General features: G+C 45.4%; 1 protein-coding gene across 2 annotated transcripts; it reads right to left on the reverse strand.

Moving 5' to 3' along the window:
- Nucleotides 1-20,414: 20,414 nt before the first annotated feature.
- LOC123180948 (silicon efflux transporter LSI2) lies at nt 20,415-26,834 on the reverse strand. 2 transcript variants are annotated; one of them, XM_044593146.1, is made up of 4 exons: nt 26,476-26,834; nt 21,547-22,900; nt 21,269-21,458; nt 20,415-21,103 (listed from the first exon to the last, which is right to left on the reverse strand). In XM_044593146.1, exons 2-4 carry the CDS (start codon nt 22,744-22,746, stop codon nt 20,835-20,837), a joined length of 1,659 nt encoding a protein of 552 aa, XP_044449081.1. In that variant the 5' UTR covers nt 22,747-22,900; nt 26,476-26,834; the 3' UTR covers nt 20,415-20,834. The 2 variants fall into 2 exon arrangements, with proteins under 2 accessions (XP_044449081.1, XP_044449080.1); XM_044593145.1 differs by lacking the exon at nt 26,476-26,834 and adding an exon at nt 23,338-23,560.
- Nucleotides 26,835-72,089: the final 45,255 nt, after the last annotated feature.

Raw genomic sequence — 72,089 nt, forward strand, 5'->3', positions numbered from 1 at the left:
ATGGATCTTTAAGAAGAAGACGGACGCGGATGGTAATGTGACCATCTACAAAGCTCGACTTGTCGCTAAGGGTTATCGACAAGTTCAAGGGGTTGACTACGATGAGACTTTCTCACCCGTAGCGAAGCTGAAGTCCGTCCGAATCATGTTAGCAATTGCCGCATACTATGATTATGAGATATGGCAGATGGACGTCAAAACGGCATTCCTTAACGGCCTCCTTAAGGAAGAGTTGTATATGATGCAGCCGGAAGGTTTTGTCGATCCTAAGAATGCTAACAAAGTATGCAAGCTCCAGCGCTCAATCTATGGGCTGGTGCAAGCATCTCGGAGTTGGAACATTCGCTTTGATGAGATGATCAAAGCGGTTGGGTTTACACAGACTTATGGAGAAGCCTGTGTTTACAAGAAAGTGAGTGGGAGCTCTGTAGCATTTCTCATTTTATATGTGGATGACATACTATTGATGGGAAATGATATAGAATTCTTGGAAAGTATAAAGGCCTATTTGAATAAGTGTTTTTCAATGAAGGACCTTGGAGAAGCTGCTTATATATTAGGCATCAAGATCTATAGAGATAGATCGAGACGCCTCATTGGTCTTTCACAGAGTACATACCTTGACAAGATATTGAAGAAGTTCAATATGGATCAGTCCAAGAAGGGGTTCTTGCCTGTATTGCAAGGTGTGCAATTGAGCACGGCTCAATGCCCGACCACGGCAGAAGATAGATAAAAGATGAGTGTCATCCCCTATGCCTCGGCCATAGGGTCTATTATGTATGCCATGCTGTGTACCAGACCTGATGTAAACCTTGCCGTAAGTTTGGTAGGAAGGTACCAAAGTAATCCCGGCAGGGAACACTGGACAGCGGTCAAGAATATCCTGAAGTACCTGAAGAGGACCAAGGATATGTTTCTCGTTTATGGAGGTGACGAAGAGCTCGTCGTAAAGGGTTACGTCGACGCTAGCTTCGACACAGATCTGGATGACTCGAAGTCACAAACCGGATACGTGTATATTTTGAATGGAGGAGCAGTAAGCTGGTGCAGTTGCAAGCAAAGCGTCGTGGCGGGATCTACATGTGAAGCGAAGTACATGGCAGCCTCGGAGGCAGCACAGGAAGCAGTCTGGATGAAGGAGTTCATTACCAACCTAGGGGTGATTCCCAATGCGTCGGGCCCGATGTCTCTCTTCTGTGACAACACTGGAGCTATTGCCCTTGCGAAGGAGCCCAGGTTTCACAGGAAGACCAGGCATATCAAGCGTCGCTTCAACTCCATTCGTGAAAGTGTTCAAAATGGAGACATAGATATTTGTAAAGTACATACGGACCTGAATGTAGCAGATCCGTTGACTAAACCTCTCCCTCGAGCAAAACATGATCAACACCAGGACGCAATGGGTGTTCGATTCATCACAATGTAACTAGATTATTGACTCTAGTGCAAGTGGGAGACTGTTGGAAATATGCCCTAGAGGCAATAATAAATGGTTATTATTATATTTCTTTGTTCATGGTAATTGTCTATTATTCATGCTATAATTGTATTATCCGGAAATCGTGATACATGTGTGAATACATAGACCACAACGTGTCCCTAGTAAGCCTCTAGTTGACTAGCTCGTTGATCAACAGATAGTCATGGTTTCCTGACTATGGACATTGGATGCCATTGATAACGGGATCACATCATTAGGAGAATGATGTGATGGACAAGACCCAATCCTAAGCATAGCATAAAAGATCGTGTAGTTTCGTTTGCTAGAGCTTTTCCAATGTCAAGTATCTTTTCCTTAGACCATGAGATCGTGCAACTCCCGGATACCGTAGGAGTGCTTTGGGTGTGCCAAACGTCACAACGTAACTGGGTGACTATAAAGGTGCACTACGGGTATCTCCGAAAGTGTCTGTTGGGTTGGCACGGATCGAGACTGGGATTTGTCACTCCGTGTGACGGAGAGGTATCTCTGGGCCCACTCGGTAATGCATCATCATAATGAGCTCTATGTGACTAAGGCGTTAGTCACAGGATCATGCATTGCGGAACGAATAAAGAGACTTGCCGGTAACGAGATTGAACAAGGTATTGAGATACCGACGATCGAATCTCGGGCAAGTAACATACCGATTAACAAAGGGAATTGTATACGGGATTGATTGAATCCTCGACATCGTGGTTCATCCGATGAGATCATCGTGGAACATGTGGGAGCCAACATGGGTATCCAGATCCCGCTGTTGGTTATTGACCGGAGAGGCGTCTCGGTCATGTCTACATGTCTCCCGAACCCGTAGGGTCTGCACACTTAAGGTTCGGTGACGCTAGGGTTGTAGAGATATGTGTATGCGGAAACCCGAAAGTTGTTCGGAGTCCCGGATGAGATCCTGGACGTCACGAGAGGTTCCGGAATGGTCCGGAGGTGAAGAATTATATATAGGAAGTCAAGTTTCGGCCACCGGGAAAGTTTCGGGGGTTACCGGTATTGTACCGGGACCACCGGAAGGGTCCCGGGGGTCCACCGGGTGGGGCCACCTATCCCGGAGGGCCCCATGGGCTGAAGTGGGAAGGGAACCAGACCCTAGTGGGCTGGGCGCCCCCCATGGGGCTCCCCCCATGCGCCTAGGGTTGCAAACCCTAGGGTGGGGGGCCTTCCCACTTGCCTTGGGGGGCAAGGCACCCCCTTGGCCGCCGCCCCCCCACCCTAGATGGGTTTTGGCCGGCTCCCCCCTCCCAGGGGGCCTATATAAAGGGGGGAGGGAGGGTAGGATGATCTCAGCCTTGGGCGCCTCCCTCCTCCCCTGTTACACCTCTCTCTCTCGTAGAAGCTCGGCGAAGCCCTACCGGCATCCCGCTACATCCACCACCACGCCGTCGTGCTGCTGGATCTCCATCAACCTCTCCTTCCCCCTTGCTGGATCAAGAAGGAGGAGACGTTGTTGCACCGTATGTGTGTTGAACGCGGAGGTGCCGTCCGTTCGGCACTCGGTCATCGGTGATTTGGATCACGACGAGTACGACTCCGTCATCCACATTCATTGGAACGCTTCCGCTCGCGATCTACAAGGGTATGTATATGCACTCCTTTCCCCTCGTTGCTAGTATACTCCATAGATGCATCTTGGTGAGCGTAGGAAAATTTTAAAATTATGCTACGATTCCCAACAGGACGGCCCAAAGAATGTCATGCAGTTGCGTCTCCGGCCCGCCCAGGACGAAAAGGCCATTTTCTGTCATGATTTTTTGTCATAGAAGTAGGAGCCCACCACATCTATGATGATACCGGGTTTTGTCACAATTATCATCATAGAAGTGTCATAAGTATGATAGAAAAGATTTTTGTTCGGCCCAAAATGTCACGGATGTGTCTCTTTTTGTAGTGCGATACAGACAACAACCATGAAGGCAAGGTAGTTAAGGACGAGATACGCAGGGTACGATGTAGGTCGAACCCAGCAATCCGAGAATGTGGGAGGGAATCCTAACAACGCATGAGCTCGAGCTTTGGTTGAGTGACATGTGACGGTGACCAACCCTAACACGAACTAGGAGGAATCCATTCATGGCCAACACACACCCCTCGTTGTCAAAGGGATGATATATATACACTCGGGGAGCCCACAGATATGCGTGTCATCACAAAAAACTGCACAAGGGAGATGTGGTCGATCAGAAGACCCCGTATACACTGCATGCGGCCCGAAAATATATATGGGTATGGTGGTGTGTGATGTGTTTAAATCCCGAATGCACAACTTCGATGGGCCACCAACTACATTACAAACCGAACACCGTACCCAACTCCAAGCCTGGTTCAATACGTACGATGTCAGTTTCCCAACTTTGAGACGGCGGGCGGGGGGGGGTCGTCCCACGCATGTGCTGAAACTTTATTTGGTATAGCATATAGCATGGCACACATCTATACCCCTATATAGTGTGCGAATAACTTTGAAAGTTGTCGTTGGATGAAGCCAATCCGACGGTACAGAGATGGCAAATCCGAGCACTGCTGGCTGTTGGATATCATCTACATTCCACCAGATTCTGCCACATGTACAATCTAGAAGACTCCATGGTTGAACTTAAGCATAATGCACAAACCTCAAAACAAAAGCACTTCTCCTTTGTTCTAGAATCTTCCATATCTTAATTGCCCAATTTTTTTTTCTAAATGAATTGTCACTATTTGTTTTTACTTTATGCTTTACAATGGACAATTCCATGAATCTTAAAATAGATTTTTTTTATAAAACTAATTGATTTTGAATGAGATGAACTATAAGAATTAAACGAACATCTACATCATGCATATATGACTCAAAGCTTACATGCTATAGTGTGGTATTTATTCATAATTTGGTTACCAAATCTCATGCGTGCAATGCACGTGTACCTTACTAGTATCAATAGGAAACCATCATGGTCAAACCCTTCATGTTGTTGGGTCAAAGGGATAGATTGTGTGGGCCCCTCTCGTTGTCGGTAAAGGATAATATATATACCTCGGGGAGCCCACAGATATGTGCAGCGTCTATAAGCCGCACAAGGGAGACATGCTTGATAAGAACACCCTGCCCCCTATACCCTGCATGCGACCTGAAAAAGGTTTATATAATCGCCATGACACGTCAAGTCAATCATTCTTCAATTTTTTAGAGCAAAAAATAACCAATAAAAACATAGTCTACAAATTAGCAAAACAAGGATCCCAAGGTTTATATAATTGCCATGATAGGTCACTATAGAGATATTTATCTCTATAATGACCGTGTCATGGCATTTAAATGAAGCTTGAGATATGCAACTTCCCACCGGGTCACCCATCCTTGGACTACTCCAGCCCGAGCATGCTTAACTTCTGCGTTCTATTCGAGCCGTCCGCCTCGGGCCGCCCCGGTTGAGCCGTCGTGCCCGTTTCTGTTGGACCCCGTTGAGCCGCCGCGACCGCGCCCGTGCCAAGACCGCCGCTTCGCCTTCTGCTGTGAGTCGCACTCTGCCGTGCCAGGCCGGTTTCTGCCGCGGGTGAGCCGCCCCTACGCAACTCCGTCCCCGAGTCGCTGGCCTTGGTGTTGAGCCGCTGTCACCCCGGACTCACTCCAAGTCGCTTCGGCCGCCTCAAGTCGTTGTTGCACGTCCAAGCCGCCGCTGCGTTTTTTGTCGTCGCTGTGGCCATGGCCTACGACCCTGCCTCCACAAGCCGCTGCGGTCCCTGCCAAGCCGCTAGTTCTCGCCATCAGGGACGCGCTGCTCCCCTCGCCGTGCCTGAGGCGCCGGCGCCCCTTCGTCGCCTACACTGCCGCGATATGACCTCAAACCGCGCCTCCAACTTGCATGTTGGCAACCCGCAGCCGCAAGACCGTCATGTGTCCTTTCGCCCCGTCCGCTGTATCGGTCAAGGTTTCAGACTTTGGGTTGGTAAAGCTTGCTAATGACACAGACAAATCGATGATGACAAGGGTGACAGGGACACTTGGATACCTTGCACCTGAAGGGCATGGCCAATGCTCCACTGTGGACGGATGCCCCAGCCATATACGTCACTTGCAATTGTCCGGCTCAGCTCAACCTGTAGCCTGCAGACTAAAACGGGATCCTGCAGAGGAAGTAGGCTCTTGGCTGACAAAAGTAAGAGAAAGTGGGTAAAGGTGAGGGAGATGAGGCGAGCCAGCCATCCACGTTCACCTGAAGTACAGGGAAAAGAGGATGTATATGTCATACATTGGCCTGATGGGGCAGCTCCATGCGTTGGGTGTTTGACAAACTAAATAGTGCCCCATCCATCTTTACTTATGTGGAAGAGATGAAGCACTAGGAAGGTGATGCTTCCACTGTACATGCCCGAATACGCTACTACAGGGAAAGTAACTACAAAAGGTGACATTTATGCATATGGCATCATGTACTAATGCAGATGATTACTGGAAGGGAAGTACTTGGTGACTCATTACCTGATGACAAAACACATTTTGTAACAATCTTCAGAAGAAAAATTCTTGACAAAAGAAAGTTTAGAAAGTCTGTGGATTCTGCACTAGAACTCGGTGCTGAGGTTTGGAAGAGCCTGCTGGAGGTAACTGTGTGAATTGAGTTTCCAATCTGCTCGATGAGTGGAAGATTACAGAAGTTGATGATGATAACGAGTGCGAGACAAGTGAGATGCATCTCAACCAGCAACTTGAGAAATGCTTGACTACACCAATCAATTAAGAAATGGCATCTTGGAGGATAACTCTGGACAAAGAGGCTAAACTGCCGTTGAACTTACTGGAGAATATCCATAGACATTATATACAGATCATCTATCGTCCAGACGAACCAGGTGAAATTCATCCGGTCAATTTTTATTGATACATTTTTTACTCTCTAAAAGAACAAGTACTCTAGCTTGTGATATTTTTTGGATGCAGGATAATTATTCACTGCAAGAGCGATGGTTGTGTCATGGATATATAGCTCGCGCCACCATTATCATGCGCTAGCATCTGGCTGTGCCATGATGCTCAACGAATATATGTGCAAGCTGCCGCCTCTGCGGCTCAGTTTACATCAACACAATGCGGCTAACTCGCCCGTCCGCATGGCTTATCGTGCCTGCGATTGAATCGCCCGTCCGCACCGGCGGCCGACTCATCTGTTTGCTCCCACGGCCAACTCGCCCGTGATTAACTTCAGCTTCACCATAGACAAATTGTCTACTACAAAGGTGGTCGTCATGTCACGGAGTTATTTGAATGACTCATACTGGGAGTATACAACAAGTATTGCGAGGATCATCAACTCGCTTTCAAGCTTCTGGTTTACATAAATTCCAGCGTTCTGCTGTTCAACTATATGCCGGTTTATATCACGGTCAAGTATGGGGAATCTCAAGCCAATTCCTCGAGTCGTCTTGAGACTCGGGGCCTACATGGACATGACTCAGTAAATATTGCCAGTTTAAGCAGATTCTAGAACTCCGGGTCATTGGAGGAAAGATAACCCGGTCCCAGAGGCTACTGCTATGTTGATGAAAATTTAAAGGCCGTCAGAAAATTTGTGGCTTAAAATGAAGAATTTCGGTTTAAAATCCGGCTCAAGAAATCTGTCTCTCACAAAGCTTTGAAGCTCTCAATATCTGGTTCAAAATTCCGGTTCAGAATGAATCCATCTCTCGCAAGTTTGAGTTCTCAGGAAAAGTTAAAAGGTTACCAAAGAGAACTTGTTACAATGTGCAGTTCAAACTTAGGTAACCTGCCTTGATGACTTATTATAGTTTACTTGGGGGCTTCTTGTTCAATGAACATAGCTATATTTACCCCTTTTGATCGGTTTGGATACCAGGTGTATTCACCAAAAATCCGGGTTATCCTGCCTTGTATGTCTGCCACTCCGCCCAGGTAATCCTGGAATGACCCACCGTACTCTTGACAGCTAATATTATAAAGACCCTGAACTTGTCAAAGTTAAAACGACGATTGGTCATGTGAGGCCCGGCTTACAGGTTTGAGTAAAGGATTAACTCAGCGGCTGTGCGGCCCATGAATAGCAGTTGATATTGAGGTTTGGCGACCTATGAAAGCCTTGCTTTGTCTGATTTGTTATTTTTCCTAAACATTGTTTGGGTTCATATCTTTGTACCATATTGACATATGGTTTAAAATAATTCGGGCCATGTAGCCTTAATCCTTATGGCTCATATTTGAGTATATCTAAGGTTTTGATAACCCAGTCTGGCTTTGGACGACAAGTCGCCAGTATATTTTGATTGTGCACATTGGAGTTATGCGCTCTATGTTTTTGGGATGTTACCCTCACTGCATTTGGTGTTGTAAGCCGACAGTATGAACAGATTTCACAGGCCACGTAGCCTTGATTATATGACTCATCATTGGGCATCTTTGGGTGTGATAACCCGCCCTGATAGCGGATGTTAAGTCGCCAGTATATCTTTTGCCTTAAGCAATCAAAATCATGATATTGCATGCCTACGGGTCAATACCCGCGACGAATTATAATTATGGAGGTATCACCATGATGTCAATCTCCAGGTATGTTCTTCAATAATGGTATGAATATTTGGGGTTTGATAACCCGCCCTGGCTTTGGACGTTAAGTCGCCAGTATATTTTGGACTGCGCCATTGGAAACATGCGCTTATAAATCATTGGATTGTTACCCTCATTGGATATGGCGATGTAAGACGGCAGTATCCGCCAAATCTACAGGTATGTTTTCCTGGTTATATAAATATGCGAGGTTTGATAACCCGCCCTGGCTTTTGACTTTAAGTCGCCAGTATGTTTAGGCTTGAATGACCTTGCTTAGTTTTTTCAGTAATTACATAAGACTATATTATGTTCGGGTTGTTACCCGCCCTGGCTTTTGACGTTAAGTCGTCAGGGCATATGTTGTTTAAACTTTGTGCAGAACATGCAGAGATATGGTTTACATAAATGATTAAGTTCAAGCCCATCATGAAAGATTAAAATTGGTGTTTCAAAAGGGTTATCAGTTCTTGATTTTTATAAAGGCTATAAGCCGCCGGATTACAAAAATCCTGGATTACAATGAATGCGCATTGAGTCGCCATCGGCCAAGAGCCACTGAGTATTTAACTCTGGATTTACTTGTCAACATACAAGATCTTATGATTGAGGTTTTTTCACTCTGGATTATATTATTCATATCTTTAATAGCCAACATGGCTGGATTTTTATTATGGTTATGAATAACCAGTATTATGATTGAGGTTTTCAAAGCCACTTCAGAGCAATGGTTATTATTTCTTTATCTAAGAATACCGGCTCACAGCAGAGAGCATGGTTCAATATTGATATACAAGGCTTTCAACAACATCATCCGGACAATGGATATGGTTTTATTGAGTCCTGAGTTGCTGCAGGCATACGACCCAGTACTTGGGGGCTACATTATTCAAATCAAGATTACATTGAGTATGCAAGTCCCATGTCACTGCGAGCATGCACCATGGCACTTGGGGGCTAATGCAAAGTCATTTTAAATAGCCTCATTGAAGACCTGACCCATCACATAATGATGAGCCAGCCCTTGGGGGCTACTAATTGCTCATGTCAAAGGTAACCCAAAACTTGGGAGCTACATCATATGGTGTTATTTTTTGAAATACAAGTAAAGTCCCAGCTCAATATTATCTTACTGAGCCGGCCCTTGGGGGCTACACTGATTGAAGTTTTTATGAGCATAAGGCAATTACAAGTCCCAGGTTGATGCAAGCAAGACAACCCGGTACTTGGGGGCTACATGTGTGGAATCTTCAGTTTATGACTAGTGACTGAGATGAACAGCCCAGATTTCTTCAAGGTTGTGATATTTATGTTGAAGCAAGTCTTAAAGCTATCACTACGTTTCCCTCTTAAGACTTGGGGGCTACAGGAAATTATAAACCGGCAAGTTCTACATATTCAAGCCGGCCGAAAATCAGATGAGTATTTCAAGAACAATATTTTTGTTAAGCAATGGGAGCTGAATCAAAATAAATTATTCTTCACAATATTTTTCTGTGAGAAACCATGTTAGCAAATTGATTATGAAGCTGGTCTATTGACCCGGACTTTCCAGAAGAAGGAAATGGCAAGGACTTAAGGATGATCAGGTGCCAGTTCAGAAAAAACTTTTAACCCGGAGCACAACCTGTCAAATATGTTCTTGTGTTTATTTTGCAGGATGAGTTTAACATGGATAAATCCAAATTAAACTGGGGGCTAATGTCGTGGATATACCCCGCGGTATGACCTAGCCAGAAGTATGAACCGGCCGGAAGTATGACCCGGCCGGACTTGGCCACTCACTAGTGACCCGCCCGAAGACTGGCGACTCACTAAGTGACCCTCCTGGATCTCTCCACTCACTGATGACCCGGCCGGGCCTGGTGACTCATTGGTGGCCTGGCAGGCGGGTTAGAGGAATAACAAGGCCCAAGGCCTAGAAAGCGGCTTATGAGAAGACCGGCTCAAGGTGCGTGTCCGGTGGGCCGACTTAAGAGGAAAGCATAAGGAATATTCCCTTACAAAGGAAGCAAGACTAGGACTCCACTTGTAATAGAGTAATCCTAATCCTACTAGGACTAGTCATGTAACCCACCCCTTCAACTTATATAAGGAGGGGCAGGGCACCCCAAGAGGGACAAGTTTTACAAGTCTAGACAGACAAATCAATAGCTCTCGAGATAGAGGTAGCGAAACCTCGCCCTTGTAACCGTGAGCATCATCATGATCAATATCAATGAAGCAGGATGTAGGCTTTTACCTCCAACGTGAGGGGCCGAACCTGGGTAAAACCTCGCGTCTCTCGTCCCACTCAACCCCTCTCAAGCTACCAAATAGATGTGCTGGCCTCACGACTAAGTCCTCACACTAAGGACATCTGTCGTGACAAATCCACAACAGGTGCGGATCGGCTCTTCTAGCGATGCCTTTCTGCTTCTGTCCACTCGGGTGGCATTCTTATTGGTACTAGATTGGACGTTTTTGACTTTGGGGCTTTTGATCATTGTATTTTTTGGGCTAGTATGGTGGTGTTCCACAAGAGTCTTAATGTGCTTTGGGAGATCATGGATGTTTATGGCCCGGCTGATCATTCATTGTCCTCGCTCTTCCTGGATAAATTAGTTGCCAGGATCGATTCTTGCGGTATTCCCTTGGTTATCGGTGGTGATTTTAATCTTCTGCGTTCTCATGTTGAGAAAAATAACTCTAATTTCTCGTGGCCGCTTGCGGACGCTTTTAATGATTTCATTGCGGAGTGCGCGCTGCATGAACTTCCTAGGACAGGTTCATGCTTCACCTGGTCTAATCACCAGGCGAACCCGACTCACTCGGTGCTGGACCGTGTTTGTATCATTTACCTACTCGAGGACGAGTAGGAATTAAGCTTGGGGATGCTTGATACGTCTCCAACATATCTATAATTTTTTATTGTTCCATGCTATTATATTATCTGTTTTGGATGTTTATATGCATTATTATGCTATTTTATATTATTATTGGGACTAACTTATTAACCTAGAGCCCAGTGCCAGTTTCTGTTTTTTCCTTGTTTTTGAGTTCTACAGAAAAGGAATATCAAACGGAGTCCAAACGGAATAAAACTTTACGATGATTTTTCTTGGACCAGAAGACACACGTAGGACTTGGAGAGGAAGACAGAAGAGCCCCGAGGGCTCCACAAGCCCTCAGAGCGCGCCCTAGGGGGGTGCCCCTGGCTTGTGGGCCCCTCAGCACTGTTCCAACCCTAATCTTTGGCCTATAAATTTCCAAATATTCCCAAACCAACAAAAGCATCCACCCAAATACTTTATCGCTGCCGCAAGCCTCTGTTTCTGCGAGATCCCATCTTGGGGCCTTTTCCGGCATCCTGCCGGAGGGGGATTCGATCACGGAGGGCTTCCACATCAACTTTATTGCCCTTCCGATGAAGCGTGTGTAGTTTACCACAGACCTACGGTTCCATAGCTTGTAGCTAGATGGCTTCTTCTCTCTCTTTGATCCTCAATACCATGTTCTCCTCAATGTTCTTGGAGATCTATCCGATGTAATCTTCTTTTGCGGTGTGTTTGTCGAGATTCGATGAATTGTGGATTTATGATCAGATTATCTATGGATATTATTTGAATATTCTCTGAATTCTTATATGCATGATTTGATATCTTTTTATTTCTCTTCGAAGTGTTGGTTTGGTTTGGCCAACTAGATTGGTTTTTCTTGCAATGGGAGAGGTGCTTAGTTTTGGGTTCAATCTTGCGGTGTCCTCACCCAGTGACAAAGTAGGGGTAGCGAGGCACGTATTTGTATTGTTGCCATCAAGGGTAAAAAGATGGGGTTTTCATCATATTGCTTGATTTTATCCCTCTACATCATGTCATCTTGCTTAAGGCGTTACTCTGTTCTTTTGAACTTAATACTCTAGATGCATGCTGGATAGCGGTCGATGTGTGGAGTAATAGTAGTAGATGCAGGCAGGAGTTGGTCTATTTGACACGGACGTGATGCCTATATTCATAATCATTGCCTTGGATATCGTCATAACTTTGCGCTTTTCTATCAATTGCTCGACAGTAATTTGTTCACCCACCGTATTATTTTCCTTCACGAGAGAAGCCTCTAATGAAACCTATGGTCCCGGGTCTATTTTCCATCATATATTTTCACATCTATAAACCAAAAATACCTTGCTGCAATTTATTTACTTTTATTTTGTTTTACATTTTAGTAATCTTTTATATCTATCTCTCTCACCTTTGCAAGTGACCGTGAAGGGATTGACAACCCCTTTATCGCGTTGGGTGCAAGTGTTTGATTGTTTGTGTAGGTGCATAGATTGGAGACTTGCGTGTATCTCCTACTGGATTGATACCTTGGTTCTTAACTGAGGGAAATACTTATCTCTACTTTGCTGCATCACCCTTTCTTCTTCAAGGGAAAAACCAATGCAAGCTCAAGAAGTAGCACGCGACTGAAGCCCTCAGATGTAAACGGGGTCTATTGGGGCAGATTTCGTCCTTAGATGCTGAGGCTGACTCTTCTGGCCTTTCGGATGCTAGTTGGCATCGTCGGTACGAGCTTGAGGGCCCTCTCATGCAACTACACCAGCAGGCTAAAATTTACTAGAAGCAACGCGGTACCATCAACTGGATTCTTAAAGGCGACTCCCAGGGACATATTTTTTTGCTATTGCCAATGGTCGTCGTTGTAGGTGCAGTATTGACAGTTTGCTCATTGATGGTGCAAGGGTTGTTAACCCTCATCTGATCATGGATCATATTCTCACTTTCTTCGCTTCTTTGCTAGCTGCCAGGTCGGCCTCGGGTTTCATCTTATCCCCTACCCTTTGGGCCCAGGATAGACGTGTTTCAGACGACGAGAACGTGGCCCTTTTGACCCCCCCCCCTCTCAGTTCAGGAAATTGAGATGGCCATTAATTCGGCCAATGTTAATTCGGCCTCGGGCTGGGACGGTTTCTCGATCACTTTCTTTAAGCGTTTCTGGCCCTCCCTTCGCTCTTTGGTTTGCAAGATCATTCAAGGTTTCTGTCTTGGCACTTTTGACATTTCTCTTTTGAATTATGCCGCCCTTACTCTCATTCCCAAAGTTAAGGGTGCTGAATCCATCTCTCAGTTTCGCCCCATCGCTTTGATCAATAATTTTGCAAAGTTCCCTGCTAAAGGTTTGGCGACTAGGTTGACACCCGTTGCTCATCGCATTATTAGCCCTTCTCAATCTGCTTTCATTAAAGGCAGATTTATTTTAGATGGCATCCTCTGCTTACATGAGATTGTTCATGACCTTAGGAAGAGGTGCACCAGGGCCATTATTCTTAAGCTTGACTTTGAGAAAGCTTACGATTCGGTTAGTTGGGATTTTCTCTACCATGTTCTTCTTGCCAAGGGTTTTGATCCTGGTATTGTTCATAGACTTATGCAGCTTGTTTCTAGTGGCCATACAGCAGTGGCTGTAAATGGCTCGGTTAGCAATTTTTTTGCCAATGGTCGTGGCCTAAGGCAAGGGGACCCGGCTTCACCTCTTCTGTTAAATTTTGCTGCCAATGCTTTATCATGTATGCTTGACCGGGCGGCCTCGGCCGGTCATATCTCCCCTGTTATTTCTAACCTACTTCCCCAAGGCATCACTCATCTCCAGTATGCGGACGATACAATCATTTTAGTGGAGCTAAACGACTCTTGTATTGCTAATCTCAAGTTTATTCTTCTCTGTTTTGAAGCCTTGACGGGGCTCAAAATCAGCTTCTCTAAGAGCGAGGCTATTGTTACGGGAGTTTATGAAGTCGAAGCGATGCGGGTTTCCCAGCTGCTCAATTGTTCTCTGGGAGCCTTTCCCTTCAAATATCTGGGTCTCCCTATATCCCCCTGCCGTTTATGCTCTAAGGATTTCAAACCTTTGGTTTCTAAGGTGGGGAATAGAGTCTTTCCGTGGCGTGGCAGATATAACACTTCAGCTGGCAAAGTTTCCCTCATTAACTCTTGCCTCTCCCCCTCCCGATGTCCACTATGGGCTTTTTCAAACTCTCTAAAGGCACACATGCGGGTTTTGACAAACATAGAGGGGCTTTCTTTTGGAATTCTGCAGATAACAAACACAAGTATAGATTTGTTAAATGGGACACGATTTGCAAACCGAAAAGCCTTGGGGGGCTCGGGATTGTCAATACACAGGTGATGAACACCCGCCTCATTATTAAATGGTGGTGGAGAATTATGACTGCCAACCCAGGCACCCTATGGTTCAACATTCTAAAAGCTAGGTACTTCCTAGCTGGTAGCCCTATGTTTGCCTCGGCGATCGGTGGCTCGCAGTTTTGGAAAGATTTAGTAAAAGTCAGGGAGGTGCTCCGACTTCATGTTAAATTTGTGGTCAATAATGGGGCCTCGACCCGTTTTTGGTTGGATTGGTGGACTGGGGATGCTCCCCTTGCGACCTCCTTTTCGGTTTTGTTTTCTTATTGCTCTAACCCAGAGATCTCAATCTTTGAGCTCTCTCAATAGCTGGGACTTGGGTTTTCGGAGAACCCTCTCTCCTGAAGAGTTGGGTGACTGGCATCGTCTCGCTGCTCTGTTTCCTGCGCTCTCGGAGGAGGCGGACTCCATGTCATGGCCTCATTCTGCGTCTAGGAAGTTCTCGGTCAAGTCTTTATATGCTCGGCTTATTTCTAGTACCAATTCCTCGAAATTTAAGCAAATTAGGGAGGTCGGGATTCCTCTGAAGATAAAGATCTTCCTCTGGCAGGCCTTCAGGGGTCGGCTACCCTCCCCCGATCAGATCCAGAAAAGGAACGGGCCTGGTTCTGCTTATTGTGCCTTATGCTCTACTCTTGAGGATACTAATCACATCTTCTTCCATTGTGTTTTTGCCAATTTGGTTTGGGGTGTGTTGGTTCCTGGTACAATACCTCCTGGGCCCCTGGCTCCTTTGCCGACGTCCGCTTGCTGACGGCCGGTCTGCAAGGCCGCTCCAGGAGATTATTTTGGACTGGATTGGGCGCCCTATGCTGGGCGCTTTGGACTACTCGAAATAAATTTACTATTCAGGGTGTTTTCCCTAATAAGCCTGCTGATGTCTTGTTTAAAATGTGTATCTTCCTGCAGCAGTGAAAATTATTGACTAAATCGGCGGATCGTGACGGCATGGAGATGTTGATCAACAAAGTGCGGGCGTCTGCCAATCTGATGTCTCCTCCGTCTGCTTGTGTTTCGTCGTAGCTGCTTGGATCTTTTGTGTGCGTAGGTGGTGGCCTCCTACCCCTTATGTAGTTTTCGGGCCTGCGTGCCACTGAATTGTTGCCTCCTTTCGTTACCCAGTGTTGGGTGCTTTGTATGACTCTGGATGGTTTGTGTGGTTTTCACTGGTTGTTGACTATGGCTTTATTTATAAAGTCGGACGATATCTAGGACCTACATCAATCCCACTTTTAAAAAGTAAGAAAGTCTAGACATAAATGAAAGCTAAATAAAACTGTTGCTTATTGATGATTTGGTCCGGCATACAAGAGTATATAAGAGGGTACAAACCGACTTGGGGTAGGGGTACAAAACTGACTTGGACTAGAAGTCGTATACCATAATGACTACTCTAACATCCCCCCGCAGTATCAACGGCAGGCTCGACGACGTTGAGACTGAAACAGATATCTTGAAACGGCTTAGTAGGCAGTGCCTTGGTGAAAATGTCAGCAAACTGAGCCGTAGAGGGAACATGAAGCACCCGAACCTGACCAAGAGCAACCTTTTCACGAACAAAATGAATATCAATCTCAATATGCTTTGTGCGTCGGTGTTGAACTGGATTGCTGGTCATGTAGACTGCTGATATGTTGTCACAGTAGACAATAGTGGCCTGCTCAATAGGCCTGTGTAGCTCGAGAGTAACTGCCAAATCCAGATTGTATCTGCAACGGCATGTGCCACAGCGCGATACTCAGCCTCGACCGACGAACGTGAGACTGTAACCTGTCTTTTTGAAGACCAAGAAATCAAATTGTTACCAAGAAAAACACAAAAACCGGAAGTGGACCTTCGAGTGTCAGGACAACCAGCCCAGTCTGCATCAGAGTATGCGGTAAGCGAGTTTGGAGAAGAATTATTGAGGTGGAGACCATGATTGAGAGTTCCTTTTAAATACCGAAGAATGCGTTTAACATGATTATAGTGAGGAACCCGGGGATCATGCATATAGAGACATGCTTGTTGAACAGCAAAAGAGATTTCAGGACGAGTAATGGTGAGATATTGGAGAGCACCTGTTAGGCTACGATAGAGAGTAGGATCGGAAAAGGGTTCACCGGTAGCCGAAAGTTTAAAACTAGTATCGACAGGAGTGCGAGATGATTGACAGTCAAGCATACCAGCACGATTAAGAAGATCAAGAATATACTGGCGTTGGGAAAGAAAAAGGCTGGAGGAATCTCGAACAACAGCAATGCCTAAGAAATGATGAAGGAGTCCTAGGTCAGTCATAGAAAATTCAGATCTAAGAAGAGAGACAATATGATCTAAGAACTTTTGAGAGGAGGCGGTAAGAATGATATCATCTACATAGAGAAGTAAATAGGCAGTGTCAGAAGTTTGATGATACACAAAAAGAGAGGTGTCGGAGAGAGATGGAGTGAAGCCTATTGTTTGAATGAAGGAGGAGAAGCGTTGAAACCAAGCTCGTGGGGCCTGTTTAAGACCGTAGAGAGATTTCTGAAGAAGACATACATGAGTTGGAAAGGATGGATTTTCAAAACCCAGAGGTTGCTGGCAGTAGACAGTTTCTTGAAGGGAACCATGGAGGAAAGCATTTTTAACATCAAGTTGGTGAATGGGCCATGAAGAGGAGACAGCAACACTAAGAACGGTGCGAATGGTGCTAGGTTTAACAACAGGAGAGAAGGTTTCTTCGTAATCAATTCCTTGTTGCTGAGAAAAGCCACGACAAACCCACCTGGCTTTATATCGTGAGAGGCTCCCATCGGAGTGGAACTTTTGGCGAAAAATCCATTTGCCAGAAACAATATTTGTATTGGGAGGACGAGGAACAAGTTGCCAGGTGTTGTTTTGAAGTAAAGCATTATATTCTTCTTGCATGGCAGCGGCCCAATTGGGATCAAGTAGAGCAGTTTTGTAATTCTTTGGAAGAGAAGTGAGAGATACGGAGGTATGAAGGTTTAGGCGGTCTTGGGGTTGATGAAATCCTGATTTGGCCCTAGTACGCATGCGATGATCATTAATCGGGGCTGCTGTAGGAATAGCACGAGGGGGTAAGGTGGGTACTGGTGAGTCCGGCGCAGCGGAAGAGTCGGACGAAGGAGTAGGGCTGGGTGGTGGAGTGGGAGCAGGGCTGGGTGGTGGAGTGGGAGGAGGGGCCGGGGGTGTTGGGGACGTCTCGGGTCGGGTGAGTGTATGGTTGGGATTGGCTATGGTGGGTGTTAATGGTGGTGGTGATAAGTTGTGTTCGGCAGGTAGGGGAGTATATAGTTGGAAAGGACGGGGAGAGGGGGTGTTTGCGGAGCTAGGGGTGTTGGATGGTGTAGTAGTGCGTTGTGAGAAAGGAAAAAATGTGCTCAGCAAACGTGACATGACGAGAGACATGAACGTGTCCGGTGTGAAGGTCGAGATAGAGATAGCCTTTGTGCTCGTCAGAGAAGCCGAGAAAAGCACATGGGATAGAGCGTGGTGACAATTTATTTGCAGAAGTGGCGTAGGCATTGGGAAAACAGAGACAGCCGAAAACACGAACCGCGGAGTAGTCGGGGTGGGAAAGAAAGAGGGAATAATAGGGAGTAGTGTTGGGTTTAGTTTTAGAAGGTCGAATATTTAGAAGGAAGGTGGCCATGTGTAGGGCTTCAGCCCAAAACTTGGGAGGCATAGATGATTGAATGAGGAGAGTGCGAACTATATCATTGAGGGTGCGAAGAGAGCGTTCTGCTTTACCATTTTGAGGGGAGGTGTAGGGACATGAGAACCTAAGCAGGATGCCATGTTGTAAGAAGAAAGTACGATTTTTAATGTTATCAAACTCGCGACCATTGTCACATTGGATAAAGCGAATTGGGAGGAAGAAGTGAACAGACACATAGCGTTGAAAATTAAGGAAAAGAGAATGGACCTCGGATTTGTTGCGTAGAGGAAAAGTCCAGACAAAGTGGGTGAAATCATCTAGGATAACAAGGTAGTATTTAAAACCCGAAACACTTGCAATGGGAGAGGTCCATAAATCACAATGTATTAATTCAAAGGGATAAGTGCTACAAGAACTAGAGGAACTAAAGGGAAGACGCACATGTTTGCCTAATTGACAAGACTCGCAAAACACAGAATTATGAGAGTCCCTATTACATGGTATGGTAAATTCACTAAGCATAGAAGCTAAGACGGCGGGGTTGGGATGGCCCAAGCGACGATGCCAGAGATCGACGGAGGCCAGCATGGATGTTGGAGGGGTGGCGGCAGGAACTCCATTAAGAGAATAAAGATCACCGGAGCTATTGAAGCGAGCGATCTCGGCCTTGGTCAGGTAATCCTTCACAGATAAACCAAAAGGGTCAAATTCAGCCGAAACTAGATTGTCGCAAGTAAATTGGCGAACAGAGATAAGATTTTTAATGAGGGCGGGTGCAACTAGAACATCGCGAAGTAAAAGAGGTTTGGTGGAAGAGGGAAGTTGAGCCTGACCAACACAATATATAGGAATAGATGATCCATCTCCAAGGATAATGGAAGGGAAAGGAGATTTAGTGCAAGAAGATAACCAATTACTAGATGCAGACATATGACTAGAGGCCCCTGAATCAAAGATCCAATCCGTACCTGAGTTTCCTTGTGCAGCAAAGTTATTCATGGCCTGGAGAAAGGCAGCTTGATCCCAGCTCGGCGTCGCAGGTGAGGGTGGCGTCGGAAGCAGTGCCGGCGGATACGATGGTGAAGGCAGTAGGGCGGCTGGGGAGTGTAGTAGGCATTGGCCGGCTGTGGTGGGGGTGGCGTCGGGAGCAGGGCCGGCTGAGGTGTGTAGTAGGCGCCGCCGTCGGTGGTGTAATGACCATAAGGAGCATACGTCGGGGCGGCGTGATAGGCATTGGCCGGCTGTCGGGGGTTGAGAACCCCGGGAGCACCAGTAGGCGGCCGAAGGCCGGGTTGCCAGGCACCTGAGTATGCCGGCGGAGCACCGAGGGTGGACGGAGCGGACCAGGGCATGGGCCATGCTTGAACAAGCCCCGTCCAAGGATCATGAGGAGGCCGCCATGCAACCGCAGATGGAGCACTGGTGGGTGGTGCAGGACTCGGTGCTGGTGATGTCGTAGGCGGAACCGAACGAGTCGACGGCGGCCTGTAGATAGGGTTTTTGCCGCGGTAGTTCGGACTAGGACGCCAGCCTGGGGGCGGTTCAACAGATGACGATGCGGACGGCCCGGCGGCAGGAGCCGGCCTGGAAGGCGGCGCTGGTGTAGACGACAGAGGAGGACGAGCCGCAGCATGAAAGACCTTGGGGCGAGAGTCCTTGCGAGCTTGTGTTTCCGCCGCGAGTTGTAGCAAGGAACGAACTTCAGCGAAGGTAGGAGGGGGCCGTATCATCGGTATGAACGAGGCTTGCTTGTCAAAGTCTTCGCTGAGGCCGACGACGACGATATTGATTAGCTGTGAGTCGCTAACTGTATCGCCGAGTTCGCGGAGCTCATCACCAATGGTCTTAACGCGCTGGCAGAACAGGTTCACCGGGGCGTCTCCTTGCACCATATTGCGAAGCTCGGTGTGGAGAGCGTTTTTCCGAGCGTCGGTGTTGCTTTGGAAGAGCTGACGGAGGGAGTGCCAGATGTTGGCAGCGGTGGCGCCGTCGTGATCGAGCATGTTGAAGATCTCGGTGGTGATGCGGGTGTAGAACCACTGGACGATCGCGAGATCGTCTTTCAACCATTGCGGATCGTCGGGGCGGGGAAGACAGTTGGCGGCGACATGCGAGCGCAGGTTGCAGCGGCCGAGGTGGAGATCGAAGAGATGTCTCCAATGGTAGTAGTTGTGGGCGGCGAGATCAAGAACTATGGGGATGTAGGGGCTGACGTCGGAGATTGTGTCAGCAAGAGATATTGGTGCGGCGAGGATGGGTGCAGGGTAGTTTTGTGGAGCTATGGTGAGGGCCGAGAGAGAAGCGGCCGCGGCGTTGGCAGCCTTGGCGATGAGTGCGGCCCGGCGCTCGAAGTAGCCGGGCGGCGGCGGCGTTGACGGAGCCATACCCTAAACCCTGGGACCGGTATCTGATACCATGAAAGCTGAATAAAACTGTTGCTTATTGATGATTTGGTGCGGCATATAAAAGTATATAAGAGGATACAAACCGACTTGGGGTAGGGGTACAAAACTGACTTGGACTAGAAGTCGTATACCATAATGACTACTCTAACAATAAACAAGAGTGTTGAAACATATTGACCACACTCTCCACCGGTCCACCGTATAAAATATCTTTATCTGCAAACATACAGCTGAAATAACATTGTCACTGCATTCCCCGTCCTTCCATCCATCCTATCGAAGCAAAGCTTGGCTTTCGAATACGACGGACGGACACCGACTACTTGCGTCGACCGGGTAATCATCTACGTATGCAACACACGTACAATACACGCCCATTATTTGCTTTAGCAGATGGGCGAGGACGACGTCTCGCGCCTAATTTCGGGCGAGAAGTTTACACGAATGTAAAAGACGATAATTAGAGGTAAATTCCCCCATTTTCACGGTTGCTTCCTTGCTTATAGAAGCTGTCTGCTTACGTGTTGCACTACTGCTGGTGCAACGTAGGAGTTGTTCCTCCCTGTCCAGTTCAGTAGCTAACGACGATAATGAGGCCAATAGCGGTGACGATGATCGTCGACGGCACGCCGAAACGAAGGTGGCTCCAGAAGGTGAGGTTGTAGCCATGGAACTGCGCCCGCCGCGCCTGCTCACAGACGATGAGGTTCGCAGCTGAGCCCAGCAGGGTGAGGTTGCCCGCCACCGTACTGACCCAAGCTAGTATGAGCCAGGCTTTCTTCTCTGAAGCCGGTGAGATGGCACCAGCGGATGCTGCCACTCTTGTGCCGAGAAGCAGCACTGAAAACAAAGATGATTCCCAGATAACATGTTTAGTCCACCTGGCTATCCTAGAATCACAAGATTTTTCTCAAGTCTAACAACAAAATATCTGCATTATAAGAGAGATTCAAGGATAAACTACTTGCATTGACTGAGGCAACATTGGGAAAGAAAGAGTTTTACCGGTTGGAACATTTGAGGCAACATTTGAAAGAACAAGAATCACAACGGCAAGAAGCGCGATTCCTTTGGCGCTGTCGATCCTCGCGTGCGGCTCCACCAGCTCCCACAGCGCGTTGGGTATGCCAGTTCTGTTGAAGCCATCCACCGTTATGAACATCCCGCAGAAGAAGATCAACAGCGAGTACGATACCTGCATGCAAACCATGAACGGAAATTTTGATCCGAATTAGCAGCATGTTTACAGGCAGATCGAGAATTTTGAAAAACTTCAGAAGAACCTTCTCTAGGCAAGCTTGTGCGTCGGTGAAATCGAGCGCCAGGAGGACGAGGGCGGCGGTGATGGCGGTCCAGGACATGTTGAGCCCCATGAGGAGCGAGACGAGCATCCCGAGCGTCGTGAGGTACACGGCGGTCTTCCACGCGAGTACCTTCCACTTCTTCTGCTTCACCACCTCCTCCTCGAGCGGCTTCTCCTTCTCGTCGCCGTCGAAGATATGCTCGGGCGCGTCCTCGATGATGACGCTGCGCTGGCGGCTGGTCGTCCTGGTCACCTTCCGGGGGCCATCGTCGCGCCGGTCGCACACCGTGGACACCTCCACCATCTCCTGCGACATGCTGGACGCGCGCACCGACCTGATGGCGACCTGGATGTCGCGGTCGCCCTCGGAGTTGTAGCTCTTGCTCCTGCTCATGCTGTCGCTCCTGCGGATGGGCTCGTTCATGTAGTCGGCGTCGCCGTTTACGGAGTTGGCGCGCGACATCCGCGCGGGCGTGAACCGGTGCGAGGTGACCTCGTCGTCGGCCACAACGACGTCCTGCCCCCCGGCCGACTCTTGGTCCCGCTCCTTGTCGACGGAGAGGTGCTTCCAGAAGTAACAGAGGAGGATGCAGGTGTTGGTTATGACTCCGACGATCATGGCCGGGAAGATGCCGAAGAGGAAGGAGCCGAAGGAGATGCCGCTGGTGACGGCGATGACGAGGTTCTGCGGGTTGCCGATGGGCGTGGCGGAGGAGCCGATGTTGGAGCTGGAGGCGAGGGCGAGGAGGAAGGGCTGCGGGGGCAGGTTGTTCTGCCGGGCCACCTTGAGGATGAACTCGGTGAGCACGACGCAGGTGGTGTCGTTGGTGAAGAGCGCGCTGGCGACGGCGGAGACGAGGCAGACGCGGAAGAGGAGGTCCTTGCTGCCGCGGCTCTTCCAGGAGAGCATGCTGCCGAGGTACTGGAACATGTCGGCGCGCTCCAGGAAGATGCTGACGACCATGGTGCCGAAGAGGAGGCCGAGGATGGGGAGGTCGATGGCGGCGTAGGCCTGCTCGGGCGTCATGACGCGGAAGAGCACCATGAGCATGGCGCCCAGCAGAGACCCCGCCGTCCGGCCCACCGGCATGAAGGGCACGGACGGGAAGACGGCCAGCACCCAGAAGATGGAGAAGGCCACGCATCCCAGCACCACCTTGGCCGTGCTCTCAAGCGCCATCTCCGATGCTCCAATCTAGCAAGATGCTCCGATTGACACTTGTTGTTGTGAAGAAGAAAGAAATTCAGCCGATGGAGCGCAGCTGATCAGCCAGCGACAATAATGCCAGTCGGTTTCCGGTCAGAATGAGTGGTCTTCTTGCTTAGATTAGATCCTGCGGAACCGGTGCAAAGAAACAGAAACTGCATGTCAATAGTGCAGGAGAGTCCCAAAAACTGATGGCTACAAGTTGCACCAATGTGTGCAGAAAAGACACAGTGAGGTCAATCATGATATGAAGATTAATCTCTCAGCTACGGCACTGAGATCACTCAAACTGTTCGTCAGTTGGACAGCGGCTAAGGTGGTCAGCGGCACGACGGGAAAACAAACAGGTAAACTGAAGTTTGATCGGCCGTGCCTGCGCTCTAGCTAAGTAGCAGCATGCAGCGGTTTAGAGGATCAGCACGGAGGTCAGTCAGCATGGCCGCCTTGCTAAGGTGCCGCCGCACCGGCACCGCCCAGCGGCATAACGGCGTATGGGCGCAACCACCCGGTCAAGCTAGAGTTTCGCACGACGGCGGCGCGGTGAGGTGAGGGGTTTACACGTACCGGCCGGGAGAGTGGCGAAGCCGCAAAAGGGTTTGAGCAAGCCGCCGCAGTCGCTGCTGGGATTCCAAGGGTGTAGGAGTAGGAGCAGGAGCACGGACCTCGCGACTGACGAGTGGCAGAGAGGTCGCGACGTGTTATCTCCTCGTGGTTGGGACCGAGCGCTTAGGATCGGGCTATTTAACACGGGCGGTGCAATCCTGTACGTGTTCCGGCACTCTATGGCTAACCGGAGCACTTGCCAGTCTTTGGTTTGGGCAAGAGCAAGCTTAGTAGTATTATATTTCCCTATATTTCCTCTCTATAAAGAAATATAAGAGTGTTTAGATCTAAAGCTTTTATATATTTTATCGAAGGGAGTAGCCAGCAGGTGGCTATATATAACACTGTTATGTCATAAAAATTAAGCAGGGTTGGATATAAGGTTGAGTCTTTGTTTAGTAAATTTCATTTCTTCTTTTTATCCCCTCACATTACTCATTCCTATCAACAAGAACGTGCAGATGCTGACTGTTCTATGAGAGTTCACTCTCTTTTTTTCTTGTTTATTTTTTCTTCTTCACATAAGCAAAAAATGTCATGCAAATATATAGGTTTATAGCTAACTATCGTACTTGCTTTAACTGGTATGTTCCCTGTAGATTTGGATGAATCAGTCTCACGCACATCTCACACATGCTTTAGTTTGACTGGGCCGAACTTACCAGGGACTTGCCGCCTGGTTTCCTTTGGCTTACGGGAAACTATCACAATCTATTTTATTTAAAGAATTTGCTTTCATACCCTTTGTTTCACCAACTAGTAATAATTTTTTCATAGCAATTTAAAATAATTTTAGCGCAACACTCAAGCATCATTGGTCCCGATGAAGACATACTCCCTTCCGTGGGTTTATTACAAGCTCACATATATTTTGAGGCAAACTTTGAGCATCACTAATAAATTATCAATTATTCTAGTAGTATATTTTTTATTAATTATACATCAGAAAATATGCCATTGAATTCATATATAAAATAAAATGGTATATTTATTGCACATAACTCATATATTATTGGTGTAATTGATTATCAAAACAATTTTTAAACTATGTGAGGCTATGAGGCACATGTGTGGATTTTGTAGCTCCAAAAAATGCCGCATGAGTCTATCGGATATGCTCATAAAGATAGGGTATATTTATAGGGATGAATGTTTGTGTGACTAGATTTATGGCACATAACTTGTACTACCTCTTGTGCTCTACCATTCCAAGCACGTATAACTTGCCAATGGTATATTTATGGCATATAAGACTTGTACTACCTCTTGTGCTCTACCATTGCAAGCACGAACAACATGCACGAAGCAAGAAGCGGGTGCAATGGCACGAACGTGATTGCCAACTGAATTTTTTAGTGTCTGGTGATCACCATGGAAGCGAATTCCATGCTTAGCAAACAACAAACAATGGTCCATAGTGCGGATGTATATCTCCATGTCGTTTTAAATAAATAAATAAATAACTATTTCTTCGAAGAAATGCATATTTCTAAGAAAGCAATTCTGCAGTCGATGAAAATATTATTTTAAAGTCTTGCTAACAAATACTACCTCCATACACCAATACAAGATGTTTTGGGGCTTCAAAATTGAAAACATCTTATATATTAGTGTATATTGGGAGTATATCTTTACTACGTAGTGGTGCTCGATTTCCTTTAGTAGATTGAAGCCAGAAAAAGCAGTACCGTCTTTCTCAAATGGCCAATCAGTAAACTATTTTTTTTCTTGGTATAAAGCGCCTACACAGGCACAGGCGTACGTCTCCGCATTGGACATGTCCTAATTAATATGCTCGCGCAGAAACTATTGTTGTGTCGCAGCAACAGAGAGATCGATCAAGCTCACGCGCGTGCGATGACGAGGACCGGGCATCACATTCACATGGTCGCCCTCGAGTCCTGCCTGATAGGCCGCCCGTCTCCTATAAACTGGCTACTACGAGTATACCGTCGGTGTCACTTTTTTTGAAAACAGGTCAAAAGACGCAAGCGCCCCGTAGAAACCTGCGCCTGCGCGCGACCACGGCCACTCGCTCGCTCGCTCAAGGTCCAGACGACGGAGGTGACAGCCGGGCTAACATCCATTTTTGCGCTTACGCCGGCCGTGGGGACTGGCTGTCCTATACTTTCCGAGACTTGCTCGAGAAAAGTTTTTTTGGGCCCCCCAGGAAACTCCAAAAGAGGCTGGCTGGCAGTTCATCAAGACGCGATCTTGACTGGTGAGAGGTGACACGGCTCCGGATGAGAGCCGAGCCGAGTCGACCTGACCCCGCGAGAGGAGAGGCTTTCGGTTTCGGACGTACGGAGCGAGCGAAGCGACGGGAGAGGTGTGTGGTGCTTGTGGCCGCGGAGAGGGACCGATAGAGAGAGCAACGTCTGCCGGCACGTCCCTGTTTTGTTCTGGCCTCGGCCCAGTGTGAGCTCCGCATCATATCGGTGTGAGAGTGAGTCATGGAGTTTGCGGCCCCGTGCAGCCAAGTAGTAATAGTGTGCTTTGGCAGGCGGATTGAATCAACCGCTAGCGGAAGGTGAATCGTGTGGAGTATTGCCGACCGCGTTTGCCAAGCGGTGAATTTCATCTTTCTTTCTTTTTTCGCGGGGGAAAGCGGTGAATTTCATCCCGCACGAAAAGATAATTTTAAACCTTTTTTTTTACTTTATTAAACTACTCCGTACTAGTGCTCAAAGTTAACAACGCACTGACGTAGTACTACTGCGAAGTAGTACGAGCTCTGAAGAGAGTGTCGTTTCTTGGGACCAAATCTGGGCACATGCATGCATATCAGCATATGGAAGGGAGCATCCGCCGCATGCATCGGGATGCCGGGCAGGATCTGTGGTGTTGCAAAGTCCTTCCGTACCAAGGCATGTACTACGTGTGTTACATCCTCGTTTATCTTTACATTAAACTCAACAACTCTTCTTAAACCAAGTCACCCAGTCGCATGCATGCTAGGCCAGGCCAAGCCATGTGAATTGTACGGTTTGAAAAAATCACGACTAATTTCGCGCGCAACACGCAAATTCTTAACGAACGCACCTACGAAAACATACACACACACAGAGAGATTTATATATAGATAGAGAGAGAGCTTACATTTCCAGGCCAGAGCACTTGAATCGACACACGCATGCGTACGCGCCTGCCCGCCGATTATTTGCTCTCGCCGCGCGCGCGGCCTAAAGATCCGGCTAGGGAAAGGATCAACGGCTTGTAGCTTGTACAAGAGATCCCAGGAAGGATTTGAGCTGCTTTGATCTGGAGCACGTGGAGCTCTTCTTGGCCTTGCACTGCCGTGCTAGCTAGGTGGAGAGGTGGTATGTCTGATTGGCGAGGGAGCGCATATAAATAGGCCGCTGACAGCCACGCGGGCACTGCGATAAGAGCATCTACATCCCTATGCCTCGAACCTTTCTCAAAGGTCCGGACGGACGGATCGGTTACTCATCCAAGTGTCTCAAAACCGGTCTCAAACGTCCAGACTTATCGATGCCTTTCATATCTAGTTTATATGTAGGGCATATATAAGATGGTCCGGGCGTGTCCGGACGTCAATCCAGCCCACCGTCGACCTCAGTCCGTCCCCACAAAAATCCTGATCCGGAAATTCTACACACACTTTGCTCCGCTCACGCTCCGTCTCTTCTCCCCCGCTTCTCTGATTCGATTTAATCCAATCTCCGGCGAGCATGTCGAGCTCCGCAGCCACTCCGACAGCTACGTTGATGACAAGGAGAGCTGGCCCTCCGCATTACGATGGAGTGGCCATGGGTGGACATGGGGCAGTTCTGGATCTGGTCCATCACCGCGCGGCTGCTCAATCCGCGTCGTCCCTCCATCGTCCACCCCCTACTGTCCGATGCTCCGAAAGGGCAGTGGCGGGTTCTAGTTCTCGCTACGTCGGCACCGCAGCCGCGCACGCCGGAATTGGAGGCATGCGCCGCTTGCCGCGAGAGGCAGCGGGCAAGGGAGAGGGAGGCGTTCCAGCGGTGCCCGACGAGGAGGAGCGGCTTCTCGCATGGGTCTACCACGGCGGAGAGGGACGCTCGCCAACTAGGGAGGAAGAACGCCGAGGCGTTTTGATTAGCCATTGAGCAGTCCGAGCACAAGGCAGCGAGGGTGACCAAGCTCAAGCGGAAGCAGGACTGGGTCCAGTGGATGAAGGCCTTCATTGCCATCTCTGATTCCTCTTCCGACCACGGCTCCGACTCCAACTACCCCCCTCTTGCCACTGACGCCTGCCCGAACGCCAGGACGCCTACAACAGTGCCGGTGACCGGAAGGGCAATGGGCTGGCGAGGAAGTGGTGAAGCTTTGCCGTCTCTATCTTTAATTTCAAGTTTTTTGTAATCTAGTTTGAACTTGTTCGTTGTTCATGTGGATTATGTGAACTTTGGTGATCTAAGATATCTGTTGGTGATCGTTGGTGATCGGAATGTGCATTTTTATTGCTGTTTCTATGTCTGTTTGATGATCTACACCATTATATTCACGTTGTATGTTTTAATATGGATATAAAATACCATGTATAAGATATACGGACATGGATGATAAAATTTTAGGAGTGTTTGGTGAGTGCTGCAGACGCACCGGGCGCGTCCCGGGTGCGGTTGAGGGGCCGGATTTGGTGACCCGCGCATGTGGATGCTCTAAGGCCATCTTGATTTGGAGCTTCCTCTTAATTCCCTTTTGTACTCTTCCAGCGTGTGACTGAGCCTTTGACACAGCGCTGGCCGTCCCTAGTAGCAGCGCATACCTACATACACATGCCGTTAAATTGCTTGACAAGGAAAGATCAACGCAATGCAAGGGTTTTCACTCGATTGGCTCGAACGAAGATGGAGTGGGTGGCCTCAGTCAGCCTCGGCGGCGAGCCTTGGGGCGGTGCGTTGCTCTACCAGTGGTCATCGCCAGGGCACCGAAAATGTACAGGGGCACATAGGTGTGGGAGTACGTATCTGCGAAAGCCGTTGATATGTGCCGTGATCCGAGAAGTTGTTGCATTGGAAATTTGTTCAAAAATGAATTTCGTGATCTGAGAAGTTGTTGCATTGAAAATTTATTCAATAATGAATGCTAATTCAGAATCCTCTCAATACAAAAAAAAAACGAGGCTAAGGGGGGAAGTTCCCTCCCTTAACTTTTCGTTGTTAGGTAGGTGGGGAGATTCGAACCCAGGTGGCTTGAGTGGAAACAGAACGCACTCGCCATTGTGCTAGGAAGAACAATATACATTTTTATCTTGTACAAATACGTCGTTCAGGTGCACTTTTACATCTGAGCAGCCTTTCCCACAAGACAATTTTAGGAAGACCCCTCTGACCCCCTCACGCCGCCACCCCAGGGCGGCACCAGGGGGATCAGATCCGAGCACCCCTAGCCCTACACTCCAAGGCGATGAGGCAGAAGGAGGCGGCGGCAACCCCTCGAGGCGGGTGGGGCACCTCGGTCTGGGGGCTTTGCGCCGTGGCCAGGGCGGCTCCCTGGCGGTGCGGCGGCAACCGGTGAGCCCATGGCTGGTGGTGCTGGCGATGGTGAGCATGGTGGTGACCATGGATCTCGATCCCACCCAGATGTGTCGTCAATTCTTCACGTGGATGGTCGGCGGTATGATGAGTGCTCCCATGAAGGGATGGAGGATCTCCGCCGGAGTACCGGTGGCGGCATACGTCTTTATGGCAAAGCTCTGCGCGGTTCCAGCCAGCCACGAGATTGGGACGACACGGCTTCCGGTGGAAACCGCGCCTGACTACTGTCTTGGCGAACGATGGTGGCGTCGCTGACGTCGTTTTTTCTCGAGTTATCGTCGTTACAGGTCACGTCAACTCGATCGGGATGCTCCGAGGGAAACCCTAGATCTGGGTCCACCGGATCGGACGGTAACGGCGCCTTCGGCGTCGTTCTCCCTCTTGGGGGCATTGTTTTGAAGCAAGTATTGGCTAGAGGGGACAAGAGGAGGAGCGGTGTTACCTCTATGATCCGCCGTCGCATGTCGATGGATACATGAAGGATGGTGGCGTTGTCTAACGCCATGGTGGCGTGGACGGCAGGCCTGGCAAGGTCGGTGTGTCAGTACCTTCTCTGGAGATGGATCGGTGGAAAACAGCAGCGGCGGCCTCTCAGAGTGCGCCGGACCGGTGTGTGACTCGGTCCCGACATTGTGGCTTGGCTGGGGCATCCGGCTTTAGATGGTTAGGCTTTGATACGATATCCGTTCGGTATTCGGCTGGGACATTCGGCGCCCCTTCATCAAGTGGATAGGAGTAGCAACAGGTGTTGCCAAGATGATGGCTTTAGGCTTACTAGTGTATTACTTTGTAAGGTCTTTGTGAATATTAATAAAAATGGTTGCATGCATCATTCAGATGTAGAGGCAGGGGTATATCCTCCTTTTTCTAAAAAACGGTGTACTTCAACATCTATCCAGTCTGTTCGAACGGTGCTTCGTCACTGTTCACCTTTTTCTTCCTTCTTCACTTCTTGCAATCCAATGTTTTTGTGTTGTTCTCTTTCGCCTACTGTTCTCCTTCACGCCACCTGCGTTCTTCCTTTCAATCTTTCAATCGTCTTCGTTCTGTATTGCTTTTCTTTCTATTGAATTTATTTCCTTAACCTGTTTTATACTCATCAGCTCATTCTGTCTTGTCCTTTCTTAAAATTATATATCCCATCATTTTTTCTGTTAGCTTCTTCTGCCTTTTTCCAAATTCATGCCATCTCATCTTTATGCCTATTTTTCATTTTCCTGGCATACATGATATAGTCAAATATTCCCTCTTTTTCAATTTAGGCTCATCTCAATAAAATTGTTTCTCCATTTTGTAAGTCTTAATTCAACTATTTACCATCACATGTTTAGATTTCAAGGTGCATGAAATAAGTGCATGCAAGGATCAAGAGAAAACTCACCAATGCATGTGGAAGTTCTTGGTCATTAAGTGGTCATGCATGCATGCATTATAATTAATGCATCGATAAACACATCCTTTTTGGAAAATGTGGGCGTACTTATTAAGTACTTTTGCAAACTATGAAATCTATTCTCCCACTCACCATCTACCTTGGTTGAAGAAATTTTTAAATTGTGCCATATAAACCGGAAAGGAGGGAGTATCTATTTTCCATTAGATAATTCCATCCCTGTACGATCAAATCTTAAACTCTTGGAACCGTCTAATGGATTTGAAAGTGCAAGTTTACTCCAGAGGGGGGGGGGGAGGTTAATGGGAGATTTTATAAATTCGTCAAACTCTAAAGAATTTGACGAAGATCAGAGTGAAGAAATAGAAACGCGGGGGAACTAAATCATCACAGAAACGAAAAGCATGCATACAAGATACATACACGTGAAGAACATGCAATCATATAGGCATACAAGCATGAGGAAGATGAACTGAAGAAATAAAATACAATAGGGTGAAGGTCTTCAATTCAAGTTCTTGATCACAATTCTTCAGCAGCGGAATAATGTAAGGGAGGGGTGAGGAATTCGAAACCAGGTTGGCTCAGTGAAGACAGAATGATTTCGTAGACCGGTTCCAGTTGTTGTATCAATGGTACGTCTGGTTGAGGCGGCTGAGACGAACTAAGAGGACACACGATCCTCATTGTATTCCTCTTGAACTAAGGTCACTTAGACCTCGTCCAATCACCCGTGGTAAGTCTTCAAGGTAGACTTCCAAAACCTTCACAGACTTGTTCACCGGCGCACCACAATGACTCTTGGGTGCTCAGAACATGACGCCTAACCGTCTGGAAGAAGGACAGTCTTCAAAGGTAACAGGTATCGGATCAAACAGATCAATCTCTTCAGTGGTGCTCAATCACTTTGGCTCTAGGTTTTTCCTCACATAGGATTCTCTCGAAGTCGTCAGGCAATGGGTTGCTCTCAAATGGCAAGTGTCAAGTTCTCTCTAAGTAACCCACCAACAAGTGGTTGTGGGGGCGGCAATTTATAGCTAGGTGGCAACCCAACATGAATTGTCATAAATTCCTTTCTCTGATATGACCGTTGTTAGGATAAGGATCCACTCGACAGCTGGCCCGCGGCGCAGCAACGGTCGAAATTTGAACTCTCAAATTCGTCGAGGCACTCAATTTCCTCATGGTAGGCAGATTGCACTGGCAAAATCCTAACTCCTCAGCCTGACCAAATTCGTCAGTGACTAGATGAACTTCATCACTGGCGCTAGCAAATGCGTCAGCTGTTTTGGAGATTTCCAAAGGCTTCACTCGAAGCGGCTTGTGTATGTATAGGTTTGAGCATCACTTTGGAAATGTGAGCTATGATTCACCTAGACCCCCTTTAACAGTATAGTTTTTCCTATGACTCAAAATAAGAAGAAAGAAACTATGAAAACGAAAGTCTTCAAGCTTCAAAGTCTTCACATCAATTTCTTCAAAGGTCGTACCAATTTCATCTTCAAATTCTTCACTCAAAGAAATACATTTTAAGGGGTCATCTTCCATGTGTTAAACCAAATATTCAGGGACTATATTTCCTATGTACACTCACAAACACGTTAGTGCCTCAACCTATTTGTCTTTAGTACTCCAAAACCACTAAGGGGCACTTGATTCACTTACAATCTCCCACTTTTTGGGTATTGATGACAAATTGGTTAGGTTTTCAACGGGAGTAAATAATCGAAGTGTAAATACTAAGTATGAACAAATTGATTACAAGATATTTAGGAACTCCCCCGAAGATGTGCATATGAAGAATTTGCTTTGGATTGCAAATGCACATGGCAGGTTGAAATTGTGGAGATCTCCCCCTATATCTTGGAATACAATCATGCTTGATCATAAGATGTTGAAGAATTTCTATACATGATGAAAATTGCTGTTTGCCGAAATTGTGCATGCATGAGCAGATATATTTAATATCGGGGCATGCAAATAATGAGTAGCAAAAGAGTCAGACAACCAACAGTTATTTAAGTTACAACTCATCAACGAGCGAATCAAATGAAGTTCAAGAGTTGTAACTCAGCAAAAAAACAACCCATATAATGACCCGCTTGAAGACTAACTCAGACTTCTCCCCCTTTGTCATCAAATGACCAAAAGGAGACAAAACTGAGAACTAACGCCCATGAAGAATATCATCATGGCGAATTCGGAGGAGCGCCAATGTTGTTGGGGTCGCGTGAAGCAGAGGGGCCAGTAGCAGTGTCTTCAACATCTTCATTTTCATCAGTAGTGCGCGATGAAGACTCTGAGCTCGGGATGAGAGGAGGAACTTAAACCTTCTTGAGCTTCTTCCTGGGCAGATCTGCCCAATCAAAGTTCATCTGGAAATCCATTGCAACAAGTTCTTCATCTGTATTCCGATGCGAGAGTATGGCCCATGTTCTGTCAAAGATCTCGTGGGCATAGTAATGGTTCTTGCGCACTAAGTTATGCATTACTGTCATATTGGCTTGAATTGCAGCAAATTGACGCTTAACCCAGTGGTGATTCTTGTCTACCTTCTGGTGCAGGATTATGAGGAGTTCACGGTCAGCCAGGACACGTGGTGCTTCTGGTGAAGGAGATGGCCATGAAGCTTTTGTATCAGTGTCCTAGCTGGCAGTTTCATCACAAGTGGAATTAGAGACATGCTAACAAAATTGTCCATCATGAGGATGAATTGGTTCATCTATGACAGCCTTTCCCTTGCCAGGAACTGAAAAGATGGTGCTCTAAAGAACTTCCACTTGAGGCAGATGGCTGAGATGATTCTGACAAATGAATTGAAGACCGGGATCTAATGAATCTCATGATCCATGGAGCATATGGCTTCAGATCAAAAGGTGTCTGGGCCATTGTGACCAATGTCCTCATGAAGATATCATGGATGTTGATGGGAGTACCATGTATGATATGGAACGGCAGATTCTTTATGACTCCCACAACTTCTTCATTATTGGAGTTGTGACCTTTGATAGGGCTGAGGGTTTTGGCCAGAATGCGGTAGACTTTCCTTCGCACGTATAGCAAATCCTTCACTAGGAAGGTAGTCCTTGAAGCTTCTGCTTCAGCCAATGGCTTCATAAGCACTTGCATCAGATGATGTGGCAGCTCAGATTCTTCATAGATCTTCTTGGCTTCTTCATGGGGTGGATCAACTGGTAGAGCATGAAGAAGTTCGTCAATAGGTGCTTTATAATGAGTGTCTTCACTCATCCAGTCCAGAGCCCATGTTGCAATGTCGTCAGTGTTTCCCGAGAAATGCACGGTTGTTTAGAACTGGAGATTTAGCTCTTCATTCCAATTAACAAATCAAAGCAGAAGCTAAGTGACCTAGCATCATGAAGTACAACCAACACAGGACTGAAGCAGGGAATGGGCTCCATAGCCATGTGAGAAATATGGCAATGCGGGAAGATCTTGTTTTTATCAAAGAGCAGTGAAGCATAATAATTCATTTGTGTCTTGGTCCAGAAGCACAGACGCCTGATTTTGGCTGAGTCATATGGTGACTCACTGATGAAGAAATTCTTTTCTTTGAAGAATTTGGCTCTGTCAAATTGTGGTCGTCTGAGACTTCTGCCAATCTTTGGCATGACCGGAACTGGTTGACGAATTTTCTTCTTTGGCCTGACATCAAATACTAGTCTTGGAGATCCAGTTGAGTCTTAAGGGTCAGTGACTGCAAGTGACTTTGCAACTTCCTCAGCAGTAGCAGTTGGAACTATACCAGTGTCTGCTGAAGGAATTGACTCTTCACGTTGAGAGGATGTATTGATGACATACACCATCTGGTCATCTTGTGTGGTTTCATCAGCTGTTGTAGCTGGAATTTCTTCATTAATGGTATGAAGAGAAGGTTGCCTTTCCTCAGAACTAGTATGAATTTCTTCAGTGCGCACAGGTGACTAAGGCACTTGTGTGAGAGGTGTGGTGACAGGTGAATTTGGGTAAGCTGCTTCCCAAAAAATCATCATGAAGTACGGGCGTTGTAGCACCGTCAATATCCACATCCTCTTCAGTCGCTTCACTACTTCTAGATGAAGCAGCTAGCTACATCTTCTTCAGTTAACGGAGCTTGAGAAGGCTTCCGTGACGATTCTTGATTAAGTGAAGCATCGGCTTCCACTTCAATTTCTTCATCCATTTGCTCCGTGGTAGCAGTAGAATGGGTATCATTCTCTTCATCTTCATCAGCTTGAGGAATTTCATATTCCACCCCAAAAGGAACAATCTGACAATTGTCAGTGGTGCGAGCCGAGGGCGCTGATGAAATAGGAACTACGTCAATTGGTATAACTGAAGACAATGGGTCGTGCTCAATTTCTTCACTAAGTTAGGAGCAGGTGGAGGAGCTGAAGCCTTTCTCTTTTTGGCTTCCTTCTCAGCAGCCTTGGTCTTCTTTGCTTCTGATGCAGAAGGAAGAGTGATGATCTTCAAAGATGAATTCATTGGAGGCGTTGTTGCTGAAGAACTAGGTGGTGCAGTTTCTTTAGGCACGTCTGATGCAGTCTCCCTGGCAGTTTCTTCACGCGCAATTTCTTTAGTAGCCCTGATAGTCTCTTGTGGAGGAGATGGAGGTGTAGTCTCACTGGCTTGAGAAGTTGGAGGAGTTGAAGAACTTGTAGGGGCACAATGCCAAACTTGGCTGCCTCACGCTTGTTGTGGTCATCAATTACCTTGGTGGTGGTAGTGATGAATCTATCCTTGATGCCACAATAGTGGTTGGCTTGACGCTCATATTCTTGAGACAGCTGCTGAATTTCAGATTGAAGAGTAATGAGCTACTGAGAAGATATGGAACGCATATTTTTCTTCAATTCCTTATCCTTCTGTATTTGTTGTTTCTTCACCAGCTTGGCTTGAGCGATCTTGTGCTTCTCATCCAAGATGAATGCAGAGAGCACATGGCTTGGGCCTAGAGGCAAGTTGAGATCGTCAAGTGGTGTATCTGGCTTAGTGCACCATATTTCAATGAAGTCTAGAAGCTTCTTGCGATCCAGCAGTAATGGGACCGAGGAATTCTTTGCAATAACAGCTTGTTCTTGTTTCCTTCTAAGGAACTCGGTGAGTTCATCTTCGTCAGCTAGCCCATGTTTGTCAACTTGAGGCACTACGACCTTGCTTTTGGGACTTTTGCCTTGTTCCACATTCAGTAGTGACTTTTTTCTTCAGCTTGGGCAAAGATGAAGGTTGCCCCTAGCTAAGGCACTTGATGCAGCTATTGAGGCTATTGTAAAGCCCTCGATGCGCTGGCAAGATGCAAGCACGACCGGTGTTGAGGCTTTTGCTGCTGCCATTGAAGAACTTGTGGCAGGAGGAGGCATTGAAGATTTTACAATCCTGGGTGTTGAGGCCTTTGAAGTAGCCGGCTTGGCAACTTAGGGCTTTGGATCTGATGGCTTGGGCTTGTGAGCAGGCTTCTAAGGCACACTGCCACTGCCACTAGCACTTGCACAAGCTTTTGTTGAGGCCTTTGTGGCCCTGTTGAATTCATCAATGGCCTTCTTGGCTAGCTTTGCCAGTTTTGCGTGACGCTTTGCCCATTCAACAGGAAATTATTCACCATGTCTGATACTTGTGGGGTCAGTTTCTGTTCAGGAGCAAGTGGTGGCCTTGAGCATGGAGGCTTCATAGCGAATTCCTTCATGTACTTTGGAATCACATATCTAGAAGCTCTCCATCCATATGCCCATCTTTGTTTGATACGTTGCATACGTGTCTTTCGTTGTTTATCAGTTGCTTTGCCATGTATTACTTCATCAGGTGTGCAGTATCCTGAGTAAATATCCCCAGGGATCTCAAACGTTGTATGTTCCTCTTTCCTTTTTCCTCCCTTCTGAGGCTTTTTTCCATCGGCCATTTTCTTCAACTGAGGTTTTTGAACACGAGAGGACTCTGAAGACGTTTGAAGATTTTCCTCAAGCAACGCTACGAATGAATTAATTTGATGAGAACCAAGAGATTCGCCGGTAGACATTCGTACCTGTGAACACAGTATAGTTGTGAGGAAATTGGGAAGAGTCACAAGCATTCTCAGATTTTTTTAAAATAAGCGAGTTGAGGAAATTGACCCTTATTGTCTTGACGAAATTCACCAAGTGTACTTGACTTAGGTTCCAGAGTTGTACAGATTGAGGCAATTTGCACAACTGAGGAATCTAACTGTTAAGCATAACTTAGATGAAATACGCAAGACTGGCCAAAAAGGAAGTGCTGAAGAATTGAAAGAGTGGTAAAAACAACCCTAGAAGATTTTTGAGTAGAGTGAAGATCAAACTGGGTGGTAAAAATTAGCATTTAATTACCCCAGTGATGAACTCAATGAAGTGGATGACGAAATGATGGAAATCTTCAGTTTAGATCTTCCGCGCCCTAACTCGGCAACAAAAGATAACTACGGTGGCAGCGGAGATGAGGAAATTCACGTCCGGTGTGAGTACGACGACAAAGAAGTCGAGGTAATGAAGCTCTTCTTCTCTGGCGGCGAGGAATTCCAGCGGCGGTGCTAGGGTTTGAGAGTGAGAGCAACGGGGGAAGAGGAGTGAGGTGAAGTTAGGTTGACAGAGTAAAGGCTACTTAGGGGGGCAGTATATTAATTATTCATTAGTTCAACACAGAATATATATAATATCATCACTCATACATGATGATACTTAACGACTATGTAGAATTCATAAAAATGAAAACGAACAATACAAAAACTAACAATCCCTCCTTATGGGGGCAGTATTTCACCAGCCCCTCGCCAGCAGCTCCCTGGTGCGTGGTGTCTTCCTAATGCCGAGGCAGTATTCTGCCTCCTCCACCTCGCAGCGCTTGTCATACCGATCTGCCTCTTGCCGGCGGACGCGCGTGAATGATCTTGCCATTTCGTTGGGCGTCCACGAGAGCTCCTCGTTGGTGGCACGCTAGAGATTATCGGCCCACCTCCACGCAGCGATGAGGTGCCTAGCACCTTTGGCCTTCCTGGCGAAGTTCCCGTCTTTGTACACCTCCTTCGCACGTCAAGGCGCCCGCCCCCAAAGCTCCACCGCCTCATTTTTCCAGGCGGCCTCATGGGCTTCATAGGCCGCCTGGTACCTGGCTTCCTCCTCCGCCATCTCCTTCTTCAACACCACTTGCCTAGCTTTCTCAGCCGGCGGCAGCGACTTCCACAGACAAAGATTGTAGTGGCCCCAAAACCACTCCAAAGTTGGGGGGTCCGGCGCAACCTCGTCCGGCGGCGCGGGGGGGGGGGTCCCCTCATCGCTGCTCTTCGACTGAACGTCCTCGGGGGGCGACGCCTCCTCATCAGCGCATGGATAGATCAATGGTGCTATGGCAGAGATTTGTGAGAGAGAGAGAGGGAGGGGTGATCAAGGAAAGGATGTAGGTGAGAATGCAGGCAGGACGACGTGAGCAAGGTAGTATTTATTGGCAGCCAGAATCTAGATCGACAGGAACAGTACACTCGCCGGTCGCCGGAATTTACGAGTATTGTAATTTGAATGGCACACGATTCCCGCAGCAAAAGCCATGTGTGAATTTAATCGTTGACGGTTTCCAATACAAAACCGTGTCTGATTAATAACCCGCACCACTTACCTTCCAAACCTGGCAGCGCGAGATAGAGTGCCAATCGTGTGGGGCCCGGTTGTTTTGCTTGATATTTACATTTTGTTTCCACATATAAGGTACGAATGCTTATTTTGTATCACCATGATATTATTGTATAATGTAATATAATACGTAGATGATTTTTCCAACCCATGATGGTTTGCTGTTGCATGTACATGTTGTTAGATTTGAATTACGGCCATTAAATGGCTACAAAATCACTTAACTGACTTAAAAAGGTCAAATGCCCCCTAAAAATTTCTAAGTTTTTAACATGACAGTTGTATTAGTGCATGTTAATGGTAGAAAACTTCCGAGGCTATACGAGGAAGCTACCGCCGGTTCGTCATCAAACATGCAGTGTTCCCTCTCGGAACCATGAGCCTTCTCGTGAGATGCTTTCTGCTTCTTGAGCTTGCATTGGCCTTTCCCTTGAAGAGGAAAGGGTGATGCAACAAAGTAGAGATAAGTATTTCCCTCAGTTAAGAACCAAGGTATCAATCCAGTTGGAGATACAAGCAAGTCTCCAATATATGCACCTACACAAACAATGAAACACTTGCACCCAACGTGATAAAGGGGTTGTCAATCCCTTCACGGTCACTTGCAATGGTGAGATCCGATAGAGATAGATATAAAATATTACTAAAACGTAAAACAAAATAAAAGTAAATAAATTGCAGCAAGATATTTTTGGTATTTTTGTTTTATAGATCTGAAAATATATGATGGAAAATAGACCTGGGGGCCATAGGTTTCACTAGAGGCTTCTCGCTTGAAGGCAAATAATACGGTGGGTGAACAAATTACTATCGAGCAATTGATAGAAAAGCGCAAAGTTATGACGATATCCAAGGCAATGATTATGCATATAGGCATCACATCTGTGTCAAGTAGACTGAAACGATTCTGCATCTACTACTATTCCTCCACACATCGACCACTATCCAGCACGCATCAAGAGTATTAAGTTCAGAAGAACGGAGTAACACCTCAAGTAAGATGACATGATGTAGAGGGATAAATTCAAGCAATATGATGAAAACCCCATCTTTTTACCCTTGATGGCAACAATACAAATACGTGCCTTGCTACCCCTACTTTGTCACTGGGTGAGGACATCGCAAGATTGAACCCAAAACTAAGCACCTCTCCCATTGCAAGAAGAACCAATCTAGTTGGCCAAACCAAACCAATAATTCGAAGAGAAATAGAAAGATATCAAATCATGCATATAATAATTCAGAGAAGATTCAAATACTATTCATAGATAATCTGATCATAAATCCACAATTCATCGGATCTCGACAAACACACCACAAAATAAGATTACGTCGGATAGATCTCCAAGAACATCGAGGAGAACATGGTATTGAGGATCAAAGAGAGAGAAGAAGCCATCTAGCTACTTGCTATGGACCTGTAGGTCTGTGGTAAACTACTCACGCTTTATCGTATGGGCAATAGAGTTGATGTAGAAGCCCTCTGTGATCGAATCCCCTCCCGACAGGGTGCCAGAAAAGGTCCCATGATGGGATCTCATGGGTACAGAAGGTTATGGCGGCGACAAAGTATTTTGGTGGACGCTTCTGGTCGTCTGGGAATATTTCTGAATTTATAGGCCAAGAATTAGGGTTGGAGGACCCCCGGGGGGGCACAAGCCAGGGGCGCCCCACCTAGGGCGCGCCCTGAGGGCTTGTGGAGTCCTCGGGACTCATTTGACTTCCTTCTCAAGTCCTACGTGTGTCTTCTGGTCCAAGAAAAATCATCGTAAAGTTGTATTCCGTTTGGAATCCGTTTGATATTCCTTTTGTGTAAAACTCAAAAACAAGGAAAAATAGAAACTGGCACTGGGTTAATAAGTTAGTCCCAAAAATAATATAAAATAGCATATTAATGCATATAAAACATCCAAAACAGGTAATATAATAGCATGGAACAATCAAAAATTGTAGATACGTTGGAGATGTATCAAGCATCCCCAAGCTTAATTCCTGCTTGTTCTCGAGTAGGTAAATGATAAAAACAGAATTTTTGATGTGGAATGCTACCCAACATATTTATCCATGTAGTTTTCTTTATTGTGGCATGAATATGAAGATCCATAAGATTCAAAACAAAATTTTATTTTTGACATAAAAGCAATAATACTTCAAGCATACTAAAAAAATAATCGTGTCTTCTCAAAATAACAGGGCCAAAGAAAGTTATCCCTACAAAATCATATTGTCTGGCTATGCTCCATCTTCATCACACAAATTATTAAATCATGCACAACCTTGATGACAAGCCAAGGAATTGTTTCATACTTTTGATGTTCTCAAACTTTTTCAACTTTCACGCAATACATGAGCGTGAGCCATGGATATAACACTATGGGTGGAATAGAATATGGTGGTTATGGAGAATACACAAAAGAAGGAGATAGTCTCACATCAACTAGGCGTATCAATGATCTATGGAGATGTCCATCAATAGATGTCAATGTGAGTGGGTAGGGATTGCCATGCAACGGATGCACTAGAGCTATGAGTTTATGAAAGCTCAAAAGGAAACTAAGTGGGTGTGCATCCAACTCGCTTGCTCACGAAGACCTAGGGCAATTTGAGGAAGCCCATCATTGGAATATACAAGCCAAGTTCTATAATGAAAAATCCCCACTAGTATATGAAAGTGACAACATAGGAGACTCTCTATCATGAAGATCATGGTGCTACTTTGAAGCACAAGTGTGGAAAAAGGATAGTAGCATTGCCCCTTCTCTCTTTTCTCTCATTTGTTTGGTGGGCTTCTTTGGCCTCTTTTATCTTTTTAAAGTACGGAGACTCATCCCAACTTTTGAGGGAATCATAGCTTCCTTCATCCTTTCCTCACATGGGACAATGCTCTAACAATGATGATCATCACACTTTTATTTACTTACAACTCAAGAGTTACAACTCGATACTTGGAACAAAATATGACACTATATGAATACCTCCGGCGGTGTACCGGGATGTGCAATGATCTAGTGTAGCAAATGACATAAAAACGGACAAGCCATGAAAACATCATCTAGCTATCTTACGATCATGCAAAGCAATATGACAATGATGGTGCGTGTCATAATAAACGGAACGGTGGAAGTTGCATGGCAATATATCTCGGAATGGCTATGTAAATGCCATAATAGGTAGTTATGGTGGCTATTTTGAGGAAGGGTAAATGGTGAGTGTAATACACCGGCGAAAGTTGCGCGGTACTAAAGAGGCTAGCAATGATGGAAGGGTGACAGTGCGTATGATGCATGGACTCAACATTAGTCATAAATAACTCACATACTTATTGCAAAAAATTATTAGTTATCGAACAAAGTAATAGAAGCATGCTCCTAGGGGGATAGATTGGTAGGAAAAGACCACCGCTCGTCCCCGGCCGCCACTCATAAGGAATACATTCAATAAATAAATCATGCTCCGACTTCATCACATAACGGTTCACCATACGTGCATGCTACGGCAATCACAAACTTTAACTCAAGTGTTTCTACCAATCCATAATTACTCACTAGCATGACTCTAATATCACCATCTTTATATCTCGAAACAACCATAAGGAATCAAACTTCTCATAGTATTCAATGCACTTTATATGAAAGTTTTTATTATGTCCCTCTTGGATGCCCATCATATTAGGACTAAATTCATAACCAAAGCAAGTTACCATGATGTTTAGAGAGACTCTTGAAATATTATAAGTGAAGCATGATAGTTCAACAATTTCTATAAAATAAAACCACTGCCGTGTTCTAAAAAGATATAAGTGAAGCACTAGAGAAAAATTACCTAGCTCAAAAGATATAAGTGAAGCACATAGAGTATTCTAATAAATCACGATTCATGCGTGCCCCTCTCAAAAGGTGTGTACAACAAGAACGATTGTGGAAAATTAAAATGCAAAGACTCATATCATACAAGACACACCAAGAAAAACACATATCATGTGGTGAATAAAAATATAGCCTCAAGTAAATTTACCGATAGACGAAGAGGAAAGAGGGGATGCCATCCGGGGCATTCGCAAGCTTAGTGTGACGCCCAGATAATTAAGCTATAGTAACCTTCTACTAATGATGCCATGCCACCACGATTATTGTTGATAATCTCGGGATGATTCAAATCATGTTCGAATTCAAATTCAAAATCGAGGCAAACAATAAAAGTTTTGAAACATTAAAACTAAAATGTTTGGTTTGTGGCAAATAATCCTTACTAAATGTTGGAGAAGAAACCACACTTTATTACAATGATTAAGTACTCTAAAATGATTAAAAGAGTAGCAAAAACGATTATTTAAATACATTTTATAATTAATAAAATATCAAACTAAGTTATTTGGGGGCTAGACTTTTTGTGACTGTGGACTAAGTTGAAATACTAATTTAGATGCTAAGTGTATATTTTACTAAAACTAAAATAAGAGGAAACTAAAAGAAAAAAATAGGAAATAAAACAAAGTAAAAAAAGGAAACACAAACCCCCTGGCCCACTAGGCCACGGCCCAGCAGGTCACCAGACCACCAGGCCGGCCCACCAGCCGCGCCATACCCCCCCACTACCCCAAAACCCTAATCCGTAACCCCCACTTGCCCCCCACTATGCTCTCCTCCCCCCGATCCGATCTGGATCCGGATCTACCCCGATGCCGCCTCCCGGGACCACGTCGCCGGAGCCGCCACCGTCGCCCTCCGCCTCGACCGCCCCCCGGACGCCGCCCCTTCCTCGTCCTCATCCCCGCCGGTCCCCGTCAAGCCACGCCGTCCCCTGCTCTACAGCTCCTATGAGGACCCCCAACCCCCCTCCTCTACCTCCGCCCCACCTTACCCCGTGCCCCACCCGCGATCGTCGCGGACCGCGCACCGGCCGCGCCTACGACCCCCATGTCGCGTGCCATGCTGCCCTCTTGGCCGTAGGCACGTCTGCAGCTACCGCACTCGCCCTGTGCCTTGCGTTGTCGCCTTTCCCCCCGGCTGCTTGCCTCGCCGCCGCACGCCCCTCGGCTCCGCTACCCCCTGCCGCGCCCCGACTGCCCGTACCCCTCGGCAGCCACCCGCACCACAAGCCGTGCCGGCCTGCCTCGCCTGCTGCTATCGCTCCCGCCGCGCGCGCAGTCGCCGCTCGCGCATCTTTGCCCCGCCCGCCACCTCACCACCTCCAGCCGACGCCGCGCTGCCCTACTCCGGGCTGCCACCGTGGCCGGCGCCCCACTTGGTGGCCACGGGCATACACACGGGCGCCCATGCCCGGGCGCCCGCTGCCGCTAGTGCCCACGCCCGTTAAGGCCCCCTGGGCCTATGACAAAGGGGCCCCACGCCTTGGAGATAAGAACAAAAAAGAATAAAAATATTAATCAATTAATTAACTTAATTAATTTTATTTAATTAACCTAATCATTTAGCTAAACTAATTAAACATGTTTAGTTAGTGTGAGACAATGACGAACGGAACCCACACGTCTGTTGACCCAGTCAACAGATGGTTGACTGATGACATCATAATTACATTTTATAATTAATTTAATTATGTTAATTATAAAAATTGAATTAAAACTTTGATAAATAATACAAAATAAACCGTTTATCAGATGAATAAACTTTGTACATGAAAGTTGCTCAGAACGACGAGATCCGGATACACACTTTGTTCGTGTGCTGCACGTCCCTAGCATAGCGAACATGCAACCGTCCCCCTCCGCTTCATCTGTCCGAAAATGCCAAACACCGGGAACACTTTTCCAGATGTTTCCCCCCTTTGCCAGTAGCACCTAGTACTGTGTTAGGTCCCCCCTAGCACCGCGTATTGCCATGTTATGCTTTCTGATGCTTTGATTGCTCTGCTTTTTATTGTGTTCCCCCTCCGTTACTTCTTTCCGGTAGACCCCAGCACCGTGGTTGAACCAGTGATCGACTACTTCACCTTCGACGGTCCATTTCTGTCTGCAGAGCAACCAGACAAGCAAACCCCCCTTGATCAACCAGATATCGCCCACTCTCTTCTCTCTTATTCTTGCATTAGGTTTGCTACTGTTGATTCGATAGCTCCTATTCTGTTGCATAGCCTGTCATTGTTGCTACTATTGTTACCTTTACCTGCAATCATAAATGCTTAGTATAGGATGCTAGTATTCCATCAGTGGCCCTACATTCTTGTCCGTCTGCCATGCTATACTATCGGGTCGTGATCACTCGGGAGGTGATCACGGGTATATACATACATACATACATACATACATACATACATACATACATACATACATACATACATACATACATACATACATATTATACAAGTTACATGATGCGATTAAAATTGGGTCGGCTCGTAGAGTACCCGCAAGTGATTCTAATGTGGGGGCTGAAAGGACAGGTGGTTCCATCCAGGTAGTGGTGGGCATGGGTTCCTGACAGCCCCCGAGTGTTACTTTGTGGCAGGGAAGGTTGTGATCACCTAGGAGAGAAGTGGGCCTGGTCCCTGGTCGGCGTCCGCGGTTACTTCAAAATAACACGCTTAATGAGATCTTGGTATTTGATCAGACTCTGGCTATGAGCCTATACGCACTAACCAACTGCGCGGGAACAGTTATGGGCACTCAACGTCGTGGTATCAGTCGAAGCCTTCTTGACGTCAGTGGTTTAGGGGCGTGCGGCGGATAGGACTGGAACGCCTGCTCTTGTATTAGGGAGGCTAGGTCTGCTTCCGGCCTCCCACACAACGTGCAGGAGTGCAATGGGCGATGGGCCCAAACCCCTGCACGCTTAGGATTTAGACCGGCGTGCTAACCTCTCTATTGAGCCTAGGTAGGGCTGCAACGTGTCGATCTTCCGAGGCCGGACATGACCCAGGATAGTGTGCCAGGCCAGAGGGATCGAGCGTGTTGGGTAATGTGGTGCACCCCTGTAGGGAAGTTTATCTATTCGAATAGCCGTGTCCCTCGGTAGAAGGACGACCCGGAGTTGTACTTCGACCTTATGACAACTAGAACCGGATACTTAATAAAACACACCCTTTCAAGTGCCAGATACAACCCGGTGATCGCTCTCTCACAGGGCAACGAGGAGAGGATCGCCGGGTAGGATTATGCTATCCGATGATACTTGGTGAACTTACCAGTTATTCTCTTCTACATGCTTCAAGATGGAGGTTGCCAGAAGCGTAGTCTTCGATAGGACTAGCTATTCCCCTCTTATTCTGGCATTCTGCAGTTCAGTCCATAGATATGATCCATTTCATTGATACCAACGCATATGTAGTTGATACGTCCATTTTGCATCATGTTTTTATATTGATATTTATTGCATTATGGGCTGTTATTACACATTATATCACAATACTTATGCCTATTCTCTTATTTTATAAGGTTTACAAGAAGAGGGAGAATGCCGGCAGCAGGAATTCTAGACGGGAAAAGGAGCAAATATTAGAGACCTATTCTTCACAACTCCAAAAGTCCTAAAACTTCATGGAGCATGTTTTTGGAATATATAAAAAATGTTGGGCGAAGAAAGAACCAGAGGGGGCCACCAGCCAGCCACAAGGGTGGGAGGCGTGCCCTACCCCCCTGGGGCACCCCTGACCTTGTGGGCCCCCTGGCAGGCCTCTGGTGCCCATCTTTGGCTATATGGTGTCTTTTGCCCTTGAAAAAAAATCACAAGGAAGCTTTCGGGACGAAGCGCCGCCGTCTTGAGGCGGAACTTGGGCAGAACCAATCTAGGTCTCCTGCGGAGCTGTTCTGCCGGGGAAACATCCCTCCGGGAGGGGGAAATCATCGCCATCGTCATCACCATCGATCCTCTCATCGAGGGAGGGTCAATCTCTTGTATTCGATCTTGGTCCCAAAACCTTAGATTGGTACCTGTGGGTTGCTATTAGTGTTGATTACTCCTTGTAGTTGATGCTAGTTGGTTTATTCGGTGGAAGATCATATGTTCAGATCCTTAATGATAATTAATACTCGTCTGATTATGATTATGAATATTCTTTGTGAGTAGTTATGTTTGTTCTTGAGGACATGGGAAAAGTCTTGTTATAAGTTATCATGTGAATTTAGTATTCGTTCGATATTCTGATGAGATGTATGTTGTCTTTTCCTCTAGTGGTGTTATGTGAATGTCGAATACATGACACTTCACCATTATTTGGGCCTAGGGGAAGGCATTGGGAAGTAATAAGTAGATGATTGGTTGCTAGAGTGACAGAAGCTTAAACCCTAGTTTATGCGTTGCTTCGTAAGGGGCTGATTTGGATCCATATGTTTCATGCTATGGTTAGGTTTACCTTAATTATTCTTTCGTAGTTGCGGATGCTTGCGAGAGGGGTTAATCATAAGTGGGAGGCTTGTCCAAGGAAGGGCAGCACCCAAGCACCGGTCCACCCACATATAAAATTATCAAAGTAACGAACGCGAATCATAAGACTCTTTTCTGGCGCCGTTGCCGGGGAGTGAAGCGCCTTTGGTAAGTGGAATTTGGTAAGGAAACATTTATATAGTGTGCTGAAATTTACTGCCGCTTGTTACTATGGAAAATAATTCTTTGAGGGGCTTGTTCGGGGTATCTTCACCTCGACCGGAAGAGCATAGAGTTACCCCTCAACCTACTGCACCTACTGAAAATATTTATTATGAAGTTCCTTCAAGTATGATAGAGAAACTGCTAGCTAAACCTTATGTAGGAGATGGAACGTTACATCCTGATATGCACCTAATCTATGTGGATAAAGTTTGTGGATTATTTAAGCTTGCAGGTATGCCCGAGGATGTTGTCAACAAGAAGGTATTCCCTTTATCTTTGAAGGGAAAGGCATTGACATGGTATAGGCTACTGGATGATAATGGATCATGGAACTACAACAGATTGAAATTGGAATTTCATTAGAAGTTTTATCCTATGCATCTAGTTCATCGTGATCAGAATTATATATATAATATTTGGCCTCGTGAAGGAGAAAGTATCGCTCAAGCTTACGGGAGGCTTAAGTCCATGTTTTATTCATGCCCCAATCATGAGCTCTCAAGAGAAATTATTATTCAAAATATTTATGCTCGACTTTCTCATAATGATCGATCCATGCTCGATACTTCTTGTACTGGTTCCTATATGAAGAAGGATATTGAATTCAATTGAGATTTATTGGAAATAATTAAACACAACTCTAAAGATTGGGAACTCGAAGAAGGTAAGGAGTCGGGTATAAACCTTAAGTTTGATTGTGTTAAATCTTTTATGGATACCGATGCTTTTCGTGATTTTAGCACTAAATATGGACTTGACTCTGAGATAGTAGCTTCTTTTTGTGAATATTTTGCTACTCATGTTGATCTCCCTAAGGAGAAGTGGTTTCAATATCATCCTCCCATTCAAGTTAAAGTAGTAGAACCTATTAAAGTTGAAGAAGAAACTATTACTTATAATGTTGATCCTATTGTTCCTACTGCTTATATTGAGAAACCACCTTTTCCTGTTAGGATTAAGGATCATGCTAAAGCTTCAACTGTGGTAAACAAAAGTTATATTAGAACACCCAAACCCTCTGAGAGAATTAAGGTTGAACCTAGTATTGCTATGGTTAAAGATCTCTTGGTCGATAATATTGATGGGCATGTTATTTATTTCTGTGATGAAGCTGCTAGGATTGCTAAACCCGATATGAAAGATAAACATAGACCTATTGTTGGCATGCTTGTTGTTTCTGTTAAAATAGGAGATCATTGTTATCATGGCTTATGTGATGTGGGTGCTAGTGTGAGTGCAATACCTTTTACCTTATATAAAGAAATTATGAATGATATTGCACCAGTTGAGATAGAAGATATTGATGTTACTATTAAGCTTGCCAATAAAGATACTATTTCACCAATTGGGATTGTAAGAGATGTTGAAGTCTTGTGTGGAAAAATTAAATATCCTACTGATTTTCTTGTTCTTGGTTCCCCACAAGATGATTTTTGTCCCATTATATTTGGTAGACCTTTCTTGAATACCGTTAATGCTAAGATAGACTGCGAGAAAGATATCGTTACTATTGGTTCGGGGATATGTCTCATGATTTTAATTTCTCTAAATTTCGTAGACAACCCCGTGATTAAGAATTGCCTAGTAAAGATGAAATTATTGGTCTTGCTTCTATTGCCGTGCCTCCTGATGATCCTCTAGAACAATATTTGCTAGACCATGAGAATGATCTGTCTATGAATGAAAGAAGAGAAATAGATGAAGCATTCTTTAAGCAAGGTCCCATTTTGAAACATAATTTTCCTATTGAAATCCTAGGGGATCCTCCTCCACCCAAGGGTGATCCCGTGTTTGAGCTTAAACAATCGCCTGATACTCTGAAATATGCGTATCTAGATGAAAAGAAGATATATCCTGTTATTATTAGTGCTAACCTTTCAGAGCATGAAGAAAAGAAATTATTGAAAACTCTGAAGAAGCACCGTGCTACTATTGGATATACTCTTGATGATCTTAAGGGCACTAGTCCCACTCTATGTAAGCACAAAATAAAATTAGAGAAAGATGCTAAACCAGTTGTTGATCATCAACGACGGTTAAATCCTAATATGAAAGAAGTGGTAAGGAATGAAATACTAAAGCTTCTGGAGGCAGGTATAATTTATCCTATTGCTGATAGTCAATGGGTAAACCTTGTTCATTGTGTCCCTAAGAAAGGAGGTATTACTGTTGTTCCTAATGATAAGAATGAACTGGTTCCACAAAGAATTGTTACAGGTTATAGAATTGTAATGGATTTTCGCAAATTGAATAAAGCTACTAGAAAAAGATCATTACCCTCTACCTTTTATCGATCAAATGCTAGAAAGATTATCCAAACATACTCGCTTTTGCTTTCTAGATGGTTATTGTAGTTTCTCTCAAATACCTGTGTCAAAATAAGATCAAAAGGAAACCTCTTTTACTTGCCCTTTCGGTACCTTTGCTTATAGACGTATGCCTTTTGGTTTATGTAATGCACCTGCTACCTTTCAAAGATGTATGACTACTATATTCTCTGATTTTTGTGAAAAGATTGTTGAGGTTTTCATGGATGATTTCTCCGTTTACCGAACTTCTTTTGAGGATGGCTTAAGCACCCTTGATGGAGTTTTGCAGAGATGTGAAGAAACTAATCTTGTCTTAAATTGGGAGAAGTGTCACTTTATGGTTAATGAAGGTATTGCCTTGGGGCATAAAATTTCTGAAAGAGGTATTGAAGTTGATAAAGCTAAAGTAGATGCTATTGAAAAGATGCCGTGTCCTAAAGATATCAAAGGTATAAGAAGCTTCCTTGGTCATGCTGGTTCCTATAGGAGGTTTATTAAAGACTTCTCTAAAATTTCTAGGCCTCTCACCAATCTCTTGCAAAAACATGTTCCTTTTGTTTTTGATGATGATTGTGTAGAAGCATTTGAAATACTTAAGAAAGCCTTGATCTCTGCTCCTATTGTTCAACCACCTGATTGGAACCTACCCTTTACAATTATGTGTGATGTTAGCGATTATGCTGTTGGTACTTATTAAATATACTTAAGAAAGCTATTAAATATCTTATGGAAAAGAAAGATGCTAAGCCTAGACTTATTAGATAGGTTCTCCTGCTGCAAGAATTTGATTTGCATATTATTGATAGAAAGGGAGCCGAGAACCCCATTGCAGACAACTTGTCTAGGTTAGAAAATGTTCTTGATGACCCACATCCTATTGATGATAGCTTTCCCGATGAGCAATTAAATGTCATAAATGCTTCTCATAATACTCCATGGTATACTGATTATGCTAATTATATTGTTGCTGAATTTATACCACCTAGTTTCACATACCAGCAAAAGAAAAAGTTTTTCTATGATTTAAGACATTACTTTTGGGATGATCTACACCTTTATAAAGGAGTAGATGGTGTTATTAGACGTTGTGTACCTGAACATGAATAGGAACAGGAACATATCCTATGCAAGTGACACTCTGAGTTCTACGGAGGGGACCACGCTCGAGATAGAACTGCACATAAGGTATTGCAATCTGGGTTCTATTGGCCCACTCTCTTCAAGGATGCTCGTAAGTTTGTCTTGTCATGTGATGAATGTCAAAGGATTGGCAATATTAGTAGACGGCAGGAAATGCCTATGAATTATTCACTTGTTATTGAACCATTTGATGTTTGGGGTTTTGATTATATGGGACCTTTTCCTTCCTCTAATGGGTATACACATATTTTAGTTGTTGTTGATTACGTTACTAAGTGGGTAGAAGCTATTCCAACTAGTAGTGCTGATCATAACACTTCTATTAAGATACTTAAAGAAGTTATTTTTCTGAGGTTTGGAGTCCCTGGATATTTAATGACTGATGGTGGTTCACATTTTATTCATGGTGCTTTCCGTAAAATGCGAGCTAAATATGATTTCAACCATAGAATTGCATCTTCATATCATCCTCAGTCTAGTGGTCAAGTAGAATTGAGCAATAGAGAGATTAAATTAATTTTGCAAAAGACTGTCAATAGATCTTGTAAGTGCATCTAGTGCCGTCCCTAGTTGGTTTTGGAGTATTGACGACAAACCTGGTTGAGGGACTAATGTGTTTGTGAGAATTGCAGGATAACACAGGTAGTAGTCCCTCATTGATTCGGTTTACCTACCGGAGATGACCCTAAAAATGTATGAAGACATTCAAGACAATGGTGGTATGTGAAGATATTCACATTGAAGACTATGACAAGAGAAGACATCACGTGAAGACTATGGAGCGCGAAGACTGAGTTGTTTCGTTGTTTCCTTTTCTTCTTTGTTGAGTCATAGGAACCACCATACTGTTAAGTGGGGTCCCAGTGAACAAAGTCAGAGTGACTGAAGTGATGCTCAACCAAATCTTATGTCTTCGAGCGAAGACAATGAGATCAAATCTTATCCAGAGCTGGATGAGTCAGCTTTACTTGTAGCCCAAGTCAAGCTGCCGCGTGTGTTTGAAATCTGACCGTTGGAACATGTGTCAGTTCCTTAGTGACCCAGGGTCATTTCAGACAAATCAGGTCGGGTTGCCTAGTGTCTATAATAGCCCACCCCCTACACCATAAATTGGTGGCTGCTCAGAGTTAGTGCACGACTTTTGTCGTTTGAGAGCAACCCACCTCCGAAGCTTTTGAGAGAGGGAAATCCTTGCGAGGACAAAGCCCAAACACCCTGAGCCAAAGAGTGTTAGGCATCACTGAAGTCTTTCTGTCCGCGTGACCTGAAGACTTGTTACACTTGAGGACTGTGAATCCTCCAACCGGTTAGGCGTCGCGTTCTGAGCATCCAAGAGTCATTGTGGATCGCTGGTGAACGAAGTCTGTGAAGGTTTGGAAGTCTACCTTGAAGACTTACCAGAGTGATTGGGCGAGGACTAGGTGTCCTTAGCTCAAGGGGAATAAGGTGAAGACACGGTCTTCTGAGTTGAATCTCAGCCTCCCTAACCAGACATACAGTTGTCACAACAACTGGAACTGGTCCAACAAATCATTGTCCTCACCAAGTGTCTGGTTCTATCCTCTCCCTCTCTTTACTTACAGTTTGTCTTCGTGAAGTCATTGCCTGTTTGCACTACCTATTTGACTTCACTGTGTGACTACTATTGTTGTTTGGCTTCATACTATCTTCCATCCTGATCTTTACTACCTAGCTACTATTAGTCTTCGTGCTTTCACTTCATTGAATACTTGATTATGACTTGCTTAGTGTAGTCTACCTTCCGCTGCATGTTTATAGGTTCATTTCTATCGTTTGTCTTCGAAACTCCCATGTTTTGAAGACTTTCATAAAAATCGCCTATTCACCCCCCTCTAGTCAATAACTAGCACTTTCAATTGGTATCAGAGCAAGGTACTCCCTTGTTCTGTGTGATTCGGTTTAACCACCTGGAGTTTTAGCTATGTCGACTGCAGGGATAATCAAAGTCTCCGCTGCGTGCCCCGTCTTCGATGGAACTGAATATCCCTACTGGAAGAATAAGATGCACATGCATCTTGAAGCCATTGATGTCGACCTCTGGTATGTCGTCAAGAATGGTGTTCCCAAGACCGGTGAAGGTGTCACCCCTGCTGATGTCAAGAAGTTCATTCAACTGGATTCTACCGCCAAGAACATCATCTGTGGTCATCTGACCAAAGGACAGTATGGCCGTGTGAGTGCTCTGGAAACGTCGAAGCTAGTCTGGGACTGGCTCTCCAAGGTCAACGAAGGCGTCTCAACCCAGAGAGATCAAAGGATCAGTGTTCTTCGCAACCTCTTCAACCGCTTCAAGAGAAATGACAATGAGAATGTCCACCTCACGTTTGATCGCCTCACTGACATCACAAATGAGCTTCGTGCTCTCGGCGTCACTGAGATCACCAAGCATGAAATCGTCAAGACACTCCTAAGATCACTTGACAGCTCGTTCGACACCCTTCCCCTGATGATACAAGAATGCCCTGACTTCAAGACACTCGATCCGTCTGACATACTTGAAAGGCTCAACACACATGAGTTCCAGCTATCTGAGAAAAGAGATATCTATGGTCCCAACTATGGCCGAACTCGCGCTTTGAAGGCAAAAGCTGTTTCCTCATCTGAAGAAGAATCTGACTGCAATTCTGGTGATCCTGAAGACATTGGAAAGGAGCTTCCTATGCTTGTGAAGAAGTTCCAGAAGTTCACTTAGAAGAAGGGCTTCAAAAAGTCTTCACGATCCAGCTCAAGAAATGATGAAGCTTCCACTCATGACTACAAGAAGAGAACATGTCACAAGTGCAAGAAACCTGGACACTACATCTCTGAGTGTCCACAATGGGTCAATGAGAACAAGAAGAAGAAGAGCAAGGAATATGATTCTGATGACAAGAAGAAGAAGAAATCCTCAAAGTCTTCTTCCAAGTCCTCGTCCAAGTCTTCATTACATAAGAAGAGCTCATCTGGCAAGGCTCGTGCTTTTGTTGGCAAGGAGATGGATTCAGAAGAGGAGTATGCTTCTGAGGAGGCGGAGGTGGAGTTTGAGGAGGAGTCCGACCCTGGCGTTACAAGTCTGGCTCTAGCTATAGCCTACGTTGCCAAGTCCATCTTCAACACTGAAGACAATGCCCCGTCACCAATGCTGATGCTAATGACAAGGACGACTCTGCTCCCACCTACTGCTTCATGGCACGTGGTGCCAAGGTAAAATCACGCGATACTTACTTTCAAACATCAAGTGAAGATGACTCTGATTGTGAATCCAAACCCAGCTACAAAACACTTGCTAAAATTGCAACTGAACAACAGAAAGCTATGGAACACACTCAAAAACTGTTAGGCAAAAGCGATGACCTGTTGGACGCGGAAATGACCCGTTCTCAGTTCTTAATTGAAGACATAAAAAATCTTCATGTTAAGTACCAGGAACTTGAAAGTCGTCATGAAACGCTCTCAACCACTCATGAAAAGCTTTCCTATGATTATCTTCAAAGGAAGCAAGAGCTTGAAAAATTGAGAGCGGCTCATGAAGATCTTCAAAAAGAGAATGAGTCACTTCGCGCTCAACAGATCAGTCCCTCTCAGGAAGGATTTGAACCACCATGTCTAAAATGCCTTGAGCGTGATAACGCTACTTCTGTTGCTGAATGTTCTACTGCTGCTAATGTTGCAATATCTTCAACTGTTGATGTGGTAACTAACCCCTCTGCTGAGGATGCCACTACTATTGCTGATGAAAATGCTAGGTTGAAGACATTGCTTGAAACAGGGATGTACAAAAGTCTCAAAGGGCATCACACACTGTGCGATGTCCTCAAAAAGCAGATTCTGAACCGAAACCCTAGGAAAGAGGGTGTGGGGTTCGAGAGGAAAATGAATGTTGATGGCTCCTACTGGAAGCCTGAGCAGTACCCCAAAACCACATGGGTTGCTGCAAAGGGACCTTTAGTGGATCCATCCACCTTATCTGGCTTCACTTGTGCTAACCCTATTGTCATTGATGAATCCTTTGATGCAAACTATAAACTGTTTAAGAATCAGAATGGTGAAGTGTTTGCCAGGTACATTGGTACTAACTGCAGGAATGGGCCACCTATGAAGAAGATCTGGGTTCCCAAAAGTTGTCTTGAGAATCTTCCTATGAATGTCATCATGACACCACCTGGGAGGAAGACAAACCCCAGACCAAAGGCTTCATATGGTCCAAAGGCTTCATACAGACAGAGGACTCACCTGAGTCACCCTAACGCCAATGTTTTGCAGGGAAATCATACTCAAACTTATGAATATGAGTGTGTTTCTTCAAACTAAGAACTAACTTTTCTGCTTATTCATATGAGTACTATTTACCTCCTGCAAGGCTATTTGCTAGGGCTTGAAGGCCGGAGTTCTCAGATGCTGCACTTAGACTCATTGCTTCTAAGCCACCCCTGAAGATGTGGGTGGTTAAGAAGAATTAACTTTCTTTTGTAGGGAAAGGTCTCCAGCCGGAAATCAAAGGCGTCCGATGCTATTGCTGGGGACCTAGAACATCTTGTAGGGCGCAAGATCAAATGCCCAAATGGTCTCACTATGTATTTTGTTCCTGAATCGCTTGCCAATCATCCTATCAGTCCTAATCTTGATCTGAGCTTTGATAATCCTCTTGTGCGTCAAATGTTTATGCTTCAGAATACTATTGGTGAAGCCTATCCCCCTAACTGTACTGTAGGGTATGACACCTCATGCTTCAGAATAGATTATGGATAGCGGATGCACTAATCATATGACTGGTGATCGATGTCTTCTCATGGACTCAACCTTACGTTCATCTGACAAGAGTCACATCACATTTGCTGACACTGGTAAAAGCAAGGTATTTGGGTCTAGGTAGAGTTGCAATCTCAAAGGATCAACACATGGATAAAGTGATGCTTTTTGAATCCCTTGGTTTCAACTTAATGTCTCTCTCAATACTTTGTGACTTGAACATGATTGTGATATTTGGAAAATATCGTTGCCTTGTACTAATGGAATCTGACAAGTCTCTAGTCTTTGAAGGGTATCGGAAAGATGATCTGTACATGGTAGATTTCTCAGCAGGACCACAGCTTGCCGTATGTCTTCTAGCAAAAGCTTCAGAGTGTTGTCTCTGGCATCGAAGGCTATGGCATGCCGGCATGAGGAACTTGCACACTCTCGCAAAGAAGAAGCACATCATAGGCATCGAGGGCGTCAAGTTCAAGAAAGATCATCTGTGCGGTGCCTGCGAAGCTGGAAAGATGACAAGGGCCAAGCATCCCTTGAAGACAATCATGACGACATCTCAACCCTTCGAGCTGCTACACATGGACTTATTTGGCCCTACTCACTACTCTACTCTTACTACTATTGCTTGTCTCTATGGCTTCGTGATTGTTGATGATTATTCAAGATATACGTGGGTGCATATAATTCTCTACAAGACTGAAGTGCAGGATGTCTTCAGACGCTTCGCCAACCGTGCCATGAACAACTATGGCGTCAAGATCAAACATATCAGAAGTGACAACGGCACAGAGTTCAAGAACACCGGCCTTGACCTTTACCTGGATACATTGGGCATCACTCGTGAGTTCTCAGCTCCGTACACACCTCAGCAGAATGGCATCGTGGAGCGCAAGAACAGAACACTCATTGAGATGGCACGGACGATGCTCGATGAATACAAGACTCCAAGAAAGTTCTGGCCTGAAGCTATTGATACTGCATGCCATGTCATCAACCGTGTTTATCTTCACAAGCTTCTGAAGAAGACATCCTATGAACTCCTCACTAGTAAGAAGCCAAATGTCAGTTACTTCAGAGTATTTGGTGCTAGGTGCTAGATCAAGGATCCACATCACACTTCAAAATTTGCACCGAAAGCACATGAAGGTTTTATGCTTGGTTACGGAAAGGACTCACACTCCTACAGAGTCTTCAACCTCTTTCACTATAAAGTGGTTGAAACTGTGGATGTGCGATTCGATGAGACTAACGGCTCGCAAAGAGAGCACCTGCCAAATGTGCTAGATGAAGTTCCACCTAGTGAATCTATCAAGCTTATGGGAACTGGAGAAATCATACCAAATGAAGCACAACCTGAAGAGGAACTTATCATTTCTGCACCTAATCAACCTGAAGACAATGCTCATGCTGAAGACAATCCTCCTGACAATGACAATGATCAGCAAGAACAAAATCATCGTCCAGTTCATCCTCGTGTTGCAAATGAAGTACAGATTGAGAACATAATTGATAGCATCAATGCACCTGGTCCACTCACTCGTTCAAGAGCAACACAGCTAGCAAATTTCTGTGGGCACTTTGCATTTGTCTCAATATCTGAACCCAAGAAACTTGCTGAAGCCTTCATGGAACCTGAATGGATTCAACCTATGCAAGAAGAGCTTCAACAGTTCAAGCTGAACAATGTGTGGGAACTTGTCAAACGTCCTGACCCTCGCAAGCACAACATAATAGGCACAAAATGGATATATCGCAACAAGCAAGATGAGCATGGTCAAGTTGTCAGAAACAAGGCTCGTCTCGTTGCTCGAGGATACACTCAAGTTGAAGGGATTGACTTCGATGAAACATTTTCTCCTGTGGCTAGGCTTGAAGCCATTCACATACTGCTAGCCTATGCAAATCATCACAACATCCTTCTGTATCAAATGGATGTGAAGAGTGCTTTTCTCAACGGCAAGATTGAAGAAGAAGTGTATGTTGCACAACCTCCTGGCTTTGAAGATCCAAAACATCCTGACATGGTATACAAGCTTAACAAGGCACTGTATGGCCTCAAACAAGCCCCTCGCGCTTGGTATGATACACTCAAAGACTTCCTGAAGAGCAAAGGCTTCAAACTTGGTTCCCTAGATCCTACACTTCACGAAGACATATGATGGTGAACTGTTTGTGTGCCAAACATACGTGGATGACATTATCTTCGGCTGCACCAACCAGAAATACAGTGATGAATTTGGACACATGATGCAAGAGCAATATCAGATGTCCATGACGGGTGAGCTGAAGTTCTTTCTTGGTCTTCAAATTCGTCAGCAAAGCAATGGCATCTTCATATCTCAAGAGAAATATCTCAAAGATTTCCTGAAGAAGTTTGGAATGCAAGACTGCAAAGGTTACACGACGCCAATGCCAACCAAGAGTCATCTGGGTCCTGACGCCAATGGTAAAGAGTTCGATCAAAAGGTATACCGCTCCATGATTGGTTCTTTACTATATTTATGTGCATCTAGGCCAGATATTATGCTTAGTGTTTGCATGTGTGCTCGATACCAAGCGGCACCAAAGGAATCGCATCACTTAGCTGTGAAGCGAATTCTTCGATATTTGGCTTACACCCCAACATTAGGATTATGGTATCCAAAGGGCTCAGAGTTTGATCTAGTTGGATTCTCGGATGCTGATTATGCTGGTGACAAGGTGGATCGCAAGTCTACATCAGGCACATGTCACTTTCTGGGACGATCACTTGTCTGTTGGTCTTCAAAGAAGCAGAACTGTGTATCACTCTCCACTGCTCAATCTGAATACATTGCTGCTGGATCTTGCTACGCTCAGCTTCTATGGATGAAGCAAACACTCAAGGACTATGGCATCCATCTGAAACAAGTACCACTCTACTGCGATAACGAAAGCGCCATCAAGATTGCCAACAACCCAGTTCAGCACTCGAAGACAAAGCACATTGAAATTCGTCATCACTTTCTCAGAGATCATGTCATGAAGGAAGATATTGATATCATACACATCAACACTGAAGAGCAATTCGCAGATATCTTCAAAAAGCCCTTGGATGAGAAAAGGTTTTGCAAGTTGCGGTGTGAGCTAAATATCTTGGAATCCTCGAATGTCCTGTGATCAGGCATACATCCTAACACTTATGCATGTTGATGACTTAGATGTGCAACACACGAAGTAATGTATGTCTTCAATCAATGAAGACTTACACTCTGAGTGTGAATACATTAATGCAGAATTTGACTTTGGAGCGCCACGATAATTGTGCGCCATGTCTGGGTCTAATACTTCCCATACAGTGGGTAACGCCACCACCAAATTCTTCTTTTGAAGTGTTTTTCTCATGGCGTTACATTTGCTAAGTCTTCGCATTTAGTTTGTCTTCAATATTAACATGACTTCATGTTTATCTTCACAATGTTGATTTGATCTTATTATGATATATACATATATTAGTGTTTTGTCCTCTACAGCATTCATTTATCGCTATGTCTTCTCGTTTGAATCTTTTGGACTAAGTGAATGTGATCGGACCCTAACCTCTCTATACTTCTACCTCAAATCTATCTATCCAAATCATATGCATTCTATTGAAACCATCGAATGTCTTATCTGCATCCTTGTCAGCAGAAGATACAGAGACAAACATTAAATCTGTTTTAAATGCTCTATCCTAATTGCCTGAAATACGGAGAAGCCGGAACGACCACCCGACAGTCTAGGCGTGCGTGGGAACATGGAACAACTTCCAATGTGTTGCATGTTCGCCACGTGTCCCTCAGATGTGAACCACCAGGGGCACCTGCGTAATTGCACTGTGCCGTCCCACTCCCTATAAATGCACATCCCATCGTGGTCAAAATCTTTCTTCCACCTCTCCACCTCGACAAACCCTAGCGCCACCGCTAGCTCTCGACGACGCCGGCTACGAAGCGCTTAGCTGCCGCGACCTCATCGACGCCGTCTTCACACCGGCCGCGGACATCGTCTTCTCCGCTGCCGCCGTAGGTGTCCTCCGTCGCCAAGTTAGGGCATGGAAGATCGAACTGCTTGGCCTCATCTTCTACTCCGTCCAGCAGTTCATCGTGTGGTAAATTAAAACCCTCTTTTTACTGTCTTTTTGATCCGATAGATTCAATCTTCCTACCAAAAGTGGTTTCTGCCTCCACAAATTTGGATCTATCCTATTTTGCATCTCTTATGATGTCTAGTATATTCACTTATGCTTCACACGTTGTTAGATTCCTCACTTGTACGTATTCTTGGATTCGTACAAATCTAGAACCAACTCTCAACATATAAGTGAATGTCTTCGCGCTATGAGGTCAATGTCTTCTAAACTGATTTATCTTCAAAATCTTCTAAGAATGCATATGACCTCTTCCCCTTCCCTCGCATCTCTAATGCTGTCACAGGTACATGTCCGTGGGAGAATCCCTTGGTTCTCATAGTCTGCATTCATTTGCAGAATTCTTACAGCATCATATCAACTCTCCCGAAGCTAGTTCCTGTCTGACCAGCAGATGGAAGCCTTTGACAGTGTTGAAGTCATTCAGTCTGAACTACATGGCCACAGATAAGTCAGCAAAGAAGGGAGGCAGACGGCACCGTGGGGGAACATCAAGAGACTTACCACCTGACGTCTATGAGCTATACAAGACAGATCCAGAGAAGGATTACAACCAGCGCAAAACTCGAATCCAATGGATTCGAAGATATTGGGCAGAACAATGGTACAAGTACAGGTTCGTGACCCAGGAATATGCCGAAAAGATTGCCATCAAGCGACCCCGGGGAGACATCTTGTACAAAAATCTTCCACCCAGGTCCAGAGCTGAAGCCATTGATCAAGGCTTCTACCCTTGCACGGTCCGTGGACCACAACCTGCTGATGCCGACCCATCTTCGCTATTATGGTGTCGTGACGACAATCTGTTCAAGCGCAACTTTCAGTTTGCCAAGAACTCGGCCAAAGAGAACAAGAAGTCGCGGGGATTAGACTTCAACCCAGGTCCCTCTGCTCCTCGTGCCGATGGCACATGCGAAGCTGAACCCAATCTTGTTGGGCCCTTCTACAACCTAGAAGGTCTCATCACTCACATTATGGTTCAAGGGGCAGCCGTGGATCACTCTCCAGATGACGCTGATTCTGACGAAGCGCCTGCACCACCGAAGCCTAAGAAGCTGAAGAAACCCAAGGCTTTGAAGCCTTCCACTGCACCAAGAGCTTCGCGAGCGAAGCCTCTGGCCACTGCTCCTCCTGCACCAAGTGTGCAGTCTAAAGATCTCTCACGCATCTCCAAGTCTAAGAATAAGAAGAAGAAGCACATGCACACCACTGGTCAAGCACTGACCCCTGCTGCTGTTCTAAGAAATGAGAACGACGCCATTGATCTATCGAGTGACGACGATCTTGCTGATGATGCTCTTGAGCTGCTGATAAAGAGCAAGCAAGAGGCAGAAATCTTCAATGATTTGCCTCTCTTTGACGTGGAAGTGTTGAACAATTTCATTGATGAGTGGTTTGACACCCCCAACCTCAGCTTTGATGATCTGCAACTTCCCATTGGCCTCAGCGTCTCCTTCCATGGAGCCATTGCTCCTGAGCTGGCTCTAGCTTAGAGAATTGTTGAACTGAAGCACAAGATCGACTATGAAAAGGCTCAGTTCAAGAAGCATATGGCCAAGCTCAGTGTGACAGACGTCCAAAACTTCAAGACAATGCTGCATGAGCTCAAGGAGGCGTTTCACAAGAAACGCGGCGAAGCCAACGGTTCTCGAGAGCGCATGAAGCACTTGGCTGCCAAATGTGTTCAAGCCTACAATGAAGCTGAGAAGCGCAAGGCACTTGGGCGTCCTGGCATCGACCCCAAGATGGCTGCCAAGCAGAAGAAGCCTGCTGTGGACCAAGTAGATGCATCCAGGCGGGAAGAACCTCGCATTGTCTTCCCCGCTAGTATGACAGGCTTGAAGCCTAAGGTCCCCACAGTGGCTTCAGAGCTCAAGAAAACAAGGGCAGCTGAAGCCATAGCCAGAAAGTGCAAGACCAAGAACACCACTGACGATGCTCCACCTGCCAAGATGCGTAAAACCAAGAAGAAAGATCGGGCTGCTCCCACAGAGCCCCTTGTCGTCGAGCCAATTTATGTTGCTCGTCCTGCATCTGCACAACAAGAGCGTAATTTAATAGTTCATGAGCCTGCTTCCCCAGAGGCTCCTGAAGCTGAAGACATTCCATCTGTCAACCCCACCGCAGCTAAAGACATTGGTCCCCAAGACAATGTAGAAGATGATGAAGTCCTTCCTCAGATCGAGCACAATGTGGTATCATCGCCTGTTCTCACGAACAGCGAACTCATCAGCATTGGTCGTCCTTTGACGCCAATCGCTCAGGATGATTCATGGGCTGATCACCCTCAAGACTCCCACCGTCAAGAAGAAACACCAACTACTCCCCCAACTCAAGTCACCAATCCGGTGCTTGAAGATGATGACTTTGAGGCCCAACCTACTCCATCTCCACAAGCGTCGCCAGTGTTCCGCAGGCTTCGTAAAGGAGCAAGGCCACAAGTCACTCTGTCGAGTGTTCCAGAAGGAGAAGAGCACCAATCAGTATCACGCCAAGTATTTCCTGAAGCCTCTCCTACTGCGAACATCCCTGAGTCTGAAGCCAAGGCGGCTGAAGATATTCCGGCTGCATCAGCCGATGAACAAGAAGAGCCCAGAGATGAAGAAGAACGTGATGCTACACCCCAACCAACCCTGAAGTTGTTCTCGAGGAGAACGTGTCCGACCCTCCAGCTACTCGAGTGGAGGTTGATAACATTGAGGCGACCACCAACACCAACACTGTAGCCAATGACGTTGTCATGGCTGAAGCTAATGTGGCGCCTGAAGTTAATGTGGTGCCCGAAGTGATTGCACCTGAAGCCAATGCTGCACCTGATGCAAATCTGCAGCCTGAAGTCACTGCCACTACCACTGCCACTGCTCCTGTACCACCTCCAAGGCCACATACTATTGAGAAAGCATTTGATCGTGGTCAGCTGGTTACAGTCCGATGGCCCATTCTGGTTCCTCCACCTGCTGCTGGTCCGCAATTTGACTATCATGTCGAGCACATGCCTCAGGTCCAGAAGCCAAAGCCAAGGTTACCCAGGTTTCCAGGTACTGCCACTTCACCAGGGTCCTTCAATGCAAATGGCTTCATTGCGCACAACACTTTCTTTGATAGTGCTAAGAACCCCTATTCCAAGCCAAGGATTTCATCTGATCGGTTCTGGAGCTATCAGCAGCGCAGTTACTATTCTTGTGTTCTCTATGACCAAGGGCGCATCTTTCCACATATGCGTCTAGATTGTGAAGCCATTGCTGGACTGCCCAGCCTTGAAGAAGCCCTTGACTGCTTCCGTGATGCTGGTCTGCTGAACTTTGTGACTGATAAGGAGCATTGGAATGAAGAGCTTCTGCTACAATTTTACGCTACCCTCCACATTCGCGGCTACGACAGGGATCCGAAGACATGGGTCCTTGAGTGGATGACATGCAACATACACCATGAAGCTAAAACTATTGACATTATCGATCTCACTGGTCTGCCCACTCCAAGTGAACTATATGAACCTGGTTGTCAGCTTCACCGCAATGCATTGGAGAGCATCTTTCAGAAGCAAGAGCCCAACATGAGCCAAATGATGAGCATGATGAAGCCTCTGCCACGCGATGCTGAATACCCAAGATAATTCTTTGTTGAAGACCTAGGGTATCTGCCCCACACTATTTATCATATCATCAGGCGAACTCTCTGGCCTGTCAAAGGACATTCTTCTGCAGCAAAGCTTGAAGGAGCGATGAAGACATTGGTCTTTTATATCTTCAATGGCATCAGCTTCAATGCTCAAGACTTCTTTATCAGGCAATTGGCTGCATCAGGCTCTGATCTCTTTGGTCTGAAGTTCTACACTCCATGGGTTATGCGCCTTATCAAGCTTGATTCAGCTGTCAACTATCAGCCTTCTGCTCGCAACCATCTGATCTTTTTGCCAGAGGTTGATATGTCAGTTGAAGCCATATACCCAAAGCCTGCCAAGGAGCCTGTTTGTCTTCACAATGCTGATCACCAAAGCTTCGCTCAGCCCATTGAAGGATTCCAGGCCATCACTCGTGTTTATCCTTTGGCTGGCAATACACATGGCCCTCGCCGTGCCAATACTGAAGCCACTGAGAGCACATTGCACAAAGGCCTCGAAAGCGATCTCGTGTTCTCAATGACCGAGAGCTTCTCATCGCCCTGCATCAGAAATAGGATAAGCATCACTACTGGCTGAAGTGACAGATGCAAAGCCTCTTGGTGGGTGTCAATCGCATTCGCAACCTTGCCACCAAGAATGCCTTTGTCACTCACGAAACCTGTCGGAGGTCATGGAAGAGTTTGACATTGCTGAGTGGTGAAGCAGATCTTCAAAACGATGGCTTCACTGAAAGATTCAAGTTTGACTCCACTCCTCCAAGGAATGTCATCTTGCGTCGGACTCCCTCTCTTGAAGACTCTGATTATTCCTCCTCAGCTGCCACAGTCAATGCCAGAGTCATAGATGACCAAGATGATGCTACTTCACCACCTCCAACCTCGGCGCGTGTCGACACTGCACCAAGTTCTTCTGCACCGCCAAACGCCGACGCCGACCCTGCAGCTTCTCCTACTCCTTCTGGGAACGAGTAGAGGCTCTATGTCTTCAAACCTTTTTGGTCCTTATTGACGAAAGGGGGAGAAGCATATGAGTTGATAGTCTTCAAGCGGGTCCATATGGGCGGTTACTTTATATTTTGCCTAGTGTTCACAACTCTCGCTTTTGATACATTTGGTTCTTTGAGTTGTAACACTTAAACTTGATGGTCGTCTGCTATGTTTTCTGCTATTCTGTGATGCGATGATAAATCCCGCACGAAGTCATATTGCAGACGTCCATTTTTCATTTTGCATGTAATTATCTTCATTATATCAAATCATGCATGATGAATTGTCTTCATAAGTTGAAAAGGATCTCCACAAGTACAACCTGCCATGTGCATTTGCATTCCAAAAGCAAATTACTTATATGCACATCTTCAGGGGGAGCCTGTTGCTACTTATGAATACAATACCTTTATCCTTTACAATTTCACATACTTTTTATCCCCGTTGAAAACTTCAACCAGTTTGTCATCAATCACCAAAAAGGGGGAGATTGTAAGTGCATCTAGTGCCACCCCTAGTTGGTTTTGGAGTATTGACGACAAACCTGGTTGAGGGACTAATGTGTTTGTGAGAATTGCAGGATAACACAGGTAGTAGTCCCTCATTGATTCGGTTTACCTACCGGAGATGACCCCTAAAAATGTATGAAGACATTGAAGACAATGGTGGTATGTGAAGATATTCACATTGAAGACTATGACAAGAGAAGACATCACGTGAAGACTATGGAGCGCGAAGACTTAGTTGTTTTGTTGTTTCCTTTTCTTCTTTGTTGAGTCATAGGAACCACCGTACTGTTAAGTGGGGTCCCAGTGAACAAAGTCAGAGTGACTAAAGTGATGCTCAACCAAATCTTATGTCTTTGAGCGAAGACAATGAGAGCAAATCTTATCCAGAGATGGATGAGTCAGCTTTACTTGTAGCCCAAGTCAAGCTGCCGCGTGTGTTTGAAATCTGACCATTGGAACACATGTCAGTTCCTTAGTGACCCAGGGTCATTTCGGACAAATCAGGTCGGGTTGCCTAGTGGCTATAAATAGCCCACCCCCTACACCATAAATTGGTGGCTGCTCAGAGTTAGTGCACGGCTTTTGTCGTTTGAGAGCAACCCACCTCCGAAGCTTTTGAGAGAGAGAAATCCTTGCGAGGACAAAGCCCAAACACCCAGAGCCAAAGAGTGTTAGGCATCACTGAAGTCTTTCTATCCGCGTGACCTAAAGACTTGTTACACTTGAGGACTGTGAATCCTCCAGCCGGTTAGGCGTCGCGTTCTGAGCATCCAAGAGTCATTGTGGATCGCCGGTGAATGAAGTCTGTGAAGGTTTGGAAGTCTACCTTGAAGACTTACCAGAGTGATTTGGCGAGGACTAGGTGTCCTTAGCTCAAGGGGAATAAGGTGAAGACACGGTCTTCTGAGTTGAATCTCAGCCTCCCTAACCAGACGCACAGTTGTCACAACAACTGGAACTGGTCCAACAAATCATTGTCCTCGCCTAGTGTCTGGTTCTATCCTCTCCCTCTCTTTACTTACAGTTTGTCTTCGTGAAGTCATTGCCTGTTTGCACTACCTATTTGACTTCACTGTGTGACTACTATTGTTGTTTGGCTTCATACTATCTTCCATCCTGATCTTTACTACCTAGCTACTATTAGTCTTCGTGCTTTCACTTCATTGAATACTTGACTATGACTTGCTTAGTGTAGTCTACCTTTCACTTCATCTCTATCGTTTGTCTTCGAAACTCCCATGTTTTGAAGACTTCCATAAAAATCGCCTATTCATCCCCCTCTAGTCGATAACTAGCACTTTCAGATCTAGAAAGAGTTGGTCTAAGAAACTTGATGATGCATTGTGGGCTTATAGAACTGCTTATAAGAATCCTATGGGTATGTCTCCATATAAAATGGTTTATGGAACAGCATGTCATTTACCTCTTGAACTAGAACATAAGGCATATTGGGCTATTAAAGAGCTCAACTATGATTTGAAGCTTGCCGGTGAGAAGAGGTTATTTGACATTAGCTCACTCGATGAATGGAGTACCCAAGCCTATGAGAATGCCAAATTGTTTAAAGAAAAAGTTAAAAGATGGCATGATAAAAGGATACAAAAGTGTGAGTTTAATGTAGGTGATCATGTTTTGCTATACAACTCTCGTTTAAGATTTTTTGCAGGAAAACTTTTCTCTAAATGGGAAGGCCCTTACATCATCGAGGAGGTCTATCGTTCTGGTGCCATAAAAATTAACAATGCCGAAGGTGGTAAACGGTCAAAGACTCAAACATTATATCTCAGGTACTCCCATAAATGTTGAGACCAATATAATTGATACCGTAACATCGGAGGAGTACATAAGGGACACTTTCCAGAATGTTTCAGACTCCGAAAAGGAATAGGTATGTAGTATGGTAAGTAAACCGACTCCAAAACGTTTCCAATGATAAATTTTCTCCGTTTTGGAATATTCAAAAAATTAGGAAAACTAAAAGTAGTCCAAAAGATACACGAGGCCAGCACAAGGTGGAGGGCGCGCCCTACCCCCCTGGGCGTGCCCCCCACCATGTGGTCACCTCGTGTGCCCTCCGGACTCCATTTTCTTGCAGAACACTTCTTATGGTCGGTAAAAATTCATTATATAATCTCCCGAAGGTTTTGACCACCGTACCATGAAAAAATCCCATGTTTTTGTTTTGAGTTGTTTCTGCAGCAGATTTGGAGCAAGATGTCTTCGCAAGAGTCAGTCGGGGACAGTCGTGTATCTCACCCGACACCGGGTCCAAGAGCATACAGCGAAGCCAACCACTTTGGGCAAGCAACGGAGGAAGAGATGGAGGCTAACTTGAAAAAAGTGGATGCCATGGAGGAGGATCAAGAAGTTACCTCTCGTCTTCAAACTAGATTCATGCTGGAGGAACTTTAGAGCTCAGCAATACCAAATTCGGTTATTCCTCCCAATGCTAGATTTCTCTATTATGAAATATGAGAAAAGAGTGTTGCTTTCTCTCCCGCAGCCAGGAAACATCCATGGGTGGATGGAGCTCTAGCCATCACGGGTAAACTTCGCAAGGAAGTAATGGATCTAAGCTGCAAATTAACAAGCTCAAGGAAGAGAATCGTATCCTAAGGGGCATCATCGCCAAGAATATCACATCACCACCTTCGAAGAAAGAGACATAAATACATGGGTATGGGCATTCCCCTTGGCAACTGCCAAGCTTGGGGGAGTTGCCCTGGTATCGTATCACCATCACCCCTTTATCTTTATCGTTTTTCTTAGTTTGATCCTTTTGGTTATATCTTGATCTATTAGAATAAAGTTTTTAGTATGATCTAGCTTTGAGTTTTGCTTTGATCTCTATCTATGTAATCGAGTCCTTGAGATATATAATAAAGAGTAGTTTTGAGTTGAGGGCTTTGCTTTCTTGCTATGATCTTGGGGGAACTAAATAAAAGAAATAAAACGAAAGAAATAAAAAGATCATATATTGATCTTATGAAGAGTAATGACTTCACATATAAAGAGTATGATGAATAAAAGTTGTTCAGGGTTGACAAACATAGTTTTGGTCATTGTTGCAATTAATAGGAAGTAATAGAGAAAGAGAGGCTTCACATATAAATATACTATCTTGGACATCTTTTGTAATTGTGAGCACTCATTAAAATATGACATGCTAAAGGGTTGATGTTGGACAAGCAAGACAACATAACGGGTTATGTTTTCTTATATCCGAATAGAAGTTATATTGCCATGGATCATCCAATATGTTGACCTTGCCTTTCCCTCTCGTGCTAGCCGAATTCTTTGCACCAAGTAGAGATACTACTTGTGCTTCCAAACATCCCTAAACCCAGTTTTGCCATCAGACTCCAGCATACCTACCTATGGATTGGGTAAGATCCTTCAAGTAAGTTGTCATCGATGCAAGCAATAAAAATTGCTCCTTAAATATGTATGATCTATTAGTGTGAAGAAAATAAGCTTTATACGAACTTGTGATATGGAAGAAATAAAAGCGACGGATTGCATAATAAAGGTCCTTATCACAAGCGACAATATAAAGTGACGTTCTTTTGCATTAAGATTTTGTGCATCCAACCGTAAAAGCACATGACAACCTCTGCTTCCCTCTGCGAAGGGCCTATATTTTACCTTTATCTCCTATCCTTATACAAGAGTCATGGTGATCTTCACCTTTCCTTTTTACACTTTTTCCTTTGGCAAGCTCTATGTGTTGGAGAGACCCGGGTATATATATCCACTCGAATGTAGGTTATCATAAACTATCATATATAGGTTATCATGTGAGTGTTAGCATATGTGGACTTGATGAAAAGCTCTTATATTGACTCTTTGTAATGTTATGATAAATTGCAATTGCTTCAATGACTGAGATCATAGTTTGTTAGTTTTCAATGAAGTTTCAGATTCATACTTCACCTTGTGAACGAATTGTTACTTTAGCACAAGAAATTATATGACAATATATATTGCCGTTCTAAAGATAATCATGATGCCCTCATGTCCATATTTTATTTTATCGACACCTCTGTCTCTAAACATGTGGACATACTTATCGATTTCCGCTTTCGCTTGAGGACAAGCGAGGTCTAAGCTTGGGGGAGTTGATATGTCCATTTTGCATCATGTTTTTATATTGATATTTATTGCATTATGGGCTGTTATTACACATTATATCACAATACTTATGCCTATTCTCTCTTATTTTATAAGGTTTACATGAAGAGGGAGAATGTTGGCAGCTGTAATTCTAGACTAGAAAAGGAGCAAATATTATAGACCTATTCTGCACAATTCCAAAAGTCCTGAAACTTCACGGAGCATGTTTTTGGAATATATAAAAAATATTGGGCGAAGAAAGAACCAGAGGGGGGGCACCAGCCAGCCACAAGGGTGGGAGGCGCGCCCTACCCCTCCTGGGCTATATGGTATCTTTTACCCTGGAAAAAATCATAAGGAAGCTTTTGGGATGAAGCGCCGCTGTCTCGAGGCGGAACCTGGGCAGAACCAATCTAGGGCTCCTACGAAGCTGTTCTGCTGGGGAAACATCCCTCCGGGAGGGGCAAATCATCGTCATCGTCATCACCATCGATCCTCTCATCGAGGGAGGGTCAATCTCCATCAACATCTTCACCAGCACCATCTCCTCTCAAACCCTAGTTCATCTCTTGTATTCGATCTGGGTCCCAAAACCTCGGATTGGTACCTGTGGGTTGCTAGTAGTGTTGATTACTTGTTGTAGTTGATGCTAGTTGGTTTATTCGATGGAAGATCATATGTTCAGATCCTTAATGATAATTAATACTCCTCTGATTATCATTATGAATATGCTTTGTGAGTAGTTACGTTTGTTCCTCAGGATATGGGAGAAGTCTTGTTATAAGTAATCATGTGAATTTGGTATTCATTCGATATTTTGATGAGATGTATGTTGTCTTTTCCTCTAGGTGTGTTATGTGAATGTCAACTACATGACACTTCACCATTTTGGGCCTAGGGGAAGGCATTGGTAAGTAATAAGTAGATGATGGGTTGCTAGAGTGACAGAAGCTTAAACCCTAGTTTATGCGTTGCTTCGTAAGGGGCTAATTTGGATCCATATGTTTCATGCTACGGTTAGGTTTACCTTAATTCTTCTTTCGTAGTTGCGGACGCTTGCGAGAGGGGTTAATCATAAGTGGGAGGCTTGTCCAAGGAAGGGCAGCACCCAAGCACCGGTCCACCCACATATCAAATTATCAAAGTAACGAACGCGAAGCATATGAACATGATGAAAACTGGCTTGACAACAATTCCCATGTGTTCTCGGGAGCGCTTTGCTTTATATAAGAGTTCGTCTAGGCTTGTCCTTTGCTCCAAAAAGGATTGGGCCACCTTTCTGCCCCTTAGTTACTTTATTTACTTGTTACCCGTTATGATTTATCTTATCACAAAATTATCTGTTATCGATAATTTCAGTGCTTGCGGAGAATACCTTGCTGAAAACCGCTTGTCATTTTCTTCTGCTCCTTGTTGGGTTCGACACTCTGACTTATCGAAAGGACTACGATAGATCCCCTATACTTGTGGGTTATCAGTAGTGTAGGTCCTTGCTTGCGAGTTCTTTGGATGAGTACCCACGGTTGCTTTGCTACTTCTTTTCCCCTTTTCCCGGTTATTGCGATCATATGATGGAGTCCAGGAGCCAGAGGATCCTGAGGATGATTCTACGTGGAGTTAGGCTTCGAGGAGTAGTTAGGAGGTCCCAGGCAGGAGGCCTCGCCTTTTTGATCGTTGCTACTTTTGTGCTAGCCTTCTTAAGGCAAACTTGTTTAACTTATGTATGTACTCAGATATTGTTGCTTCCGCTGACTCGTTTGTATTCGAGCTGATGTAATCGATCCCTCGAGACCCTAGGTTTGTAATATAAAGCTTGTATTATTTTAATTTGTGTCTAGAGTTGTGTTGTGATATCTACCCGTGAGTCCCTGATCTCGATCGTACACATTTGCGTGTATGATTAGTCTACGATCAAATCAGGGCCGTCACAAGTTGGTATCAGACCCGATTGCCTATAGGAATCCCCCTTGCACACTCCTTGGTCGAAGTCGAGTCTAGACATTGAAAAACTTTTACTAACATGGGTGTGTGTCTTACGGGCCCACGTCACCATTAGGTGGTATTAGTATCTTTTACCCCTCGATCTTTACTACGGGACTCTGATCTCTCTTCTATTCGGGTTAAATGATTTTGCTAACTCTAACTCTAGGTTCTCATAATTACTTCCTCCCAGAGAGCCCCTCACTCCAGATGATTGGTTGGTGCATCGAAGGATTCCGAAGATACTCACTACTGCAGGATGCTGCTAACGCGACACTATAGTCAGAGACCCTTCGACGAAACTGTGTGCGATGCAATAATCGCAAACGGTGGTGTAAAAAAACCATCAAAAAAGGTGCAAAACGTTTGCGATGGAGTATGCATCAGACACAGTTCAGACTTTAGTTGCGTGTGCGATTCAGGGCATACGGTTCAGTTCAATTAACCGTTTTCGATGAGGAGGAACAAAAGAAACGGGCAGCCAGATGAAGGTGTGTCCAATGTACAACATACGGTTCACTCGGATGAACTATTTGTGATTAGGCAACACAAAAGAAACGGTCAGCCAGATCAAGGTGTGTGTGATGTACAGCATACAGTTCACTCGGATGAACTATTTGTGATTAGGCAACACAAAAGAAACGGTCAGCCAGATCAAGGTGTGTGCGATATACGACATGTGGTTCACTCGGATGAACTGTTTGCGTTGAGACAAGAAAACAGAAACGGTTCAATATAACAAATGCCATAAATATTGCAAGGTTCAAATTCAAAGATTACAACGCCGAAATTCAAACATTGCAAGCTGCGTCATTTCTGAAAAGGGATCAGCCGCTGACAAGTCATGTATGGGTTTGACACAATTACTTCCAATTGCTTTGCCATATGCTCTTCCAATACGAAGTTTGGCAGTTTTGGAGGCTCTTCCATTCTGCAGTACCTACCGGCTCTGATAATCATACCATTCATCTTTCCTAATTAAATGCATGTTCAACCTCAGTACCCTCAGCACCTTTGCTCTGGCAAGAAAGAACCTGGCGAGTGTAATCTCTGCTAAGGTCCCTCGGTAGGAGTTCAAAGTAATATTTGAGAGATTCAGATCCAGACATTCGATGTGATTGCCCTTATAAACATAATCCACCTCCGGGCCTATTATTATCTGCAAAAGAAGAGAATGTGTTAGTGCCTACATGCAGCTTTGAACACTGCTACACGCCCATTTGGTTTGCAGGATTTGTAAAATGCACCAACGTGCCATCTTTGATCTGGCATGATTAACATGGGCATTTGATTACAATCTATAAACATGTAGCCTTCTTCACAAGAGGTTGGATTGGATGAAAAATTCCCTAAGAAAACTAGTACAGATGAATCCAAAGGAGAAATGCTTATGGACGATTGTAAACATATGAATGAAGCAACCAATATGGGGTGGGGGTGTATGTCCTAAAATCCTCCAAACTTCCTTCAGAAATCGTAGTACATTGTCATTGTAAACATGGGAAAAGGTGCAAAAATTGAACTCCCGTATGGTTAACATTTAACAGGAAAAGAACATCACCTCGATATACAGCTTCTTCAGGCACGGAAAGCATCTCGGGCAATTGACAACTTGGTCCAGGTTGGGGCCGAGAGATTCTAGTGCCAATACCTTCACTGTGCCCAGAGTCTGGGTGAAGCTTCGCTGGATGACAGACGAACATACATCTTCAAAACTAGAAATAACGTTGATATCAAGAAGGAGAGGTATAAGGCGACTGTTGTACCTGAAAGTTGTAGTATTTGACAGATGAGTAGCCCACCACTTTCAATTTTGGCGCAGAAATGACATTGATTCTTGTTGGACCTTGTTGATCAACTACAAGTAATCTCTCAAGTGAAGGTGTTTCCTGGATGACCATATTGTGGTCCACCTTTTGTGATCTCTTGTTGCAGCACCAGCAACACACATAAATAGTCCGAAGAGTCCTGGAGGTGATGTGCAAGGTACTCGACCAATTCATCACCTGAAGACGAAGGAACTCGAGTGCAGTACAGTCGCGGAGCAGGCGCTC

This window comes from Triticum aestivum, chromosome 1D, assembly GCF_018294505.1.
Source record: "Triticum aestivum cultivar Chinese Spring chromosome 1D, IWGSC CS RefSeq v2.1, whole genome shotgun sequence".
Taxonomy (NCBI): domain Eukaryota; kingdom Viridiplantae; phylum Streptophyta; class Magnoliopsida; order Poales; family Poaceae; genus Triticum; species Triticum aestivum.

Excerpts from the sequence above, each read along its gene's own strand:
- LOC123180948 (XM_044593146.1), bottom strand. The coding sequence starts at position 22,746 with ATGGCGCTTGAGAGCACGGCCAAGGTGGTGCTGGGATGCGTGGCCTTC. Across the intron at positions 21,459-21,546 it reads CACAAGCTTGCCTAGAGAAG|GTATCGTACTCGCTGTTGAT; the intron begins GTTCTTCTGAAG and ends GTTTGCATGCAG. Across the intron at positions 21,104-21,268 it reads TGCCTCAAATGTTCCAACCG|TGCTGCTTCTCGGCACAAGA; the intron begins GTAAAACTCTTT and ends CTTTGTTTTCAG.